Raw genomic sequence first — 72,089 nt, forward strand, 5'->3', positions numbered from 1 at the left:
ACTGTAGATAGTAAGTGTATAAAAGGGGTCTGCACATGCAGAAAGGCCAACAGCCTAGAGCTCACTGCTCAATCACAAATGGGAGTCACATTGACTACAATTGGAAGGTTAAATCCAATAAGAATGTACTGCACAAAATAGCATCTTCATATGCTAGATTCAGTATCGGTGTAATGCTGATATGCTTCTACAAAAACCTAACTTCACCTTGAAATAATGTCTTCATGTATACCTCTTCTTTATCTCGCATATACCTTCTTAAATCTTTTTCGCATTCCACACTTGATCTTACAAATAAGATCTTACATTTATACCATAACCTAAGACCAATTTTAGTAGGTCAGCTCTACAAGATATTACAATAAAAACATTTTACAAATAATACAATATCCGATGTAATAACCGATTGAACATGTCAGCTTAATGCATTTACAACAATAATAAATCATCTCCATAGCGTGCCATGCTGATCTGGAAAACCTACCGGTGTAACCCTAGATAACTTGGACCTATTTGCCGGTAAGAGAATATATGCAAATAAGAATATACCAATGATTATTACTTCAAAATAAAGTGTCCACATGATGTCTTCGACATTACCAATTGTCTTCCATGTCATTCAAGGTACTAGTGAACATTATATCCTATCGGTTAATCATATACCGATAACTGTTGCATAGTTTACTATTTGCCGGTGAATGTTGCTGGATCTCCAAAGTAGGTGTATTTAGTAGGTGTTGACATCAATGACAAAACCATACCAAAATACCAACAGGTTGTCCAAGATGTCATTTTGTGCAACAAAAGTTGCTCACCTTGTTGAAAAGTTGTCATTTCTTAAGTAAAAAATGTGAAAAACAATGCTACAACAAAATGTCCATACAGGACATCTTAACTAACTCAAAATACTTTTAAATAGACCACCCTCTTCCTTGTATAGGATTGGCAAATGTGGAAACAAAGTCTTTCTCAATAAAGAAGTGCAAAATTTTGGCTTTTAATGTGTTTTTCTCTCTTTTAGAACAATAGTTCTTACTATAGCCCATCTGGTCCGTAGTGTACCTTTTGGCAAGTGTACATATTAGTTTCCCAATGCTACTCAATTGATCATTGCACTGGTTTTCCTTTTTGTAAGTTGGTGAAATAAAAATTCTTTCATTCTGTGTGCTCACTGCCCTGTCAAGGGTTTGTACTCCATAATGGATCAACTTGACTAAAAAACTTCATTAGCCTCCCATGGAGGAACTTGGTCAATTTGATGAGAGATTGTATAGTATAAATATCTTCTTGTTTGGCCAAGGATATGCACAAGGAGTTTGTGTGAAATCCTACTAGGCAAGTTGAGTGGGTAACTTGGTTAGTGGTTCAAATTATGAGAAAAATGTTGTTCTCAAAGTCTATTTGAGCTAACAACAATGGGAAAAGGTTTGCATGTTCCCTATGAGTGAATTTGAGAAATTTGGAGCACCAAACTTTATTCATTTTGCATTTTAAGGTGTCACTGTTTATGAAGGCCATTGAACTCCCTGTTTTGGGAAATATTATGGTTTTTGGCATCAAGTTTGATTTTGGAACCTTCTATGTATGAAGACCTCACTATACTTATTAAATGCAGAGTTATTGTGTTGTTTAAAGGATTGTTGACATTATGGTGTAGGCAGTTTTGAAGTTCTAACCCAATGTAATGCAGCCCAGACAGTGAAAACTCAAAAAAATAGTGATTTTGATAGTGTTTTTGTTCTTTTTTAGTTTGTTTGCCAAGTGTTTGGCATAATGCTTGATTGTTAGTGGTAGGGCAGTCATTGGTATATTGTGGCAGAGGTTTATCAGCAATGTGGAGGTTTGAACTTATCTTAGGAGTGAGATACTTTGGTGTAAGAACTAAAACCCTCACCAAACCCTACAAAAGTGCCATAAATAGTGGACAATCCTCATTTTGCATGAACAATAGCCTAAACCATGAAAATCTATTAGAATATACCTTGAAAACACCATCTAGGTCAAGTTTTTTGAAGGAATTGCCCATCGTTGGGTTGGGTGAACAAAAGGGTGCCAATTAGCCCTCCACGAGCTACAAGCCTTTTGACTGCTAAACTCATACTTTTCAAGAACCCAATTGGTTTGGGTTTGGTAGAAGTTGAAGAACCTATGCATAGCTATCTAGGGACATTGAAGGATACCCCTCCACCTTCTTGATAGTATGACAAAGACATTTGGGGTTTGTAGTCTAGCAAAGGGATTGAGTAAGAAGACCAAAAATGCTTAAGTACCCCAAAATTACACAAGGTCAAAGACTATACTTTTGCCTAGGTTCCTAAACCATTTGGAGGAGCATGTAATGACAAAGAATAATCAAAATAATTCCCAAAGGATAGAGGAATGTGTAGGAAAGTATATAATGGTTGGATATAGTCAATAGTGGATGAGCAAGGGAATGAGCTCACTCAAAAGGGGAGTTTGTTTGCAAAGTGATGCATGAGTTGCTTGGCATTAAAACCTCAAGAATGATTTTGTAAACATATACAACAGCCTCAAACAAGTATTTGGGAAACAAATTGAACCATTAGACTTAAACATCCTTGTTGAGTAGTTTCTAGCAACCTCCCTATCATAGTGGTATCAGAGCCAATGAAAGATTGAGGAGAAAATGATCATTTGAAGAAACATGGTGACTAATGCTGAGTTAGCCAAGAAGGTTGATGACCAAGAAGAGGAAAATAGGGCACTCAGAGAGAGGTTGGACTAGTTAGCAATGAAACTAGATGAAGTAGAAGTAAAAACTGAAGAAGGCCATGATAAAGTTGGAGATCAGGGTAAAATGGTGGCAATAGAGGATGAGGTCCCCATGCCTGACCCTGTTATTGAGAAAGAACCATTCTTGAAGGCTTTGAGAGCCATGAGTGGTAAAACCTTAGAGGGAGTGGCTCTTTTCAGTGGAAAGATGAATTTAGATGCTCGTATAGAGTGGATTGAAGGTCTAGAAAACCATTTTGAATGTGATGGAATAACTGAAGCACAAAAGGTTAGGGTAGCAAAGTCAAGGTTGAGAGGGGCAACCTTAACTAGGTGGAAGTTCATCCAAGAGGAAAGGGTGAAAGAAGGTAAGCAACCAATAGCCACCTGGAAAGTAATGGTAGCCAAAATTAGAGAAATCTACCTACCTGAAGACTATGAAGTCCAACTTCACAGGAAAAGACAAAATTTGAGACAAAAAGACTTACATGTCAATAGCTACACTAAGGAGTTTCAAAACCTATGCATGAGATCTAGAGTAGTAGAAGATGAGAGCATAAAAGTGGTAAGCTATTTCAATGGATTAAGATGGAACATCCAGGAAGAGATGAGTTTGTTATGCCCACAAATAGGACACAAGTGTTATCAGCTAGCACTTAAAGTGTAAGAGAAAAGTAGGAAAAAGAAAGAACAAAACAACAGAGGAAGAGGTAGGGGTAGAGATGGTAGAGGCCATAGAGGAATTTTTGGTGGAAGAGGAGATCAAAGATCCCAAGGAGAATCCAATCTTATTGAGCAAAGTGGGGATTCATATAGCAAGAGCAGCTATAGAGGAAGGGGATTTAGCAACCCAAGTAGAGGTAGATCTAGTGGACTAGGAAGGGGGTCCTACTTCTCCACCATGAAATGCTACAACTGTCAGAATTTGGGGCACCCTGCCTATAGATGCCCAGAGAAGCCTAGTTCATCCTATGGTGGTGAGAAGAGGGTAAACTATATCCAAGAAGATGGAAGTAATACAAAAACTTCAACATTGAACCTAGCTTCAGAAGATGGTGAGAGTTTAATGATCAAGAGAGTGTTACTGAAGAAGCCACATAGTAAAGAGGTCTCATAGAGAAGAGCATTGTTCAGGATTAAGTGTAAAATCATGGGAAAGGTGTGTAAGGTGATCATAGATTCAGGATCCACAGATAACATCATATCAGAGGAAGCATTAAGTAAATTGAAACTACCTAGGATACAACACAAGGAGCCATACAAGGTCACATGGTTAAATAAGGGGTAACATGTGTTAGCAAATGAGCAAGCCTGGGTAGATTTCCACATAGGTGGATACATAGATAGGATTCTATGTGACATCTTTCCTATGGATGCTTGCCACCTACTGTTGGGTAGACCATGGAAGTTTGACAGGAAAGCACAACATGATGGGGAAAGAAACTCCTACTCATTTTAGAAAGATGCAGTAACCTATCAGATTCAATCCCTCAATGAAGAACGAGAGAGAAGCAACAAAGTGCCTAACATCTTGTTAGTGAATGAGAAAGAATTCATAACAACACTAGAAGAAAGTGAAGGAGTGGGATTTCCACTCATAGTGAAACCCAAGGAAGAAAAGATAGAAAAGAAAGTTGAGATACCATATGAGGTGTAGCAGATCCTTGATAACTTCAAAGGAATAATTAGTTATGGTACACCTACAACCTTACCACCTCCTAGAGCCATAAGCTATCAGATTGATTTCATACCTAGAGCTCTTTACCCAATAAGGCAGCCTATAAGATGACCCTGGAACAAAATGAAGAGGTATCAAGACAAATACAAGAACTCTTAGACCAAGGGCCGATTAGGAAAAGAATTAGTCCTTGTGTAGTACCTACAGTGTTGGCACCTAAGAAGGGTGGAACATGGAGACTTTGCACAGATTATAGAGCCATAAACAAGATACCCATTAGATACAGATTTCCCATACCTAGGATAGAGGATTTGATGGATTGCTTGTGTGGTGCACAATATTTCAGTAAGATTGATTTGAAGAGTGGTTACCATCAAATAAGAATCAAAGAGGGTGATGAATGGAAGACAACTTTCAAAATGAATTAGGACCTCTATGAGTGGCTTGTCATGCCTTTTGGACTCTCTAATGCTCCCAGCACATTCATGAGACTCATGAATGAAGTTTTACATGATTTAATTGGCAATTTTGTTGTTGTGTATTTAGATGATATTCTTATTTTTAATAAAACTAAGGAAGAGCATCTAAATCATTTAGCTATTGTTTTGAGCAAGTTATCTGATGAACAACTAACCATTAATCTAGAAAAATATGATTTTATGAAGCAAGAATTGGTCTATCTTGGTTTTGTTGTATCACGAGGCAATTTGAAAATGGATCAATCTAAAGTTGTAGCAATAACTAGTTGGACAACTCCTAAGACAACCAGTGATGTCAGAAGCTTCCATGGTTTAGCATAATTTTACAAGAAATTCATCAGGGGATTTAGTGAGATTTGTGCCCCTATGTTAGACACAATCAAAGGGGGTCTAAAGATAAATTTTTAGTGGATAGATGCAGCCAATAAAGGGTTTGAATTACTAAAAATTAAAGTAGCTTCTCAACTAGTGGTCATTTTACCTAGTTTTGATAAGCTTTTTACTATTGAATGTGATGCTAGCAATATTGTTGTAGGAGTCGTTTTAAGTCAGGACAATAGACTAGTTGCATTCTCTAGTGAGAAGTTAAATGATTCCAAGAAAAAGTACTCTTCCTATGATTTAGAACTTTATGTATTAGTATAGGCACTTAGGAAATGGAGACATTATCTTCTTCCTAAAGAATTTGTTGTATACACAGATAATTAGGCATTAATTTTCTTGAACTGACAGGATAAATTGAATCATAGGCATGCTAAATGGGTAGAGTACTTGCAGGCTTACACTTTTACTCTTAAGCATAAGAAGGGTTAGTTGAATAAAGTAGCAGATGCTTTGAGTAGAAGGTTGTTAACTGTACATGAGATTCAAGTACAGAGCATTGGTATTGATAGTTTTAAAGATATGTATCCTACTGATGATGATTTTGCTGAAGCTTATAAAGTTTGTCAAGATTTTGAGAATCATTTCCATGGTGCATATGTTGATTTCACTTTGCAGGATGGTTTGTTATTCAGGGGTGGATAGTTATGTGTTCCAAAAGGTTTTATGATAAAGAACCTCATTTAGGAGAAGCACAATGGGTGCTTAAGTGGACATTTTGGTCTCAACAAGACCTTAGAGTTGGTTCAAAGGTTCTGTTATTGGCCTAAGATGCAAAGGGACATCAGGAGGTATGTTGAGTAGTGTTTGGTATGTCGAAAAGAAAAAGGTAAATCCTCCAATGCTGGTTTATATCAGCCTCTTCCCATTCCACATAGGCCTTAGGATTGCATTAGTATGGATTTTGTGGTAGGATTACCTAGAACTCAAGTAGGATTTGATAGCATCTTTGTAGTAGTTGACAGATTTAGCAAAATGGCTCATTTTATTCCTTGTAAGATAACATATGATGCAAGTCATATTACTTACTTATTTTTCATAGAAGTTGTTAGAATACATGGATTGCCTACTAGCATTGTTTTAGATAGAGATGTGAAGTTTCTTGGTCATTTCTAGAAAACATTATGGAAGAGACTAGGTACTAATCTTTCTTTTGGTTCAGCTTATCATCCACAAACTGATGGCCAAACTGAGGTTGTGAACAAGTCTCTTGGAAACTTGCTTAGGTGTTTGACAAAGGAATATGGATAGAGTTGGCATCAGCTCATTCATCAAGCAGAGTATGCCTACAATGATAGTGTCAATTGGTCTATAGGTAAAAGCCCTTTTGAAGTTGTTTATGGTATGCATCCAAGGGGTGTAATGAAGTTGAGAGATATAAATAACTTGTGGCCTAAGAGTGGAATAGCAGATGACATGGCTCAATCCATGAAGGAGGTTCATGAGCAAGTGAGAAAGGCTCTTCAGGATACCTCCCAAAAAGTCAAGGCAAGAGTGGATGCTACAAAGAGAGATGTTCAATTTTCTGTAGGAGATTATGTGATGGTTCATTTAAACAAGGCAAGGCTATAAAAAGGAGTTCCAAGCAAACTTCAGATGAGGAGAATAGGCCCTTGCAAAATCTTGGCTAAGTATGGGTCTAATACTTACAAAGTTGATTTGCCTACTGATGTTTCTTTGTCTCCCATTTTTAATGTTGCAGATTTGATTGCTTTCAAGGGGCAGCCACCTGAGGAGTTTCAAAGAGTTTTACATGTTGCACAATCCCTTTCTGATCTTTCTCTCCCTTCTCTTTCTATTCCTCAAGTAGAACAAGTTCTAGACTCCATGGTTCTCAAGAAGACAAGGAATCACACCTATATGGAGCACCTAATCAAATGGAAGGATAAGCCAATCTCAAAGGCCAAATGGACACCTAAAGCTGACTTTAAGAAATCTAGAGTACCTTCTTCTTTGCTGCCTCAATGAGTCACATGATTTCTTTGTCTTTGGGGGAGTATGTTGCAGGAGCACCTAGTTGAGTAAAAACTCTCCATTTTGATTATTTCATGCTTTTATGTTTGTAATGTCATGTGTTAGGTTTATAATGTTTTTTTAGGTTGTTTTGTGTCTTGTCTAGTGGTTTTGATCTCATTTTGTGCTCAAGAGGTCAAGTTTTGCCTTTCAGGACTTGTGTTGACAATTTTGGCAAAAATGTGTAAAATTGCCAAAAATGTCTCAAAATGATTTCCAAAGCATTGAAACATTTTTTTAAAGTTTTTCTAAGCATGTCTTAGGTGTTTAGGTGAGTTGAAGAGGTTTGGTTGTCCAAGATGTCATTTTGTGCAACAAAAGTTGCTCACCTTGTTGAAAAGTTGTCATTTTTGAAGTCAAAAATGTGAAAAACAATGCTACAGCAATATGTCCATATAGGACATCTTAACTAACTCAAAATACCTTTAAATAGACCACCCTCTTCCTTGTATACGGTTGGAAAATTTGGAAACAAAGTCTTTCTCAATAAAGAAGTGCAAAATTTTGGCTTTTAATGTGTTTTTCTCTCTTTTAGAGGAGCAATCCGTACTATAGCCCATCTGGTCCATACTGTACCTTTTGGGAAGTGTACATATTGGTTTCCCAATTTTATTCAATTGATGTACTAGTTTTCCTTTTTGTAAGTTGGTGAAATAAAAATTATTTCATTTTGTGTGCTCACTGACCCTGTCAAGGGTTTGTACTCCATAATGAATCAACTTGATTGAACAACTTCATTGGGCTCCCATGGAGGAACTTGCTCAGGTTGATGAGAGATTTTGCAATGTAAATATCTTCTTGTTTGGCCAGGGATATGCACAAGGAGTTTGTGTGAGATCCTACTAGGCAGTTTAAGTGGGTAACTTGGCTAGTAGTTGAAATTATGAGCAAAATGTTATTCTCAAAGTCTATTTGAGCTAACCACATTGGGAAAAGGTCTGCACCTTTCCTATGAGTGAATTGGAGCAAGTTGGAGCATGAAAATTTATTCATTTTGCATCTTAAAGTGTCACTATTTATGAAGGGTAGTGAACTCCCTGTTTTGGGAAATATTATGGTTTTTCGCATCAAGTTTGATTTTGGAACCTTCTATGTATTAAGACCTCACTATACTTATTAAATATAGAGTTATTGCATTTTTTGAATGATTTTTGACATTATGGTGTAGGCATTTTTGAAGTTCTAACCCAATGTAATGCAACCCAGACAGTGAGAACTCAAAAAAACAATGATTTTGACAGTGTTTTGTTCTTTTTGAATTTGTTTGCCAAGTGTTTGGCATAATGCTTGATTGTTAGTGGTGGGGAAGTCATTGGTATGTTGTGGTAGAGGTTTATCAGTAGTGTGGAGGTTTGAACTTAGCCTAGGAGTGAGATACTTTGGTGTAAGAACTAAAACCCTCACCAAACCCTACAAAAGTGCCATTAGTAGTGGACAGTCCTCATTTTGCATTAACAGTGGCATAAACCATGAAAATATATTAGCATATACCTCTAAAACACCATCCAAGTCAATTTTTTTAGAGTAATTTCCCATTATTGGGTTGGGTGAACAAAAAGGTGCCAATTAGCCCTCCACGGGCCATAAGCCTTTTGACTGCAAAACTCACACTTTTCAAGAACCCGATTGGTTTGGGTTTGGTAGAACTTGAAGAACCATTGGATAGCTATCTAGGGACATTGAAGGAAACCCATCCACCTTATTGATAGTATGATAGAGACATTTGGGGTTTTTAGTCTAGCAAAGGGATTGAGTAAGAAGACCAAAAATGCTTAAGCACCCCAAAATTAGACAAGGTCAAAGACAATATTTTTGCCTAGGTTTCTAAACCATTTATAGGAGCTTGTAATGACAAAGAACAATTAGAATAATGCCCAAAGGATAGAGGAATGTGTAGGGAAGTATGTAATGGTTGGATATAGTCAATAGTGGATGAGCAAGGGAATGAGCTCACTCAAAAGGGGATTTTGTTTGGAAAGTGATGCATGAGTTGCTTGGCATTAAAACCTCAAGAATGATTTTGCAAACATATACAATAGCCTCAAACAACTCTTTGGGAAACAAATTTAACCATTAAACTTAAACATACTTATTGAGCACTTTCTAGCAACCTCCCTATCACAGCCTGTTAGGTCCTATTTGGAAAGCTAATGTACTGAGAGGGGAGGGGTGAATCACTACTTCAAAAATTTTCTTGAAAAATAGTTTTACTGATAAACACAAACTATGTATTGCTGATCTGAAAGATATAAAATACTGAAACATAATCATAAAGATAACATGCATCAAAATATCACTCCATAACACAATGATTTTTGGCCGCGCCAAAACTCTTGGTAAGAGAGAAAAACTATGGTGGGGATGGCACCCACAACCTCCTTACTATAGTAATCAAGATTGCTTAGTTAGAGCTACATGTTTATACATATATGATAGCTTACCCTGTTAGGAGTATAAATATCTTTATATCTACCTTGCTAAAGGATTTTATAAACAAATCTACAAAATGTTGTACCTGGTTAAAGGCTTTAGAATTTATAGACTTTATTAGAGTCTTTTACCCTGTTAAAGGTTTCTATTACAACTTAATATTTCAATCAAAATCTTTACAAAATATCTGCAACTTCACATCTAAAATGTTATAGAAAACTCTATGTGCTTAATATGAAATTACCTTGCTCATAACATTCCTTGGTAATTGATAAATCAACTCAGTAACCACTTCTATATTCTCTGTTCGTTAAACTGTTCTCTGAAACCTTCTCGGTAACCTATGATTATCTCTATCAATCCGATTCCTTCATGCTTGACTTAATCATTCCTTCATCTCTCTTCTCTTGATTGACCTTACATGTCACCTTATGTTCATGTACTCAAATCATTCTATTTATATAGATCTCAAAGATGATGATCTGCTCATGCCTTGATCATACAAACATGTTTTATTGAATGAATAAACATAGAAATTATTTCATTGGATATTCTTCCTCACAATCATATAAATTATTTAAATACAATTTCCAATGTAGTAACGATTTTATCTTCTTGAATTATGTAACATGTTTCACATGAGTGTCCAGGTTCATTGAATCTAGTAACACGTTTTCACTTGGTTTAGATTAACTTGGTATACCTTCTTTGCTGCTCGGTAAACATATAAACCTTACTCGGTAGACATTCTACATATGTCTTGGTTCATAGCTTAGTGTGTATTAACTCAGTGACTTGTCTTTCTTCTGTAACTGACACTAGTGACCTTGGTGTTTACCAACTGGACTTTTCAGTAGTATTAACCAACTAGAGTATATAGAATGACTTTGGGCATAAAACTAATGACAACTTAGTAAATAGCAAAAATCTCCCCTTTTGACATTAGTTTGGTATGTTTGACAAAACTCCTTTCAAAGTCATAATACAAAATCTATATACTTGTAAAATGAACTGAAATGTCAGTATATACAATGTTCAAATATATACTCAAATACATACTCCCCTTATCAATATTTTGTACATAACTTGATGTTCCATGCTCTGTATTTCCATGCTCTTGATGTTACAAGCTCCTGATGTTACATGCTCCCCCTGACAATTTCAACTATACACTCAGATACTCTATATACTCAGATATTCATGCTTGGTCATGTGTTCAGTACACTCCGCCTTTTTGACAAACATCAAAACTAGTTACCATTGGGTGGGGGCAACTGATCAAAACTAGATTTATACTTTGTACGCGCTTCTATAAGATTTTTCTTAAGGGCATCCTTGACACTTTCCAGTATTGTAATCTAAGCTATAATATTAGCTGATAGTGTGATCAAACCATCTAAAGTGCTTCCCTCGACTTGAGTTGACAATTGGGTAGCTTGGTTGATCTTCTCTTGAACTGATGACAAAGGAGGAATAAATAATGTTTGAAGAGTCATGATATCCATCCTTATTTTATGCTCTTCATTCCAAAGTTCTAACTGTTGAGCCATAAGTACTTGTAGTCTTTTATAAAAATTTTGTAGAGAATTTGGCTTGGTAGTCAATTTATTTGAGAGATCGGTGATCTCCTTTTCAATGACTTCAGTCTTATTCTTGATATCTTTGATTAAGAATGAAAATGTACATAACTTCTAGAATAAATAAATAATATGCTTGAGTTGAGGGGATAACTCAGTAATGAATTTAGTAAGCTTTATCTTACCTATAGAAATTGCTTTCTGCACTTCTTCAATCATCTTGGTAGTTAGCTCTTTTTCCTTCAATTTGCTAAGGTATTTTGATGCTTCTACTCCTAATTTCTCTAGTTGAGTGAGTAGTTCATCTAGTTGCACATGGATGATAGCATCTTTATTGATGGTAGCTTTAGGTATCATATATGTCAATAATGTTTTGACCTTCTGAAGTACTCAGTTCTTCTGTTGAATAGCTATCTATCTTTCCTACTCTAGTTTGGCTTTACAAAGCTCACCGAATTCTATTAGTGCTTGCCCTTTCAATTTTGTTAGGTCAACATTCGGTAGCACAATAGGCTTTGATAGATCTACCTTAAAACTGTGTCATTTTTCTTTCTTCTCCTTTGATGATTCCTTTGTCAATTGAATGGGTACAATGGCTTTGTAGACTTGTCCTTCCTTGGTATGTTGCTCGGTAGATGAAACACTTTTGTCAATTCCTGTAGCCTCTATTTTATCCTTTGGTGTTTCCTTGTTTGGAATTTCAGTGGCAATTGTCTCGGTGCTTGAAGCTACTTGTGAAGTTTGCTCACTGGTAGCCTGAGAGGTAGGTTCATCTTGTTTATCCTTTGGAGCCTCTGTGCCTTCATCTGTGGCCTGAGGTTTCTTGGCTGAGACTTGTTGGGTGATCGGATGATAAGGCTTAACCTATTCCAAAACGGATTCACTGGTCACTAGTTTGGCATAGGTGCTTCCTTCTATCATCTCTCCTTGCCGTGCTTCAATGTCTATGACATCCTCATCTATTTGAATAGTGGAAGTAGGATCTTTCTCAGTGATGTCAACTATTTCATCTTCACCTTTTGGCTCTTCAATCTGAATCCTAAATATCTTCTTCCATTTCTCTTTGGTTTCATTTTCAACTTCAAGATATAGTCCATTCATCATTTTTAAGGCCCTTTGTTTTACTTGAAAATTTGCCTGGTATTTTTCAAGTGATCTCTTATTTTATCTACCGACATATCTAGAAAGAGATGTACCAAAACTCTTTCTCTTATTTGCTTCTCTGATTCCATAGTATACTTCCATCTATTATCAATATGTGAGTATAATGCTTTTGGAAGAAAACCAATCACTTCCAATGGAACTACTCAAAATTTGAGAAGTGTACTAATTACAGTCTCTTCTATTTTCCTCTTCTCTTCATCTATTCTAGAATCATATTTTACATATCTAAATGACCCAAATCCACCATATTCCTTCAATTTTGCACAAAAATTGTTGACACTATGTACGTCTTCCTTTGTGCTTTTTACAATCTAAAATTTATTTACATCTTCTGACTCTGTGTCACTTTCCAAAATTAGTTTTTTGTTCTTCTTTCTATAAGTTTTTGTAACCTTAGGTATTTCTACATTCTTTTGCTTCTTACCGAGTGACACAATAGATGATCTAGTATTCGATCGCTTCACTGGTGGGGTCGGTGATACCTTGGTTGCATCCTGTTTCTTTCTTTTCAAAATTTTGCCCTTTGGCAACTCAGTGCTCAGTGTAATTTCTGCTTCTTGAGCTTTAGATTCTTCCTCGATTTAAAGTTGATCACTCTTATTAGGAGTGGAGGTGGAACCTTCTCCAAACTTTTTAGTTAAATCCTTGATCATTCTGGTGGCTTTCCTAGCAGCCTTTAGTACAACTATGCTCATTTTTACTTTTTCTTTCACCTCTTCATAGGTGCCATATCTTTTCTTGGTAGCATTCCTTAGAAGTGCTAAAAAGGCATCTATCTGCTATTGAGCAATGTCAAAATCTATCTCATAAGCCATAGGCGGTAGTGATTGAGTCCTGGGTTCTACTGCATTGACATAACAACAGTATGTATCCAATTCAAAACATATAGTATCCTTTTATTTTTCCACTAGCTGAGGTGGAATCCTATACCTGCTATGCATCTTTTCCTGGAATTTGTTGAAGTAGTCATCCATTATCATATTGAAATTATCACCTAGCTGATTGATGAAACATTTATTTGATGGGTGATAGGTCGGTGTAATTCCCAAACAATGTTACTGACTGAAGGAAAGAATTTCTGAAAATAGAAGAACATACACACTAGGAGTGACCCAAACTTTAGTGTGTTGGTAGTATTATTCTTCTTCGGTTTCCTTATTGTATTTAGATTTTCAGAAAGATTCTTCAACAACACTTCACATAAATCAATTTGCATACCCTTTTTAACAATTTTATAGGCCAAATCTACAGCTGCACATGGTACACTATTTTCTCTTGCCAACTGGAAGAAACAATAACCAATAAATCTAATAGAAAAATTAAGTTCTGCATCTATCACATTGTTCAACTTAAGACCTCTACTATCAGACTCAACACCTATTAATGTTATCAATTCCTTCTGTGAAATCATCTTCTATGCTCGGGCATGGTCAAATATAGGGTATCTAGTTATTATGTGAATAATCTCCTTGGTGATCTTGAAAGGTTATTCCTCTAGCTACATAAAATCATCATGTACTCAGCTCAAGACAAATTTGACCCATTGGGGTTTGAAGACTTGAGGATAGGTTAGGGCTTCAATTAATCCCTTGATTTTGATATGCTCAAACTTGCTATCCAGATTTCCATTGGTGCACAATTTATCATATATATCTTTAATCTCAGTATGACCTAGCTCATCAACTCTACACTTGGTATAAAACCTAACATCTTCTATCAACAGAACCCTGTCCAAAATAAGAGAAAATGTAGTTTTCTCAAGGGGTTCAGAAGCCACTTTGGGACGTAAGGTGTATTTCAGTGTAGGCTTCTCAATGGTTTCTACTACGATAGGTTTCTAAACTTTGGGGGCCATTACAAACCAAAATTCTTCTTACAAAATAGCTTAGGGTTTCATATAACCAGAAAGTGCTTTCAACTTAGTAAATACTTTGCAAATATTCACAACTTGACTTGATCGGTTAACTGCTAAAAATGCAGTTTTAGATTTGCTAAATACCATGAATTTTCTCTTGAAATGTTTGATCGCCTTTAGATTCACTCTACTTTACTCTTTGAAAACTAGTAAGTGAAAAATGATTGTGCTCAATACTTTTAATACCTCCTTTTGACCTTATCGAGATTCGTACAGTTAGGTATAATAGGCATTAAATGCACTTGGTTTCCCTTTACCAACTAACTCTCTTATTATCTTTTTATCGACTAGACAGGCTTACTATTTTTACTGACTTCCCTGGTAAATCAAAAGACTACATAATTTTTCGAACTTGCTATTGCATCTTAGCTATGCAGATTTTGAATTTAAGTGCATGAATACATAGGAACTGTTAAGATCTAACCTTTGAGAATGTAGTCCCTCCATACCTTCATTGAATAATCCAAAGTATATTCACCTAACTCGGTAGGTAAGGTGCTTCCTTCATTGGTTGACACATTTTCCTTCTTTTTCCAAAATTTCTGCAATTTTCTTCTTATCTCCTCAGTATGTCCTCTCGGTTGGTCTTTGCAGTCTTTAGCTATGTGTCCAACTTTGTGACAATGAAAACATGTCATTCTTGGACTTCTCCATGATCTCCGATTGTTCATTCCAAACCTTATCATACAATTTGCACTTATATGTCCATATCTTCCATAGCATTCACACCAAATTCTTGAATTATAATCCCATGGTACTAAAGTATATTGTCAATTGAGATTTGTGTCAGTTCAATAACTTCTAGTGTTTTCTCAGTGTGGAGTCCACATTTAGTTTTTCTGCTTAAACCAATATTTCTCGGTATTGTGTCCATATCTATTGCAATTTTTGCAAAACCCTTTGTTTTTTTCCTTCTCATAATTGTTGGTAGACTTTGTTCTACATTTCTTAGATGTGTGACCATACTTATAGCAATTGTAACAATAACCATAAAACCTAGTAACATCCAGTTGCTTACCTTTTCTGATCGGGCAAACGTTGGCAGTATGTCCTTGTTTTCCATAGTAGTTGCAAATAGGCTTCTTGTCCTTGATGTTCTCTTTGTTTCCAGCTTGCTTGGATGATTCTCCTTTCTTGGTAGTGTTGATCCCTTTCTCGATAGAGTTGTTTCCTTTGTAACGGAGTCCTATATTGTTTTTGGATTTTCTCATATTCAGTTGCCCATCCAACATTTTTGATGCTTCATGGCTTTTCCTCATTGTTTCTTTTGACTTCTTTTCTACTTCCAGTTCATTGGTTAATCTTGATATTTCGAGTTACAATGCTTGGTTCTCATTTTCCTTTTGAGTAGCTTCATGATGTGCATAGTCCAATTGATCAAACAGATTATGTTGAACTACTATCATCCTTGATATTTTATCATTCTTTGCAGACACCATTACTTCTAGCTGATGTTTTTCTCCTTCTATAATTTGCTTGTTATCTTCAGTTGTTCTCAATGCATCAATATTTTTAGTCATATGTGTGCTAAAATACTCATGTTCCCTTCTCATTTCTTTTAGCTGTTCACTAAGTGCTTTGTTCTTTTCTTTCAATTTTGCAATCATTTCTTCAAAGTCTTCTGATATGCTGTTCTTACATAATGTCTCAATTTGTTCCACCAACTCTTTTGAGTCCTGTAAATCATCAGACAAACTTCTTCTGACTTTCAGTGATCTCTACAATTGCCTCTACATATCTGCAATCATTTGATTAGCATGATCTAATTCTTCTTGAAGATTCACAATCCTGCGAGATTGTTTATAGCCTTCCATTGATAGGATCTTTCTCTTTAGGCTATTAGACCCTTTACCAAGAATATAACTCTAATACCAATTTTTAACTCATACTAGGAAAGCTAATGTACTGAGAGGGAAGGCATGAATCAGTACTTAAAACTTTTCTTGAAAAATAGTTTTATTGATAAACACAAACTATGTATTGCTGATCTCAAAGATATAAAATAATAAAACATAATCATAAAGATAACATGCATCAAAATATCACTCCATAACACAATGATTTTTGGTCACACAAAAACTCTTGGTTAGAGAGAAAAACTATGGTGGGGATGGCACCCACAACTTCACTACTGCAGTAATGAAGATTGCTCAGTTAGAGCTACATGTTTATCCATTTCTGATAGCTTACCCTTTTAGGAGTATAAAGATCTTTAGATCTACCTTGCTAAAGGATTTTATAAACACTTTTACAAAATGTTGTACCTGGTTAAAGGCTTTAGAATTTATAGACTTTATTAGAGTCTTTTACCCTATTAAAGGTTTCTATTACAACTTAATATTTCAATCAAAATCTTTACAAAATATCTGCAACTTCATATCTAAAATGTTATAGAAGACTCTATGTGGTTAATATGAAATTACCTTGCTCATAGCACTCCTTGGTAATTGATAAATCAACTTGGTAACGAATTCTGTATTCTCTATTCCTTAAACTATTCTCTGAAACCTTCTTGGTAACCTATGATTATCTCTGTCAATCTTATTCCTTCATGCTTGATTTAATCATTCCTTCATCTCTTTTCTCTTGATTGACCTTACATGTCACCTTATGTTCATGTACTCAAATCATTCTATTTATATAGATCTCTGAGATGATGATTTGCTCATGCTTCTATCATACAAACATGTTTTATTGAATGATTAAACATAGAAATTATTTCATTGCATATTCTTCCTCATAATCATATAAAATCTTTAAATGCAATTTTCAATGTAGTAATGGTTTCATCTTCTCGAATTATGTAACATGTTTCACATGAGTGTCTAGGTTCATTGAATCTTGTAACACATTTTCACTCGGTTCAGATTAACTCGGTATACCTTCTTTGTTGCTCAGTAAACATATAAACCTTACTCGGTAGACGTTATGCATATGTCTCGATTCACAGCTCAGTGAGTATCAACTCGGTGACTTGTCTTTCTTTTGTAACCGACACCTGTGACCTTGGTGTTTACCGACTAGACTTTTCAGTAGTATTAACCGACTAGACTATATAGAATGACTTTGGGCATAAAACTAATGACAACTTAGTAAATAGGAATAGAGCCTACTCCAATGCAAAAGCTATTCTTGCTACTCCTAAAACTTGCACGCTAGACTCAATGGAAGAATTATATTCTTAGTTGATGTCTACCTCTGAGTATACTACTAACATATTGGAATCATGCGAAAATGCTTTATCCAAGAGGAAGCAGAATTTCAATGATATTTTTATGAGACTGGCCAATGCATGAACTTTTTTTTAAAATTATAATATATTTTGAACACTTTGATATAGATTTTGTTAGGACCCAGAGGCAACTGAGAGGGGGGGGTGAATTAGTTGTCTATTAATTTCAACTCAAATATAACATAACCAAACTTAATGTCGATAAATAGTTTAATAGTTAACAACTATACTGGTAAAGTTTAATGCATGAAACAGAAAGACAAATAACATCCACAACACATAACACAAATATTTGTACGTGGAAACCCTGTAAGGTGAAAAACCATGGTGGGAAACCATACCCACAATCAGATGTTACTACTGCAAATAGTATGTGTGTACAAATGGGGTTTGCACATGCAAAAAGGTCAATTGCCTAGAGTTCACTGCTCAACCACAAAATGGGAGTCACATTGACTACAATTGGATGGTTAAATCCAATGATATTGTACTTCTCAAAATAGTATCTTCATATGCTGGATTAAGTATCGGTTAAGGTTTGATTGTCTTCTTCATACCTTCCTTGAATCTTCAAATGACGTCTGCATGTATAGCTCTACTTATATTCACATATAGCTTGTTATAATTTCTACCACGCCTTCTTCATAATCTCCCAAATGAGATCTTACATATATACCAAAACCTAAGACCAATTGTGTAGGCTGGCTCACTAACAATATTACAATTAAATCAATTCCAAATGAATCAATATGCGATGCATCATGTTAGTTCAATTCATTTACAATAATAACCATACAATAAAACATCTCCATAATGTGTCATGCTGATTTGGAATAGATAACACTTGCCGGTCCATAACTAGACCTATTTGCCGATAACAACAAATATGCAAACTCGATTAGACCAATAACCAAATCACCAAAACCAAGTATCCAAACAATGTCTTTGACATAACCAAGTAATCTCTAGATGATAACAGATCATCCTTAGTGTCAGTGAACAATATAACCTACTGCTAAACCAAATACTGATGACTGTGCATAAGTCACTGAACATGCTGGTCAACATAATGAAAGATCTTTAGTGCTGATAAGTGTTGACAAGTATTGACATCAATGACAAAACCAATGCAACACATCCATAATACCAATAATCTCCCCCTTTGGCATTGATGGCAACACAAGATGGAAAAACCATCTAAGTGCCAAAGCAGAAATGCCAAAAACCAAAAAACAACAATCTCCCAAAGAGATCATTAACTAGAAATAAAAATACATAATATTTCTCCCCCTAGGAATAATCTCTCCCCAGAAGATTGTGTGTTTTCATAGATATCTCTCCCCCTTTGGTATCAAATGCCAAAGCAATATAAAACCAAACATTACCAATTGTTATAACCAAATTTATCCAATCTACTTCCCCTGAGAAGTAGCTCCCCTTCATCAAAGCTAGAAAAAGATTTCTCTATTAATTCTGTCAGTCTGATGCCATGCTCCAACTGTCTAAGTTTCTACTGGTGAGGGTATAACTCCAAGCTGCTCTCTGAGATATTCAAAAGTTTCCTTAGGCAAAGGCTTAGTAAAGATATCTGAAATTTGTTCTTTAGTATTCACATAAACCAATTTCACTTGTTTTGCTTCAACATTCTCTTTCAGAAAATTGAATTTGATAGAAACATGTTTAGTTTTAGAGTGAACTACTAGATTCTTTGATATATCAATTGCTGCCATATTATCACAGTAAATGATTATAGGTTCTTTGCATTTTACCTTTATGTCCTTCAACATTTTCTTAATCCATAATACCTGTGTACAATTAGTTGTTGCTGCAACATATAATGATTCTATTGTTGATAGTGATGTACTGCTTTGTTTCTTTCTCAACCAAGAAACTAGTCTACTACCAAGAAATAATGCTCTGCCGATGGTGCTCTTTCTGTCATCTACATCTCCTACCCAATTTGCATCTATGTATGCACATAAATAAAAAATTTCATCTTTAGGATACCATAAACCAATATTTGTTGCTCCTTGTAGGTACTGGAAAATCCTTTTCACCGTTGATTCATGATTTTCCTTAGGATTACTCTGAAATCTTGAAATAATACATATTGCATTCGCAATATCAAGTTTTGTTTGTGTCATATATAGTAAACCTACAATCATATATTTATATCTTGTCGAATTAACAGGTGTTGATTCATCCTTCAATGATAGTTTATCAATTGTAGTCATAGGAGTACTTACTGGTTTAGAGTTTTCCATACCAAATTTCTTTAGAAGTTCTTTCAAGTACTTTGATTTATTTATGAATATACCTTTATCAATTTGTGAAATCTGCAATCCTAAAAAGTATTTTATCTCCCCAATCATAGACATTTCAAATTCTTCCTGCATCTTATTATAAAAGTTTTTACACAATCATTCTTCTCCTCCAAAAATGATATCATCAACAAAAATTTCAATAACCAAGATGTCATCATTAATCAATTTGTAATATAAGTTGTTGTCAACATTACCTCTAGTGTAACCAAGCTTCAAAAGATATTTGTGCAATCTAGCATACCAAGCTCTAGGAGCTTGCTTCAATCCATATAAAGTTTTCCTTAACCAACAAACCATATCTTTTTCATCTGTCAAAGAAAACCAATCAGGTTGTTCAATGTAAATTTCCTCTTCAAGATCACCATTCATAAATGCACATTTAACATCCATTTGATATCCTTTATAGTTCTTGTGTGCTACAAAAGCTAAGAATAATCTGATTGCCTCAATTCTAGCTACCGGTGCAAAGGTTTCATTGTAGTCAATTCCTTATTTCTGTGAATATCCCTTACACACTAATCTTGCTTTATTTCTGATTACCTTACCATCTTCATTAAGTTTATTTTTGAATACCCATTTATTTCTAATTACATTTTTTTTTTTAGGACGAGGAACCAATGTCCATGTGTCATTTTTTTCAATTTGTTCCAATTCATCTTCCATAGCCTTAATCCAATGTTTATCTTCACATGCCTCATTAACAGTTGCTGGTTCAATTTGAGAAATTTGACATAACTCTTCATTTTCGAATCTTCCTCTAGTCATAACACCTTGATACTTTTTCCCAATTATCTGACTTTTAGAGTGATTCAGTTACTGTGGAATTCTCAGATGATATCAGTATGACTGGATCAATATTCTATATTGGTGTATTAGGTGTAGGTTCATTTGTTATTATCTTAACTACTGGTTCAGAGTCCATAGACCTTGAATTACCTCTAAATTGTTCATCGATCTTCACATTTGCACTCTCAATGATTTTCTGCAATCTCTTGTTAAAACATCTATATGCCTTGCTCTTAGATGAATAAACAAGAAATATTCCTTCATCACTTCTAGGATCAAATTTGCCAATATAATCATCTCTCCTAATATAACATTTCCTTCCAAATATTTTGAAATATTTAAGAGTAGGAGTACTACCAAACCATAGTTCATGAGGGGTCTTACTGGTTTCACCTTTGATGTGAACTCTGTTGAATGTGTAAACAGTTGTATTGATTGTTTTTCTCCAATACACATGAGGTAGGTTCTCTGATATCATGCTTCTAGATACATCCAAAATAGTTTTATTCTTCCTTTCCACAACTCCATTTTGTTGGGGTGTTCGAGGTGCTGATAATTGTCTTTTGATTCCATTCACCTCACAGAATGATTTAAATTCCTTAGATGTAAATTCACCTCCTTGATCTGATCTAAAAAATTTGATTTTCCTGCCAATCTCATTCTCTACCATTACCTTGAATAGTTTGAATTTCCCAAAAGCTTATAATTTCTCCCTAATAAAAGTAACCCAACACATTCTAGAATAGTCATCAATGATTAGCATAAAATATCTATCTCCTTATAAACTTCTAGTTCTTGTTGGACCACATAAATTAGTATGAATTAAGTCAAGAACACTGTTAGATTTCTCTAGAATACTCTTAAAAGTTGTTTTAACTTGCTTTCCAAATTGACATTCCTTACATACTAGATTGTCAGGTTTTACAATCTTAGGTAAATCCCTTACTGCCCTAGTTGTACTGATTTTCACAATGCAATCAAAATTTACATGACAAAGTCTTTTATGCCATAACCAACTTTCATCAATATGTGCAATCAAGCATGTCTTCTCATTCTTATTCAAATGAAAGATATTACCTCTAGTCTGATTACCGGTTGCAATTTTTAAACCAGTTCTATTCATGATTTTGCATTCACCATTCTTTAATTGTAACTGAAATCATTTTTCAACTAATTGACCAACACTCAAAAGATTATGCTTCAAACCTTCAACATAATAAATGTTGTGAGTATTGTGCTTACAAACAAAAGATATAGTGCCTTTTCCTCTGATCAAACAAGCTTTATCATCCCCAAATCTTACTAGACCTCCAGTGTATTCCTGAAAGGTTAAGAATTTACTTTTATCACCAGTCATATGATGTGAACATCCAGAATCAATGATCCATTCATCCTTTTCTTCAATTTTATCTACTAGGGCCTTCTCTACCAGTTGAACAATAGGTGTTGGTTGATGTTCTATTATTGCAACAAAAGCCCATCCATTGTCTGCTGGTTCCTCATCAGAATCATTAGTAACTCCTTCATCAACATAGTAACATGATTTGTCTCTATTCTTCTTAAATCTGTATCTCTGATATTCAGGGTTAGGCTTATATGTTCTTTTAGCTTCTTCTTTCAATCTCGCATGTCTGTCAGGACACCTAGATGCCATATGACCAATTTTTTTGCAGTTAAAACATTTAAATGGTTCTTTACCTTCATACTGACATCCAACTAGACCTTTAGGCATTTTCTTTGCAAATAGTGCTTCAAGCTCTTCAAGTTCTCTAGCATAGAGTGTTTTCCAATTAGATTTTTTAGATGATGATGATGATGTTGCAGATGATGAAGCTTTGAAAGCCAAATCTATCTTAATTATAGCAATAGGACCAAATTCCTCAAGTTCAAAAGCTGAAAGTTTTCCAATCAAAGTATCTCTAGATACAAATATATTAGGCATTGTTCTTAATTCATTAATAGTAATTACTTTCATTTTGTATGTCGGTCACAATGCTCTTAAAACTTTAGAAACAATTTCATCTTCACTTAAGGTTCCTCCACAACATTGTATACCCAAAACAATTTCATTAACTCTTTCCATAAAAGCGGAAATCCTTTCATCTTCTTCCATTTTCAGATTTTCATACTTGACCTAGAAGCATTCTAGTTTTGCAATTTCTACAGTGGTATCACCTTCATTCAATGTCTCCAATTTATCCCAAATAGCTTTAGCAGTAGATCGATATGACAATCCCATGATTTGTTGATCTGACAATGCGCTCAAAAGTGTTTTTCTTACTTTCCAATCATTCTCTTGATCTTTAGCCAAGGTTGGTGGATTAGGTTGACTCTTTGTAGGACCAACATAGCCATTGTTTGTAACATCCCATATGTATTTTCCAATGCAATTCATATGTGTCTCCATTCTGATCTTCTATATACCATAGTTAGTTCCATCAATCTTTGGACTATCCTTGAAATAGTTAGTTGCCATAGAATCTCCTCAAGCTGTTAAACTTTTGCAAAAAGAGGACTTAGCTCTGATACCAATTGTTAAGACTTGGAGGCAACTAAGAGGGGTGAGGGTGAATTAGTTGTCTATTAATTTCAACTCAAATATAACATAACAAAACTTAATGCATGATACCGGTAAACCAAACTTAATGCCAGTAAATAGTTTAACAGTTAACAATAGTATTGGTAAAGTTTAATGCATGAAATAGAAAGACAAATAACATCCACAACACATAACACATATATTTGTATGCGGAAACCCTGTAAGGGGAGAAACCATGGTGGGAAACCTTACCCACAATCAAATGATATACTACAGAGAGTATGTGTGTACAAATGGGGTCTGAACATGCAAAAAGGCCAATGGCCTAAAGCTCATTGCTCAATCATAAAATGGGAGTCACACTAACTACAATTGGATGGTTAAATCCAATGATATTGTACTACTCAAAATAGCATCTTCATATGCTGGATTTAGTACTAGTTAAGCTTTGATTGTCTTCTTCATACCTTCCTTGAATCTTCGAATGATGTCTATGTGTATAGCTCAGCTTATATTCACACATACCTTTTTACAATCCTCTACCACACCTTCTTCATAATCTCACAAATGAGATCTTACATATATACCAAAACCTAAGACCAAATGTGTAGGTCTACTCACTAAGAATATTACAATTAAATCAATTACAAATGAATCAATATGTGATGCATCATGTCGGCTCAACGCATTTATAATAATAACCAATCAATAAAACATCTCCATAATGTGTCATGCTGATAGAATAGATAACGCTTGTCGGTCCATAACCTAGACCTATTTGCCAGTAACAAAAATAATGCAAACTTGATTAGACCAATAACCAAATCACCAAAACCAAGTGTCCAAACAATGTCTTCAACATAACCAAGTAATCTCTAGATGATAACAAATCATCCTAAGTTCCAGTGAATAATATAACCTGTCGGTGAACCAGACATCAGTGACTATGCATAAGTCACTGAACATGCTGGTGAACATAATAAAAGATCTTTAGAGCTGATAAGTGTTAACAAGTGTTGACAAGCGTTGACATCAATGACAAAACCAATGCAATAGATCCATAATACCAATAGATTTTCTATATATATATGTATATATTTTACTTTATCATTTTGGCATTGTTGTCAAAGGGGGAGTAATAATATGTATGTGTGTTTTTTGAAAATTTCATATTTATGCATGGATTAAGGGTGAGTATTGCATCCAAAGTGGGATATGAGTACATATGTAAATATGTTGTGTTTGCACACCTAGCAGTATTGTATTACTCTAAAATTTTCTAAGTGTTGCCATCAATGACAAAAGGGGAGATTGTTGGCTTGATGATGATTGTAATGTATTCATCACTTGTTGTCATTGATGAAATACTCTCACACACACATATGATTACATTGACTACCAATGTAACTTCATTGGTTTCCACTATTAACTAGTATGTTTAAGGTCTATCTCTCATCGGTACTCTATGTCAACTAGTATGTGCTTAAGAGATAACCTATGGTTACATTAAGTCGACATCAAAATGAAGATGAAAATGAAGATGGAGATCAAATGGAACATTCCAGGACAATGATTCACATGTTTTGTTCCAACTGGTATTGACTGTTCTAATTGGTATCTGATTTTGTGATGAGTTACCAGCACCATTCTCTTGACGGTCATTTTTGTGATGAGTTATATTGACTTGTCTAGATACATTGTACCTAGGAAATTGTGTTTTGATTTCCTATGGCCGACATAATATTTGTATGTCTATCTAAAGACATCTTAGTGAATCATTTTAAGAGAGACAACTGATATAAAAGAGGATTTTATGCGAATACTGATATGCATAAAGAGTGAAATATTTTTTTTAAGAGCGATAAGTGTTAAGATGAAGAGTAGTGTTGAATGTACTTAGAATGATCTAATCAAGAAAGTCTTGTGCTACTCAGAACATATCAAACCTTTCTTATTGTTTTAATCATTACAAAATTATCAAATCCTTTAACTGGGTAAGCTCTAACAAGCTTCATTGAACAAATCCTCTAAAAAGGTGATCCATTATTTTAGGTTCTCAAATCCTCCAGCAAAGTTACTCCTAATAGGGTAGTACTCTTAATAGGGTATAAGCTTCTAATCAAGCTTGGGTTCTCTAACAAGGTTCTCTCCTAGCAGAGCACTTTGTAAAGACCTTAACCGGTTAGTTATTTATTACTGCATATAGTTAACTTGTGAGTTCCATCTCACTGTGGTTTTTACCTATTTGGGTTTTCCACATATAAACACTTGTGTTATGGTGGGTGTTCTACTTTATGTGGATACTGTTATTTCATTTTGGATAGCATGCATTTTATTTAAATGCTTGGTTAAGTTCATCTATTGGTTAGTGTTTGAAGTTGTGCTTGTTTTGGTGTCACTGATTCACCCCCCCTCTCAGTGCTTTCCAAGTCCATCAGGTAGGTATATTATATGGTTTTCTCAAATTTCTGACTTCCTGAGAGTTTCCTATAGTTTATAGTATAATTTTTATTTAATTACTTTTCTGAGAATGTTGTTAGACTACCATCTGACAACATTTTGGAAATTGGATTTTTAATTTCTTGGATCTTGGATTGAAGATATTTGGACTGCTTAGTTTCTAGTTATTTTTCTCTTCATCAAATTTTCTATTGATTTGGAGTGTGATTTCTAGGTTGGAGTTTTTGTTCTCTTCTCTAGGAATTTGCAGATCCTTGTTTTCAATCTTGAGAAATTGCTTGTTGAGAATGTCTTTTTCTGTTTTCTTTCTCTACAAATGCTATGATTCACCTTCTCTATTTTTCAGTAGTTATTTGGGATCTTGTTTGGATTTATACATCTTCTTATATTGTGTTGTTGGAGCCTCTCTTGCTTTAGTATTATTTTAAGGTAATTTTTGTCTTCTTGTAGCTTGTTGGGAGCCATTTGTATTTGTAGTGATATGGTTTTTGTGGGGATCGACCTTTGGAAAGGATCTAAGATTGTATTTGAGCTTCTTTTAGCTTGTATGATGTCTCCTTTAGGTTGTTTTATTGTTAATACTTCTCCCCTTTGATGTTTTGTGTTCTAAGTGTCATTCTGAGCACTGTGGGAGAAGGTTCTTTATGTAGTTTTCTTTCTTTGATTTTTAAACCTTGTAATTTTGTATTCCTTTTTGATTTTTTGATTTTTGAGACCTAGTGGGTTGGTTTTGAGTGCTATGTTTGACCCCTTAGCTGATCTAGGCAAGTACCTTGGCCTTAGGTATGCATTTTGCTTCATTTTTGGCTTCTTTACCAAAAATGCCACCATATGGACCAAAAGAACCACCATATGTACTAGGGGCACTACATTATTACCCAATAATTCCATTATGCATCCCAAGGGCACTGGGGGATGTGCTAAGGGAGTTGAAGTCTCGAAATTGAGAAATTGAGTAAAACACCCAGAACTCTGCCAAATGCTCCCAAAATGATACCATATGGTCCCAAAACACCATGGTGCATTCCAAAAATGCTATAGTGCATACAAAAAGCAATGCACCACATTCCAAGGACATTGAGCTATATTTCGAGAGATCTAGACTACTTAGGAGGTCCAAGAAAGTCAGTTTGAGCTATGTAAGTGACTGTTTGGGTTTTGTTCATTCTCCAAAGGCATGGGTGGCTTGTGTTGAGATTATTTAAGTTTTATTTGATGTATTTTAATCTTTTATGATGGCATTTGTGCTCTGGTAAGAGGGTTTGTGCTTTACCATTTAGGTGTTTCTTATGCATTGAATTTCTTCTGCAAGAGGGAGAAATTGCTTTCTATTGAGAAATGTTCTTATCACTCTAGTGGGATGTGTTATGCCTCACTATTGAGGATTTGGGAATGATTTGGATTCATAATTTATTTATGTTCATGATTGGCTCTTTGATTATAATGCATTAGTGAAGGCTATTGTTGTGTATGAGGCCTTATGTATCCTATTTCATGTAGTATGTTCTTTATGATTCAATGAGAAGTTTAATATCTCTTTTGAGTCTTCATTATTATGTTTATATTGTTCTTTTGATGTATGTTACACCCTAAGGTCTAGGTGCATGCTAGGGGGAGTGGGCTTCCAAGTGAGTGACCGGGATTGCAAGCGGGTAGACAACCAGGTTACTTGGGGTCCAAATCATTGGATATCTCATTGGGAGTTTGACTTTGTAATCAAGTGATAACTTAATATAATAAATCTTAGGGTTAGGTAGATTAGTTCATCTTAATAATATAAGAAATAAATGGTGGCCCCTCTGCCTTCCCCAGTGGTAGAGATCTAGGATAGGATTGGGAAGGCCTTAGCAACCCAAGTAAGCTAATCTCCCTTACCTGATTAAGGTCAAGATGGATCCGCATGTGCATCTAGGATTGTAGGGGCATGTGCCTAGGTTCCCATCTATCGCATCTGATGACACTCTTTCCGTACATGTAGGTCCTAGTTCCTTGAGCCTTGTTTGATTTGTCACCTTTGAAGGGTTTGTTTTTGGAGGTTTGATAAATGATTCTATGTTTTGCATTCTTTTATTTGTTGTATTGTTCTTTCTTTGGTTGTTAGGTGTCAACCTAGATGTAGAGTGTGAGTGGAATTTTGTGTCATCTCCTAGCATAGGGGGTTGTTCCTTATGGTTCCATATGGTCGGGTGCTTTGATGCCTTCTTCCATTGGGATGTCCTTTGTTGGATTCTATTGCATGGATGTGGATATCTTGTCTTCTCAGCTTTAGATGGATTCTTGTAGAAGATTGATGTAAATGGTTCTTATGACATATATTTATTGATTTATGAAGCAAATGTAATATAATTGAGAGTCATCCTCTTCATTGTGTAAGGATATTGTATTCATGTAAATGGTGGATAGAATTTTAGGAGAGCTTAATTATGTAATATATGATATTGGTTTATTAATAGAAATAGAATTATGAATATGAATATAGTCTCATTTAGTAGTGGTAATGTGATAGGTTATCTTGAGTTTATGTTGAGATAAATGTAGAAGTGATTGGGATTAGGAACATTTGGTTTGGGTGTTTTAAAATAAACTTGAAAGTGATGGTTAATGTATGGTTAGTAGATGGATACAATCATGATATAGAGTAGTGAATGATCATGTATGCATGGAAAGACAAAATCATGTTAGATGTAGTATGCAAATGTGTTATCATACATATGATGTTATGTTATTGCTTATGGTTAATTATGTAATGGAATTGAGATACCCTAGGAAATTCTTATATGTATAATGATTATTTCCTCTTGTGCTATATGTAAGATGGTTAAATGTTATTTGGTTAATTGATTTTTATTGTATGTGAGTAGTTAATTTTAGTGGTTGCATTATGGGATGTATCAGAAAAAAAATTTCTCTTTTTGCAAGTTAATAAGTATATTTCTCTAGGGTGTTAGGAACTGGGAGGACAACTGAGAGGGGCGGGGGGGGGGGGGGTGAATCAGTTGTCAATGAATTTAAACCCAATTATAACTTAATTCAACTTAATACTTAATAATGGTAAACCAAACTTAATGTCGATTAACATATTAGCAGTTAATATCAATACCGATGAAACTTAATGCATGAAACATAAATAGAAACAAATCCACAACACACAACACATATATTTTTTACATGGAAACACTATAAGAGGAGAAACCACGGTGGGAAACCTTACCCACAATCAGATGATACTACTGCAGATAGTATGTGTATACAAATGGGGTTTGCACATGCAGAAAGGCCAACCACCTAGAGCACACTGCTCAATAATGGGAGTCACACTGACTATAGTAGGATGGTTAAATTCTAGAATAATGTACTACTTTAAAGTGCATCTGCAATTCTAGATTCAGTACCAGTTTAAGTTTGATAAACACCTTTAAACCTTCCTTTAACCTTCAATTGATGTCTGCTTGATTTTCTCTGTGATCTGCTTATATGATCTTAAATATTTACACATACCATGTTACAATATCATACCATGACCATGCCTTCATCTCACAAATGAGATCTTACATTTATACAAAACCTAAGAGAAAATACTAAGTTTGACTCACTAAGAATATTACATTTAAATCAATTGCAAAATAAGTTTTGATGAGATGTAAGCCTCAATACAATAACCAATAATAAATCATCTTCATAACATGTTGTTCTGATCTAGAATAGATAATGTATACTGATCCATAACCTAGACCTATCTGCCGGTAACAGCAAATATGTCAACCCGATTATACCAATAACCAAAACACCAAAACCAAGTATCCAAACCATGTCTTTAACATAATCAAGTGATCTTGAGATGATAATAGGTCATCATCAGTATCGGTGAACCATATAACATGTCGGTGAGCATATATTGGTTACTGTACATAAGTCACTAACCTTGCCGGTGAACACAATGTGCTAGTTCAATAGTAAACCAATATAACCATAGTGCCAAATCAACAATGTAGAACTCCAGAAGGATAAGTGTTTACATCAATGACAAAACCAATGCAAGATATCCATAATACCAACAATCTCCTCCTTTGACATTGATGGCAACACTAGATGGAAAAACATCTAACTGCCAAAATAGAATACCAAAAACCAAAAACCAACAATCTCCATAATATATCAATACCAGAAATTAAAACCAAAATACAAAGGGTATATATCTCTCCCCCAATGAATAATGTTTTTCCATAGATATCTCTCCCCTTTTTACAACAAATGCCAAATCAGTTAAGAATTAATACCAAAACATACAACCAACTACTCTCCTTGAGAAGTAGCTCTACTCCATCAAAGCCGGAAAAAAGATTTCTATTTAGTTCCTATCAGTTTGATGCCAATCTCCAATCATCTAAGTCTCTACCAGTGAGGGTATTATACCAAGCTTCTCTCTGAGATATTCAAAGGTTTCCCTAGGTAGAGGCTTTGTAAAGATATTTGTATTTTGCTCTTTAGCATTCACATAAACCAATCTTACTTATTTTGCTTCAACATTCTCTTTCAGAAAATTATACTTCATAGAAACATGCTTAGTCTTAGAGTGAAATACCAAATTCTTTGATATATCAATTGCTGCTAAATTATCACAATAAATGATTATCGGTTCTTTGCATTTTACCTTTATATCCTTCAACTTTTTCTTAATGTATAATACCTGAGTACAATTAGTTGCTACTGCAACATATTTTGATTCTGCTATTGATAATGATGTACAACTGTGCTTCTTCCTTATCGATGAAATCAATATGCTACAAAGAAAGAATGCACCACCACTAGTAATCTTTCTATCATCTATATCTCTTGCCCAATTTGCATCGGTGCATGCACATAAATCAAAATTTTCATCTTTAGGATACCATAAACCAAGATTTGTTGTGCCTTGTAGATACCAAAAAATCATTTTTAATGTTGATTCATGATTTTCTTTAGGATTACTCTGAAATCTTGAACCAATACATACTGCATTCATTATATCAGGTCTGGTTTGTGTCAAATACAGTAAACCTCAAATCATAGATTTGTATCTTGTCAGATTAACAAGAGCCGAATCATCCTTCAATGACAATTTATTAGTTGTAGTCATAGGAGTACTTACCGATTTAGAGTTTTCCATACCAAATTTCTTCAGTAGTTCCTTCAAGTATTTTGTTTGACATATGAATATACCTTTATCATTTTGTGAAATCTTCAATCCTAAAAAGAATTTTATGTCCCCAATAATAAACATTTCAAGTTCTTCCTGCATCTTGTTAGCAAAGTCCTTAAATAATCCATCTTCTCCTCCAAAAATGATATCATCAACAAAAACTTCAATAACCAAGATGTCATCAATAGTCACTTTGTAATATAAGTTGTTGTCAGCATTACCTTTAAAGTAACCATGTTTCAAAAGATATTTGTCGAATCTAGCATACCAAGCTCTAGAAGCTTGCTTCAATCCATACAGAGCTTTCCTTAATCTGAAAACCATATCTTTATCATTTGTCAATGAAAATCCATCAAGTTGTTCAATGTAAACTTCCTCTTCAAGATCGCCATTAAAAAATGTACATTTTACATTCATCTGATATACTTTATAGTTCTTATGAGCTGCAAATGCAAGAAATAATCTAACTACCTCAATTCTAGCTACCTCTACAAAGGTTTCATTATAATAAATTCCTTCTTTCTATGAATATCCTTTACAAACTAATCTTTCTTTGTTGCTAATTACCTTACCATCTTCATTAAGTCTATTTCTAAATACCCATTTAATTCCAATTACATTTTTGTCATTAGGCTGGGGAACTAATGTCCATGTATTGTTCTTTTCAATTTGTTCTAATTTATCTTCCATTGTTTTATCCAATGTTCATCTTGACATGCTTCAATAACAAATGCTGTTTCAATTTGAGAAATTAAGCATACCTCTTCATTTTCTAGTCTTCCTCTTGTCATAACACCTTGATACTTATTCCCAATTATCTAATTTTCTGAGTGATTCAGTCTTACATACCTGGGTTTATTCACATGTTGTTGTTCTTCAGTCACTGTGGAATTCTCTGTTGATGCTAGTGTTAATGGATCTACACTTTGTACCAGTTCAATCTGTATTGGTTCATTTATGATCATCTTAACTGTTGGCTCAAAATCTATAGACCTTGAATTTCCTCTAAAGTGTTCATCTATCTTCACATTAGCACTTTCAACGATCTTCTGCAATCTTTTATTAAAACATCTATATGCCTTTCTCGTAGATGAATAAATAAGAAATATTCCTTCGTCACTTATAGGATCAAATTCACCAGCATACTCATCTCTCCTAATATAGCAATTTCTTCCAAATATTCTGAAGTACTTAAGAGTAGGAGTATTGCCAAACCATAGTTCATAATTGATGTGAACTCTATTGAAAGTGTAAACCACTGTATTTATTGATTCTCTCGAGTACACATGAGGTAGATTTGCTTCCAATATCACTAGTACATTTGGGCCTAATTTTTGATAGACAATTGTTAGTAGTCTAACAACACCACGTTGGACTTCTGACAAATTTAACTATTGAAAATTCATCGTCAATCTTTCTGATGATGCCATTGGCATTAGAATTCCGACAACATTATGAACTCTTCGAATGGCAGCTATATTTGCTCCCTCAGCCAAAAATTTACACAGATTACCATCAGAATTCCAATGGATGCTATGTTTTTTCCTTGACGACTATCCGACAAGGAAGTGATGTTAGATATACAACATCCTTGTTAGATGTTTCTTTAGTTGTCGTCGGAATTCTAACAGTATCAGACAATGTGGGTCAGATGGCTTTTTCATTAGTGATGAAAGCATTGAACTAGTTATACTTTTAAAAATTGCATAAAACAATTTTTATTTATTTGATTTAGTGTTATTTGAAAAAAAAGATTATGAATGATGTTTCCTTTCTCCAAAAATTGTCTAGGATCTTTCCATCAGATAATATGTAACATCCAATGACTAAATCTTTTCTTTACAAATGCATATTTTATTTAATTATCATCTTAGTGTGAATTATAATTTATATCTGTGCGGAAGCAGAAGATACAAGCTGAAGACTCGTGCACAAGTAAATTTCATAAAAGAAAGCAAGAAAGCATTATCTTGAATGAAATGGAAAAAAGCTCATCAACTTCCTAGAAGAGAGAAATTGGAGAAAAGAAGAGGAAAGTGTTAAAGGGTGATAAATACATAGAGAGTATGCAATACATACAAACAATGTCTGGAGTGTGTGATGTGACATCTCTAATTTATGTCTAAAGGGAGTAACTAGTTTTGGAGTTCTTGGGAAACCTATTGGGCCACACTTGGAGGAAATCAATGTGTTCATGTAGGGACCACCTTTTTTCTATTATGAGAATGATTATTTTGCACCGAAGGATATTTGAAAGGCAATATCCAAAAATTTCTATAGTGTGGAACCAGAGTTGGCAGACTCAAAGTACTTTTTAGCTTCCAGAAGACCAAGAGGTTATGTACACAATCTGCATTACCTCTCGCCCCCATGACTATTCAGGAAGCACTTCCTTAGACAAAGGACTATTGGCCTCCATGGGATCAAAGAAAAAAATTGAAGCAGAGACTCTAGATGATGTGGTGGTGTCCTTCATGAAGAACTCTGCACTATAATTGAAAATTCATGAGGGAAACCGCAAGATAGTGAATAGAAAAACATTCTTGAAAAGTAGGAAGAATGGATCTTGGTTTGGGTGGGGCCACGTCAGGTGGCTCCTCTAGAGGTTGATGAGATAGAAATCAGATTAGGATTTGAAAAAGATCACACTCATGGTGCTTCGTGCGACAAATCGATTGCACTATTTGGGTAATGCATTTCAAATAGATACAGTTGCATACCATTTATTTGTATGAAACTTTATCTATTTGGAATACATTAGCCAAACAAAAAAATCAATCAATCGCACATGAAGTTCCACGAGTGTGATCTTTTTCAAATACTAAATTATTTCTATCTCATCAACCTCTAGAGGAGCCACCTGACTTGGCCCCACCCAAACCAAGATCCATTCTTCCCACTTTTCAAGAATGTATTTCTATTGACTATCTTGCACTTTACCTCGTGAATTTTCAATTAAAGTGCAAAGTTCTTCATGAAGGACACCACCACATCGTCTAAAATCTACCAAGTCAAATTTTTTCTTTGATCCCATGGAGGCCAATAGTCCTTTGTCAAAGAAACTGCTTCCTGAATAGTCATGGGGGGGAGAGGTAATGCTTGAAATCACCCTTCTATTGCGAGATTGTGTATATAACCTCTTGGTGTTCTGGAAGCTAAAAAGTACTTCGAGTCTGCCAACTCTGGTTCCACACTATAGAAATTATCGGATATTGCCTTCCAAATATCCTTTGATGCAAAAGGGTCATTCTGATAATAGAAAAAAGGAGGCCCTTGCATGAACACATTGATTTCCTCCAAGCGTGGCCCAATAGGTTTCCTAGGAACTCCAAAACCAGTTATTCCCTTCGGACATAAATTAGAGGCATCACACACTCCAGACATTGTTTGTTTGTATTGCATACTCTCTATGTATTTTTCACCCTTTAACATTTTCCCCTTCTTTTCTCCAATTGCTCTCTTCTAGGCAGCTTATGAGCTTGTTTCCATGTCATTCAAGATAATGCATGTGTAGCGTCCTAAAATTGCGACACTTGCAATTTCGACTGCATTTCGGTCTTCACGATGGCGACGCAACACGCAACCTGAATGGAGACCCCGAAACCTGATTATGACACTGAAAACTGCATTTTCTTGCACCCTGGCCTGAACCTCCTTTGCACCGTGCTGTCCCGGGAGGTGGGACCAGAGCGCCCAGCGCCCTGGTCCTTCAGGACCAGGGCGCCCAGTGCCCTGGTCCTCTAGGACCATGGCGCCCAGCGCCCTGGTCCCTGGGTCCTATTTTGGGCCCGGTCTCTTTTGGACTTCGAGTCTTTATGTTTGCAAATTGGAAAATTATCTTTCCTGGTCGGCCTAAGGTCGGGAAAATCAGTCTATCAGCCCTAAATGACAAGTATATAAACTACATTTTCCTCTCTCATTTGGGGAGATAGATACATGAGGGAAAAAGCGTGGAAACTATACTCAAGCATTCAAGCATTCAAGCATTCCTTCAAGCAATTGATCATTTCAAGTCTCCATTCAAGGCTAAGTGTTGCATTCAAGACAAGGATTCAACTATTGAAGAGGAGATCACTTACAACATACTACTACAACATACAACATACAACATCTATACCTTTGCACATAAGGATACAAACATCCTTACAACAAGGTATTAGTACTTGTTTTACATTACAGACATTTACATTTACAGCATTGCTCATTTCTTGGTTAATTCCAAAACCAGGGTTTGACCTAAAGGCAAACCCCTGATCCCTAACCCCCCAATCGTCTTCACTTTTCTATGTGTAGGTTGCAGGTACGTGGCTGAAATTGAAGATCTGGAATCCTTGTGCAGAGACGAACAGATCCCCTTTGTTTCACGGATTTTTCGGAGGATCGTGGCGCTCGGGCGCCATCGTCCTGGCAACTTTCGCTCAAATTTGCAGGACAGTGCCGTATCGACATTTTACTGCTAATTCCAGGTCCGCAGCTTCATACTGTATTCCTATCTTAGTTTATAAGTGAATCTTTCTCACTTTCTATGCATTCCTAGCTTAATTCTTCTATGCACATTCTTTACAAAAGAGGGTAGCCTTGCTGTCTTAACCCTTGAAATGCATTTAGCATCCAATCTTGCATTGTGTGGGATTGGATCTTGTGGGTTTCAACCCCTCTTTTGAATGTAAAGTCTCTCCCTTAAGTGAAAACCATCAACCCTAGTGAATCTCCCTTCTCTCTCCTTGGAGTTGGAAGAGGGGAGAGCAACTAGGGTTCGATCGCGATTTTTCCGCTTTACATTTTGGTGAACCCGACGTGAACATCCTTTCTGATTATTCATAATTAGATCTGAAAATTGGATTCCTTGATTACATTTCCATGTTTGATCTTTTACAAAATTTTAGAGGTTAATTGCATAAAAACCCTAAATTTCTTTTTAGTAATTAAGCTTGTGAAATGTCTAAATGTTAATGCTTGTTTCAGATCTACCCTTCTATTACAAATTACCAAATCATATTTGTGCTTTAATTTTAAAAATTAAGTGGTTAAGTGTTAAAACCCTAATTTTTAAAACCCTCTTGATTCAACCTTTGTCCGACAATTTCACTGATCAAAACATTTCCAAATCAGCTGTAACTTTGGATTCCGCAATAAAATCACAATATCTTTCATCCCTGAAAATTTGGAAAAAAGTTGCGAGGACCGTGTGCACTCCGAGCGCCATCGTCCCTGACATTTTTTCCGAAATTTCGGGAGCTAGATCTTACTGTATTTTTCTGCTAAAATCCAGAATTTTGGCTGATTTTATCAATTTTAACACCTTCAAAATTATAGTCAAAGTTGGTCTAGCGATTGCTTTGATTGAGGCTTCTAATCATTCAAAAATCATTGAAATTGAAATTTTGTGTCAAAATTGTGTTCTTACTGTCCTAAATCTGAAAAGTGTGTTTGCATTCATTAAAAATTTTAGTGCTTTATTTAAATTCTTGCAATTTGTGACTTTTGAAATTAAGTGCTTAATTACAACAACTTTAATTTCCGCTTTCAAAATTGAATTTTGCGTGAAATTGAGTCAATTTTTAAAATTCAAAATTTGCATTACTCTTGACATTCCCTTTAAAATCATAAAATTCAAAATTTCAGTTTCCCTCTCTTTTTCAAAATTCAAATTTTTGCATTTTTTGACAATCTTGGTAGGGTTCAATTTTGAGATTGCAACTTTAATTTGGCCTATCTACAGATCGTAAAACCACTCAATTTTTTCAGATTAGCTCTAAAATCATCATAACTTTCATCCCTGCAAATTTTGAAAAAAATTGCCGGGACCATCTGCACTCCGAAGCGCCACGGTCCCTGACATTTTTTCTAAAATTTCGGGAGATTGTCCCGATTGTATTTAATAGCTTAAATCTGGAAGATTGGCTGATTTTACTGAAAATTGCTACCTCTAAAATTCAAAATTTTCTCTCCCTCTCTAGTGCATGAGTTTTACAACAATAAGCCCTACTTACACTATTCCCGTTAGACGAAGCCGTAGAATTAAGTCTTTCTGAGGTTTAATTACCGAGGAGATGGAACCTAATTTGAATAGCCTTTTTAACGAGAACATGGGTAATTCCTCTAATCCTCCTAATGATGAAGAAGCTCTCCATGAGGTTTCTGAAGAACAACTTTCGAAATTGGATAACCAATTTGATGATTTTCAACAATGGATGTCTCAAGAATACCCCGATAGTCAAGCTCTTCCTTTAATTGAGGGTCTAAAACGTATGCTTCAAAGTGATAAGAATGGAATTGATATTTTGCGTGGTATTGCACACATTGTGGATTCGAATGTGATGCCTGTGAAGAGTTGTGCTGAAAATTTGGGTTATACACAACCTCCTACTCAAGTCAATCATTCTATTCCTTTGATGACTTCTATTGCTAGCATACCTACCTTTACATCAAACATAATGGCTACTTCAACACAAGACATTCCTCCTATGATCACCAGTCATGGGGGCAATCCTTCTTCTTCAATTAACCCTCTTCCTTCATTTAATCCGACTTCTTCATTCACTCCTTCAATGAGTGTCCCTATTATATCTCCACAAATGAACATGACGCAAGGGGGCAATTCATTCAATCATTCCATTCCTCCTTGTAGTGTTCCTCCTGTCCAATCATCTCCTATGACTAATTATCATAGAGTCCCACCACCTTACTCTTTACCTTCTTTCAATAACATAACACCTCCATCTCAATCTAACACATCTAATATGAACTCTTCGACTGAAGCGACCATTAACAATCTTGCACAAACTATCTCTTCTTTACAGCAACAAATTGCCTCTATGAATCAATCTAAGTTTAGTGTGCCCACATTTGATGTTGCGAGCCCACTTTCTCTTGACATTGTTCGATCTATTCCCCCTAAACATGTTGAAATTCCGCATTTGGAGCTTTATAATGGTAAAGGTGATCCTCTAACACATGTTAAGACTTTTCAAACAATATGTACCAATTTTGCTTATGACCAAAGGTTGCTTGCAAAACTGTTCACTATAACATTAAGAGACAAAGCCCTACAATGGTATTGCTCGTTGCCTTCCTATTCTATTACTTCTTTCGAACAACTTGCAAATGCTTTCATTCAACAATTTGAAAACAATATAAGTCCTAAAGTTACTTTGATTGATTTAATGCATTGTAAACAAGGTGTTAAAGAAAAAGTGACTGATTTCATTGGTAGATATAAGCATTTGTATGCTCAAATTTCTTTTCCAGTGCCTAACAATGATATTCAAAGAATCTTTATTTCTAATTTACAAAAAGATATTCGAGACAAACTTCTATTTTCTGAGTTTACTTCTTTCCAACAGTTGTGTGCAACTCTTCACAATTATCAACTGACTGTGAGTCAAATGGAACAATCACATCCTATGGCTCCGAGTGATAAGGGTGATAGCAGTCAACAACCATTTGGAAAGTTTAAACCGAATAGAGATTCCATCAAATTCAATGAAAACATCATCAACAACAATGTGAATGCAGCATCAGGTGTGCCTCCTATTTCTAAATTTTTCAAGAAAGAAAGAAAGTATACTCCTTTGAATGAATCATTGCATAGTATTATGAATAAGTTATTGGAACAAAATGTGCTTACTCTTCCTCCTATAAGGCAAATTGATCCTGCAAAGATTACTTCACCTTATTTTGATAACAAAGCTTTTTGTCAATTTCATCGTCAGCCTGGGCATGATACTGAAAAATGTTTTTCTTTAAAGGGTAAAATTCAAGATTTGATTGATAATAATACTATTTCTGTTTCTGGAGTGAATGATAAAGGCAATACATCTGTAGCTCCTCCTAATCAAAATCTTCAGATTTTCACTGATCCATTACCTTCTCATACCTCTAATGCGATTGAGACTAATGATTCCTCTCTTTCATCTGATGGTCTTGTGTCTATGACTCCGAATGTGATTAACTTTGTCGAGCAGCAAGAAAACCCTAAAGAACCTTCCATCACATTTGATTCTAGTGAAACCATTAGGGCACCTGATGGTCCTTTATACATAGTTGCAAAAGTCAAGAATACACCTTGCCATGGAGTGCTTATTGATCCTTCGTGCATGGTTAATGTTATTACTGAAGAATTTCTTTTTACTTTGCAATTGAATCAAGTGATATATAGCAAAACAGATGTGATTGTGAAACTATCTGATGCATTTTCTTCTCCTGCAATTGGTTCTATTACATTGCCTATTGAGGTCCATAACAAATCCCTTGATGTGAACTTTGCTATTATTCCTTCTTCCGAACAATTTCGTGTAAAGCTTGGCTATCCTTGGCTATCTTCCATGAAAGCTATTGCTTCTCCTATTCACAAATATTTGAAATTTCCCCATAATGGTGAAGTTGTTACTGTCAATCATAGTCTCTTTAAACCAGCTGAAAGAACTTCTAGCGTTCTTATTGATTACTTTTGGCCTAAACAATTCCAATCTCTTCCTCCGCGAAGTGATCATCTTTTCAAATCTTATCAAAAGTGGAAAACAGATATGATCCTATCTCTAAGTGAACCTAGAACACCTAAACTTGACATTCCTATCATTCTTGAGAAGGAAGTTCTTCCGTTGAAAGATAAAACTAATGTCTTTCCTCAAGAAGATTCCCAACCCATCCCTATGGATGTGACTATGCCTATATATAATAAACTTCCTAAAAGTAGACCTATCCCTCCTTGTCATGATGGACTTGGTCTCCTTCCTAAACCAAATATTCCTCCCTTATATGGAGCAGTTCCTCCTCCTTCCTCTTATGGAGAGAAGAGACCTTCCTCTTCTCCTATTATTCAACCTAAGAGACCACAACCTAAACACCCAAGTGATAAGGATGAGAACATTCCTCCTCCTCAATCTTCTCAACTTCCTACTAAGACTAGACGAAATCATTCTGCACGTGAACGCCGACGAAAGCGTCATCTTAGAGCTCAAGCAGCTACTTCTCAAACTTTGCAATCTCCAAAAACACCTTCAACAAGCATTATTCCATTTTCTCCAAAATCTCCAAAACATAAGATGCATGATGGTCTTGATCCTGTGCGAATTAAAGACCCTATTTTTATAAATCTTGATGATGCTATAGATGAAAATGTTATTCATGATGAAAATGTTGCTTCTCTTGCTTCTGATAGTGAATATGAACTTATTGATATTGATAACCATTTATCTAATGAATTTTCTAAAGCACTTATCCTAGCTCCTAGACAAGAACACCGCGGCTTGGGATATGAACATAGCCCTTGTTTGGATCTTGTGATAGCTCCATCTGCTGTGTTGGATGTTCCTCCTCTAGCGTGTTCCCTGCCTTCCCAAAACATTGATCAGCAAGATCGGGGGGTAGATGACGTGCTAGACTAGTTCATTAGCATAGCAGATTCTCTCCTCCTCTCTTTCATTACTTCTTCTATGTGTTATTCTCACTCTTCTATTTGTTGTCCGTAGTGTTGTCTACTTGAGGACGATGCAAAGCATTGAGATCTCTTGATCTCTCTCATGTTGACTCAAAAGACACATGTGTTCCCTTCTTCTAGGTGACCTTCCTTGATTAGGGAATGAAGAACAATTATGCATACATACATATGATATACATGAATTATCATACAGCATACTGACCCCGAGGAAAGCGAAGTCACCTTGTGCTTTGTGTTTTGTGTCTATTATCCTTGGGCTTATCTCACACTTGGGGGCTAAATCCTTGCGATAACATGCTCCTTTCTCATTTCTTATATGTATCACTACCTTAAAGCAATCACCCCCGGTGAGGCGTGTGCGATCGCTTTAACATAGGGGGGCATACATCCCGTTCATATCTTTTCAAGATACTTGAAAATTTCTTGACAAATTTAGCTTTGCCTTGAAAATTTTTGATATCTTTCTTGCATGACTCATAGTGAGGGAACCTTGCTACTGACAGTCATGGTTCTCCCTCGTGATCTTCCCTTTTACTTTGTCAATCGAAGCCGTAAGATCCTTAGTCCACTGGGGGCTTGGTGTATCTTGCCTCCTTGACGTGGTGAAAGTCTTTCAATGTTGTTTCCTTGTACTTTACCAGAAGTATGAGCATACATACTCCCGCTAAAGTGGGGGCTAAATGTAGCGTCCTAAAATTGTGACACTTGCAATTTCGACTGCATTTCGGTCTTCACGATGGTGACGCAACACACAACCTGAATGGAGACCCCGAAACCTGATTATGACACTGAAAACTGCATTTTCTTGCACCCTGGCTTGAACCTCCTTTGCACCCTGCTGTCCCGAGAGGTGGGACCAGAGCGCCCAGCACCCTGGTCCTTCAGGACCAGGGCGCCCAGCGCCCTGGTCCTTCAGGACCAGGGCACCCAGCGCCCTGGTCCTTGGGTCCTATTTTGGGCCCGGTCTCTTTTGGACTTCGGGTCTTTATGTTTGCAAATTGGAAAATTATCTTTCCTGGTCGGCCTAAGGTCGAGAAAATCAGTCTATCAGCACTAAATGACAAGTATATAAACTACATTTTCCTCTCTCATTTGGGGAGATAGATACATGAGGGAAAAAGCGTGGAAACTATACTCGAGCATTCAAGCATTCAAGCATTCCTTCAAGCAATTGATCATTTCAAGTCTCCATTGAAGGCTAAGTGTTGCATTCAAGACAAGGATTCAACCATTGAAGAGGAGATCACTTACAACATACTACTACAACATACAACATACAACATCTATACCTTCGCACATAAGGATACAAACATCCTTACAACAAGGTATTAGTACTTGTTTTACATTACAGACATTTACATTTACAGCATTGCTCGTTTCTTGGTTAATTCCAAAATCGGGGTTTGACCTAAAGGCAAACCGCTAATCCCTAACCCCCCAATCATCTTCACTTTTCTATGTGTAGGTTGCAGGTACGTGGCTGAAATTGAAGATCTGGAATCCTTGTGCAGAGATGAACAGATCCCCCTTCGTTTCGCGGATTTTTCGGAGGACCGTGGGGCTCGGGCGCCATCGTCCCGACAACTTTCGCTCAAATTTGCAGGACAGTGCCATATCGACATTTTACTGCTAATTCCAGGTCCGCAGCTTCATACTGTATTCCTATCTTATTTTATAAGTGAATCTTTCTCACTTTCTATGCATTCCTAGCTTAATTCTTCTATGCACATTCTTTACAAAAGAGGGTAGCCTTGCTGTCTTAACCCTTGAAATGCATTTAGCATCCAATCTTGCATTGTGTGGGATTGGATCTTGTGGGTTTCAACCCCTCTTTTGAATGTAAAGTCTCTCCCTTAAGTGAAAACCATCAACCCTAGTGAATCTCCCTTCTCTCTCCTTGGAGTTGGAAGAGGGGAGAGCAACTAGGGTTCGATCGCGATTTTTCCGATTTACAGCATGCTTGCTTTCTTTTGTGAAATTTACTTGCACATGAGTCTTCAGCTTGTATCTTCTTCTTCTTCTCCATAGAGATAAATTTTAATTCACGCTTAGATGATAATTAAATAAAATAAGCATTTATAAAGAAAATATTTAGTCATTGGATGTTACATATTATCTGATGGAAAGATCCTAGATCCAATTCTTGGAGAAAGGAAACATCATTGATAAACTTTTTTTCAAATAACACTAAATCGAATAAATTAAAAATGTTTCATGTACTTTTTAAAAGTAGAACTCATGCAATGCTTTCATGCACCGATGACAAAGCCATCTGACCCACATCATTATCCATACTAGAACAAATCACTATAATAGGCTATTATAAAGAATCTATACAAAAATATGAAAGAACATTAAATTACCATTAAAAACCCATAAACCATTAAATAGTGAAAATAGATATAAATTTGTAAATGTCTCCCTCTAAACACCACAACCATAACCAAAGCAAAAAATATTCTTACTCGCAAAAACTAAGTAGCTAGTGAGTTTCACGTCTACAACATCTCTTAGATGATTGAACCGTTTCTTAATTTTGTTCTTCTGATTAGTCAATGGAATTTAGTTGCATGTACAAGTTTTGTATTTGAAGCCTTTTGTTTCCTTTTGCATCATTCTTCATGTCTATAGTATTGAATAGTTGTACAATTTGTGATTCTATAATATCTATGTGACCCTTAATATCCTTAGTATATTAAGGCCACTGCCTTTAAAACATGTATGCCACCACTACATCCTTTACACTTTTCTAAAAAGAAAATTATGCTTTCTTGTAGTTGGGTATGTGTTGTTGCACATCTAATCACCAAAACTTCTAGTCTTTTCTCTTCCACCTTCTTCTCTACATCCTTCAAAACTTTGGCTTCTAATTTCAAAGAATGTTCCTTAAATCCATTAAGAATCAATTGTTTTTTCTCTGCACTTGACAAAGACTCATCCAAAAATACTTCTAGAAGTCCTTCATGAAGGACTTTCACTGCATCATTAATAAGTTATGATCCTTATATTTGAGAGTTAATAAAATTCTTGTGAGTAGAATGGTGAAGTTTATCACCCAAATAAATCATATGCAAGGGAGACAATCACTTAAGGTCCATCTGATCTTGAGACATTGATGTCCACTTTATCATGTCACATCCTAAATTGACAAGACTAGGTCACTTTAGGTGCCCTGGAACTCGTGATTAGGACCCAAAATATGACCCCTCATTTTTTGCCTCATGTGTGAGAAAAAATTCAAACACCTTATGTATGATTAGGTATAAAAGGAAGTCTACCCTATCATTTGAAGGGGTCTACCTACAATTCAAGTGATCTCTTAGTTATAAAATCAATTCAATTCCAAGTGAACAAGCAATCAAAAATTCATCAAGCATTGAAGGAGAATTCAAGTTAAAGCACACCATTCTGCATTTTTAGATTAGATCTATCCTTTTCCTCAAAAGGAAAACATTATACTTCAAGGTTAATTGACAGCCTGAGGTTTGACCTAGGAAAGCCCCCATAAACAAACCTATTTTTCATCATTTTGTGTGTAGGAAATTGATTCAGGAGTTACATGTGAAGAATTTGGTAGACTAAATGATGACAATCAAGCTCAAATTTTGATAGCATGAAAAGCATAAGAGTAGGCCATTTCACACCTCCTAGTCCCAAGAATTTTTGACAACCTTTTGATAGTAGATTCTATGTACCATCCTAATCCAAAAAGAATTCATTTTGTCTACATCTGACAAGTGTAGGATCAGGTCGATCCACACCTACTAGTCCCAACAATTCTACTTGAACACTCTATCATAGGAGAAGAGATATGACTTCTAGGTCTACTAAGGAGATGCTTACTATTAGTCATATGATAAGAGAAAAGAGAAGAAATGTGAATACTACTAGCTAAAAAGTTGTGTAATGTTGGTTGATTCATGTTCCATCATGGATTTTATTGGCTAGCAAGTTGTGTTATAGTAGGTGATCCATGATAGAGAAGATTAACAAACAAAACCATTTGTTCACAAGGCAATCTAAAAAACTCTACTACAAAATGGTTGTTGTAGTAACACAAAACACAACCAACAATAATAACCAACACTTGCAAAGGTGTAAACAACAACAATGGTCACACTTACATTAATCCATGATATTCCAAGTAACAAATCTAAAAAAAATAACCATGCCCTAGGGGGCCCTATGTACCACAACACTTCTAGTTTGAGGATATAACATAAATAAATTAACACGAGAAAAAAGGAGAGCTCATATGCCTCCCCTTAAGATGTCAACATACCTCTAGGTTGATATCTTAAGGTAGATAGTGATCAAGGCCGATAAGAACCTTCAACACCAAAAAGATACCCTTAATAAACATACATGTATTCCAAGCTAGGAAGAAAGATCCTTGTGCATGCCTCATTGCTTTAAGAAAGGAAGAGATAGTTGTAAAAGAGATATTATGGAAAAATTAAACATAATTTAAATGAAGGCAACCAAAAGAATGTAGAGAGATAAAAAAACTCTATAGAGCAACTATTTTACATACCTCAAATACAAAATTGTAGGGTGGAACAATAAAAAGTGGCAAATCAAGGAAATAATGAAAGATCCACACCAAATTCTTATACAATGCAGTCCAGTTGAATGATTTTCATTCAACATTAGATAGTGAAGGGCTCATTATGATGATTTAATTGAAGGTTCATAAGTTAAAGGTAGTCACTAACATATAAAGAGTGAATAATTTGAAGAGCCTAATGAATTGCCAGCGTAGCATGAGGATATATGATGTTAACAATAGCAAAATGATATTATGATGGTGGTGAAACTACAAAAAGTTTTGATAATATTTTTATTGAGCATGAAAGAAACCACCTTGAGCTCATGAATGATAGGCATTGTGTGGTAGAGTATCAACCCTTGTTGAAGAAGGGTGTCACATTTTTGAGGCTCGATCAGTGCAAGGAGACATTTTATGTATATGAAGTGGTTTCAATTAGCCATTTTGTGTATAAGTAGAGAGAAGAGGTCAATGTCTTTGTTTATTTGCCTACCGATTGGTAGACATGACCGATCAAGATATTACTTAATCACACCTTTTGAATTATTGTGTATTTACCAATCGGTGTATATCACTTAACAAACCACCTAATACTTAATCAGTGTGTCTATCATATGCAAGACAACTGATACTAATCGATATGTATTAGTTAAGCCTGATAACAATGAATGTTCATAGTTAATATATTAACCGATATTAATCAGAGTGCATTGGTTACGCCCGATAACAATCAGTGTTCATAGTTAATATGTTAGCCGATATTAATCAGAGTGCATTGGTTTTAATGTCAACAGATACCAATCGATATTCTATGCTATGAGATTTACAACCGATGATTATCGGTAGTTAAGCATTGATCGAACTTTGCAAGTATGGTTGAATATATTCAAATTTAAGAATGATCATCAAATGAAGGAATAATAGGTTGAAGTCTTCATCATAGTTTATCAATAGGATAGATGATTGAATGAGAGACTTCATTTATCTCTCATTCAATCATTTATCTTATCGAGGCTATCATGCATTAACAGGATAGAGGGACATTATATCAAATTAAGGAAGGCATGAGAGTGATATATGTATTAGTGTAATTATTATACTTTTTGAATATTAATCCCTAGTATAATATTAGAAATAGTATCTTATACTAATTAGGGATTCATAATTAGGATATTATTTTCCCATTTTTAGTTGTTGATCTCATTATTTAAGACAAAAATGATTTTCATCATTTATTTTCTTTATGTGGAATATATATCTAATGTGATTATTTATATTGTTAATAAGAAAATAAATTTATTGTAGTAATCATGTGGTTTTTTAATTTTATCTCTTGTCTAAGAGAAAGTATTGAAGATCATAACTCTAACATGGTTTTATTTTGGATGAGAAAGAAAATTCCTCTATTATTTATCCTATGATAGATGTTCATACCTTGTTCAAAAACTTCCAATTTCTGTGAGGCAGTCTATCAAATAGTCGACATGCCATTTCAAAGCTCCCATTTTCACACAGGCTGGGGGATGTTGACAGAGCTTTTCTTGAGATCACCATTTCAAGGTTCTTTTTTTGCTTTTCTTGGGATCACCATTCATTTCTAGCAGGACTCTAGCATTGATTTTGAATAGATATGGTATCTATTCACCAAATTCTCCAATTGTAGATCTAGATGCAGAGTCAATTTCATAGCCCCAAGATGTTGATCGAGCATACCCATATCCAATGGCGGAGGGGCAAGCGGATCTTCCAGAAGAGGATCGAGTTGGATATTAAAATGTTGTTGATCCAGTTATCCACCCAGTACAACCATCAGCATCCGAATGGTTAATCAGATTGTTGTAGATGGGTAGTGAACCACCTTCTCTTATGAATAAAATCCACTATTTTGATTTGCTTCAACCTACCTCTACTCATCCTGTGCCTCTTCCCCAGTCCCTCCCTCCCCTACGAGTCTGCTTCAAGGCCCGGATGACCTAGAAAAAATCAGTCGACCGTGGCATTACGCAGACACAACCTCTCCTCTATTGTTAGGTGTTGGGAATCCTTAAAATTAAGTCAAGTTTAGAGGCACATTCCAAAATTTTTCTCTGCATGTTAGAAAAGTACCTAAATGAGTCAGTTTGAATGGCCTAGTTTGAGAGGGGGTAAATGGAGCCAGTTGATTTTAAGAGGGTAAGGCTCAGGAGACATGTCCTACACCTTTCATTTGGCCTATTCAATGATGTGAAACTTTCAAAATTCAATTTGGATAAGTTTATGAGGTACCCATTTTGAGGGGTGAGCTGAAAGTGCATTTTGGGCACAAATGCAGATCTTATGGAGTAGCGTATTTTGAGCGATTATATCTTTTTCCTTGTTGATCATCATGAAGAAATTCAAACTGTATTGGATTCTATGCATAAATTTGAGTTAGCCTATAGAATTTCAAGTCTTAACGAATCCATTTGCTCAGTTTATCAAGCCAAATCCGTTTGCAGTTTGTGTGGTTTGACTAGTCCCTATTTCGACAGCTAGTCGGAGCCCTGTTTCACACAAGTGTAAAAGATGACTCAGTAAGTTTCATGCCATAATGTTTGCTCTGAGTTATTACTAGTATAAATGATGAGCTACATTTCAAATTTCAAGCCTCTGCCAATCCGTTTAGTCAATTTTCAAAAGGGTTCATTTAGCCATCATTTTCAGTCTTCTGCACTATGTTATATCAGTTAATGTAGCCATTTTCATGAGTACACCGTTTGCATCTTGTCAGTCTTGTGATTGAATTGAGATTTCCAAGTTTTAATATGTACTTCAAGGTACCTATGTTTCAAATTTGAGGGCCTACAGATGTTGTTTGATATTTTTGAGAAAGGCATCATGTGTTGCCAGAACATTGACTTCGCCAGGTCCGCAATGTCAACAAAGCCAGTTTGTCCTTTTTGTCGATTAATATCTCTTCGCTTGGGACTCATCTTGAGAAATTGTTTGGTATATTTTATGCTTGTATATTAGTGTACATGTCTGTCAGATGGCGAGCTCCAGAAAGGTGTTTTGACAGGTTTGAAAATTACATCTTCGTGATTAAATGCAAAAATGTGGCATAATCGCCTAAAGGTTGCAAAATGCGGTTCAATGATCCAAAAATGATGTCGATCATTTCCAGAGATATTTTTGGGGTCCATGAAGCATTCCAGAGGTTAGTTGTATGAAAACAAAATTTTTTTTAGTCAGAGCCACTTTGGGGCCAAACTTGGCTCATGCTCGTGCATTGTTTTTGGTGGAAAATTGTTTTATTAAGAGATGATTTTGTTTCATTATGTGGGAATATAATTGAGAGGATTTTATGAAGATTTATGGTTTTGAAAATTGGGTAAAAGGATGTCAATATTTCCAGAGTAGCCAAGAGAGGAGAAACATCTTTGGCATCACAAACATTGGATGAAGTCCTTGTAGCCTCATGGCCATTAATGTCATTGACAAAGTCGTGTGAAGGTAATTGAAACATGGACTAAATGCAATTTGATCAAGCATCTTTCCCCTTTTGTGTGGATGGCCATAAACGTAGCGATGATTGTGAAGGGAGGATGCTGACAAAGGGGAAAATAGTGGTAAGTACCAAACATCCCAATTCCCTCACGTGGCAGATTGGGCACATTGAATTTTGTAAAATGCAAATGGTGTATAACCAAATTCCACAACCAAAGACTCCCCTGCGTTGAAGTTAGAGAGGGCATCATCAAATGAAACATAATGAAACTTGCAAATGTAACAATGCTATCCTCTCCTCCCTTGGCCGTGATTCTCTATGGTGATGGCCAGGCATTGGAAGTTTGTAGGATGCAAAAATTTTCTCAAGCAACAAAAGAGGCAACGTGGGCATGTTTGGAGCTGCATAAACTTTGAGGTAAATGCCAGCATAGCATCCCCCCATGTGAAGCTCCAACAGATGGTTGAAAACCCCAGCATTCTCCCTCACATGGCATGGCTAAGAAAGGGGAATGGAATGCAAACAGACAGCAGCTCCAGCCAAACTATTCCCTTCCTCTGCATCATATAATGAAAAAGTCTTTTTCAAACTCTAGTAAATGGTTTTAATCCTCTATGTGGCAAGTGAAAAGGGCTTTCAAATTTCAAGCAAAGGATTTCTCCATGCTATGCGTGGGATGTAGTAGAGGAAGGCATAAGTTTTTGAAGCATACTCTATCATTTTGATTGCATTCCCTGCTACGTGGTATGTTGACAAGGGTAACAGATGCTTGTGGCAATTCAATGCTAGTCAACATCCTAACGCGCTTCTCCATTTCTTTAGTGGTGGTGATGTTTAGAGTAGGCAATACAAATTTCTTAGCAAATACAATAATGCAAAATGTAATAGCATCCTCCCTTGCATTAGTCTTTAGCATTCTCCTAGGAAAATTTAGAAATCACCATTAAAACTCAAGAAAAGAGCTTCAAAATGCAGCTATAGGCAAAACCACAATATCCCACATTGACTGGGAAATGGTCCTTTTTGGTGTTTATATGCAAAATCACACACATCTATAATGTCAAAGCCTCTAGGATTTTGATGGACGGTGCCTATGGGCACCCAAGGTGGGCCCACGTGCGGGTACGAATCTTGAGGTGATGAAGGAGGTGATTGAGCGGTGACTAGGTGGACCCCATGCAACCACACTTCCCAAGGCAAACAAGCAAATTTTGCTGCAAAGGGTCAGCTTAACCAGTGAGTAGGTTGCAAAGGATCCAACGAAGCACATGATTTCAGAGGCCGAAGATGTACACGAGTTACATCATGTGAAATGGTGAAAAAGGGTAAAGATCATGCATGTTTCAAGAGATCAGATGATCCGCATTGTTTCGCGAAGGAAAGTTGCTCACGAGTTAAGGTCTGCAAAATAGCGAAATGCGAAATGGCAAAAATGCGAGGTTAAAGAACATGTAGGTTTGATGAAGATTGAGGGCTCACGCGATTTCATGGAGTGGAGATGCTCACCGGATAAAGGCCACGAAATGGCAAAAGCCAGGTGGCGCACAAGTGATAGGTCCAGTCAGCGGTCCAACAGGCAGGTCCTGGTGAGGTGGCGTTGACGTGGCATAGAGGTGGCACCTAGTGGACCCTATCGACCAATCAGGTCTCACCATGTGGCAAAGTGTCAAGACCAAACGGGAGAAAAAATTAAAATTAAAATCATATTTATTATATAGTGCAGACTATATTAAAATTCAAAAAATTTAAATGATGTGCACATAAATGATTAATTCGCTCAGGGTCTCATTTTTTCTCAAAATATGAAGTGTTATATATCACTGGAAAGCTCTCAGAATGAGGAATCCAATTTGGTAGTTAATTTTGACAAATGTGGGATATTTTGAGAGCAGTTTCAATGGGAGTGAAATCCAGTTAGAGAGGAGATACTTGGCAATTTCAGTTACAGATTTGATTTTCTTCCCTCTCATTCTTATTCCCAATTTTTCTCATTTTGTAAAGGTTCCAGAATTCTGTGAGAAGTGCTCCAGTTTTCATGGCTTCCATTTTCTAAATTTCTTGACCCAAACTTGTAAAGTTTTATGGATCTAGTCAGGGTATAGAGGCTACATTGTAGCATGATGAATTGTTGTCAAGTTGTAGGTCTTACTTGTGTCAGGCATGAGTAAATTTCCCATGATATTGTCTCTATGTATGCATTTAATTGTTATGAATTGAATCCTCAAGGAGGCTTATAATTTGTCATCTCAAGGAGATTGTATGATTGTTTGCAGGCATTCTTCAATCAAGAGTTTAAATTCTATAATCAGTCATAAACAATGGAAAGTGTCCTAGATCTGATAATTTTATGAATGGATTGAGTAATGCATTAGTACAAGGTATTAGTGTAGGGATATTTTGTAAGGAGAACAAATTTGCAGCTGTGATTGACATTTTGTAGTTCTATGTGTGACTCTGTTGCCCAATGAACAAGGCACTAGTCTTTGACAGATTTGAGGATGGTAATCAGATATACATTTTAAAAGACAAAATCTATTTCCCTTTATGTTTAGGGGTGTGGTCTTTCTCATTCCAAGCTCTATTTTCATTTATGATTTATACAGATCTAGCCAATTTGTGGTGTGTTTCTAGATTTGGTGAGCTTGTGAAATGATCTATCTGCTTAGTGTTGATGTAGTTATGTGTTTGTAATTGTTGTATTCAAAGCATCAAAAGGGTGTCACCCCCTAGGTCTAGTAGAACCTGAAGTGTAGGAGGATCATTAGGATCCTATGCTATGTTGTCCAAGCCCTAAAGTGTTTCATTGATTGAGATTGGCTATCTCATAGATAGATTTGCAGGTGTTATTGGGTTATCACTTTTGGTGAACAACAAAAATAGCGACTCTACTGGGGAATTAATGGATTTGAATGTTTGATTGATCAGGTCTGAAGTTGAATGTATCCTTCATTCTATCAATTTCATATCCAGTCAGTTTGTCCATTGTGTATGCACAGAGTGTGGAAGTGAATTTATGAGTTAGAAAGTGTTCCTTGTTCTGAATCTGCAAGTATCCATGAGTTTCATGTTATATTTTATGAAAGGTAACATTAAATTGTATTTGTTCAAAGTTGTAAGAAGCTCTTGCAGCTATATATGAACTTTTCCCCAATTCCTTATTGGGTGGTGACTTTGTGGTTCATACCAGTATTGAACAACCTAGAAGAGTGTTTATTGCAGTGAGATTAAAAGAGAAATAGAGAATTAAATTTGTGATTGAATGGTTCTACTATTCAAAATATCCTCTGTGCAAGAGGTGGCAACTCTGATGTAAAAGATAGTGCTAAAGTGTGAAGTAAATCTCCAGATCTACAAGTCTTATAGCTGTAAATCTCCAGGTATTTTCAGAGGTTTCAAATGCAAAGATGTTTGTTCTAAAATTCTGAATATGTAATGTAGTTTTCCCATTAAGTGAATAGCACTAATAAAGAGGGAAAATAGAGGAATCACAAATTAGTTTGCATATCTATTCTGCTGAATTATCTAGAGTATATGTTCTTCTGTTGTAGTATGCAAATTTGGAAAAGCTCTTGTCAAGCAATGTTATGAACAGTTTCAGTTTGAGGATACTTGCTTGAATTTTTATCCAAAGTTATATAATCATTTGTGGGAGTAAGAAAAAATGAATAGTGAAGTTTTTCAACCTTGTGTATTTCCACATAGAGCCATGCCTGGTCAAGTGTCACAACCATATAATAGGAGAAGTTTCATCATGAACCATTATGCTACTCTAAATTTTAGAGATATTCTAGGTTACCCAAATCCCATACCAATAGAAATTATAAAGTATTTGCCAATTTTTAGTGGGAAGAAATCAGAATCAGCATGTCAACATGTTAAAATATTTTAAGATTTGGTAGGAGAATTCGAAATTTGTCAGGAAGATGTATGCATGAAATTGTTTATTCAGTCATTGAAAGAGGATGCAAGAGATTGGTTCTCTTTTTTGCCAGTGAATTCTATTACCACATGGGAAGAATTGGTTTCAGATTTCATGGATCAATTCGATGAGAAGGTGAGTGATTCTGACTTGCTGAAAGAATTCACTTATATACAAATCAGGGAAGACGAATTGGTACCAACATTTAATATTAGATTTTTGCAAGCTTTGTCCAAAATTTCCAGAAAGTATAAACTTGATGATAAAGTATGTCAGGATGTTTACATGAGTGCATTTGATGAGAAGATAGGTTTCTTATTGAGAAACAAAGAACCCAAAACCTTGTATGAAGCTTTTAACATAGCTAGGGACATGGAAAATAATTTGAAATTTGGGATAGATAAGAGGTTTGTGTCTATTGTGGTTTCTTATCAAAGTACCTTCAATGGTGAAATACCATGTGAAGCTAAGCAAATCATTCCTTGTCTAGGTGCATCAAGCTTTGCAGTTCCAAATGGCTTTGTTGATGCATGTGTTTCAGATTTGAATGAGAGTCAAGAACCTTTGCTGTTAATGCCGATTGTCTCTCACACTAATGGTGGAATGATCAGTGGGAAGTGTTGTGAAAGTGTTGATACGGAGATTGATATATACAAGGGATATGTACCATTTGATTTGTATGCCGGTTATGCTGATTATGTGACTACCAATTACCAAGTGAATCATGCATCTCTCCAGGAAAATATTAATAAAAATAATGATGTTGATGACCATCAATCTTTACATGATGCTGATGTATTTGATGTTGAAATTCCAAATACAAAGGGATTACTAAGTGTTGTTGTTTGTGCAAGTGAAAATGTGCAATATGATGATAATCAAAATTGTTTAGTGCAAACAATAGTTGATCCTCACTTAAACGTTGATAATCTTAATTGTGTTGAGGATGAAGTAAATCTATTTTCAGATTTCACTTCAGATTTCACTTTTTAAAGTTATGCACAAAGTCAATTCAGAAAATTTCAAGGGTATGCATGATTGTAATGAAGATATAGCACACACAGATGGACAAATTTTTATAGAATCTCAAATGGAACAAAAAAGTGCAATGCAAGTCTAGAAGATTTTAGAACTTAAGAAAGCTCTTGAGTTTGTGGATAAGAAGGTTCAAATATTGGAGAGCCTTTGAGCTATTGATGAAGACCTTTTACAATATAGTGAAGAGGATTCTTCAGAAAAGGAATGTGAACTGAATGTTTGTATACTTAATGAACAACATGCTGATCTAACAGATGGTTTTATGATAGAGAATTTTAGTGAACATGCTGAAACCTCATCTGATGAAGTAAATGGCAGCGATGTTCATTTTCTTTCTTTGGCTGATGAGGAGTATTCTATTGGTGAAGAAGATTAGTTGTGCGAAGATAAGTATGATTATCTTGATTTTTAGAATGATGGGCATAGGATAAAATCTTATGAATGTTAAACATGGAACACTGAGGATTATTCCAACCAAGTTTCATTTTCTTCTTTGTCTGATGAAGATGATTATGATGATAATGCGGATGGTATCTTTAGCAATTTTACTAATGTTCTATTCAATGCTGATATAAATATGGACCAATCACTTTAGTGTCATAATGTTCATAAGGGGATTCTTCATTTTGTTTCTAACCCTTTGTATGAAGAAATAATTGATCAGCCAGATCTTGTAAATGATGAACCGGTCCATAATACTGATGAAATTCTGAACAACAATAGCATGGATTGTAAAAAATTATTTCATGATGAAGGTAAGAGGCATGGGTTGTGTGGTGATTACTTAAGACCACAAATGAAAGTGTTTCAAGTAGATGTAAGCCTGGAAGAGAAAGAGTTAGCTAAGGATTTGCTTCAGCCAGAGGTATGCATTCTTTTCCATGAATGGGATGTTGAGAATGCAGAGGTTTTTAAGTTGATAAGCAAGGATAGTATCAGGTGTGATCAACATAGTGAAGTGTCACATCCATATTGTAACATGTATGTTCCTTGTTTGCATCAGTTGATTAGTAATGCCCCTCATTCTATAGATTTAAATGGTAATAAGGCATGTGCTGATAGGAATTGCAATGTTGAAAATGAGTGTTTTATTTTTCAAGTTCAACATGATGATGTCCTTGCAAATGATAGAGTTGAATGGGATAGTGAAGTGTATGGTAGCTTGTGGGAAAGCCCTTATTGTGCTTTGTCTCATGATTTTGTTTTTGTTGAAGTAATGTGTGATTATAAAGTTCAAAATCAGACAAATGGCATGCACACCAACTGTTTCAGCAGTATGATGGTAAGGTTTGATTATAATGATTATGCTCAGCTGTTACTAGAAGGTGCCTTTGTTTCGATCATGATATCAAGAGATGGTAATCATATATACATTTTAAAAGACAAAATCTATTTCCCTTTATGTTTAGGGGTGTGTTCTTTCTCATTCCAAGCTCTGTTTTCATTTATGATTTATACAAATCTAGCCAATCTGTGGTGTGTTTCTAGATTTGGTGAGCTTGTGAAATGATCTATCTACTTAGTGTTGATCCAGTTATGTGTTTGTAATTGTTGTATTCAAAGCATCAAAAGGGTGTCCCCCCTAGGTCTAGTAGAACCTAAAGTGTAGGAGGATCATTAGGATCCTATGTTATGTTGTCCAAGCCTTGAAGTTTTTCATTGTTTGAGATTGGCTATCTCATAGATAGATTTGCAGGTGTTCTTGGGTTATCACTTTTAGTGAACAACAATAGGGTTTGACATAGGTGGAACTATGAAGAGCCAATCTAGGTCATAGTTCACGCTTACTATGGGCAGGAGTACACTATTGGGGCGGCAATGTGAGAATGGGAAGAGGCCGTGAAAATGCTTTGAAATGTCTTGGTCCTTTTTTTTCTTTGTAAGTAATGCCCGTTGTCATCGGAATTTCGATGAATGTGGGCAATTTTTGTAAAAAACACAAATGTCATTGCCAATTCCTTCTCTGTCGAAAACATATATTGAATTATCGTCAGAATTCCAACGAATGCGGACAATTTTTCAAAAAAAATCAATTTTTTTCACAATATACCTTCTCCGTCGGAAACCTCCATTGAAATTTTAGGGAAAATATATTAGTGTATCATGCTTCTAGCTGCTTCTAGAATAGTTTTGTTCTTCCTTTCCACAATTCCATTCTGCTGAGGTGTCTAGGGTGATGATAGTTGTCTTTTGATTCCATTCACTTCACAAAATGTATTAAATTCCTTAGATGTAAATTCTCCTCCTTGATCAGATCTTAAACATTTTATTTTCTTACCAGTTTCATTCTCTACCATTTCCTTGTATCACTTGAATTTTCCAAAAGCCTCTAATTTCTCCCTAAGAAAAGTAACCCAACCCATTCTAGAATAATCATCAATAATTAGCATAAAATATCTCTCCCTATAGACTTCTTGTTCTTATATGACCACACATGTCAGTATGAATTAAATCAAGAACATTTTTGGATTTCTCATAAATACTCTTAAAAGTTGTTCTAACTTTCTTTCCCATTTGACATTCCTTACATACCATATTATGAGGTTTCACAATCTTAGGTAAATCCCTTACTACCTTAGTTGAACTGATCTTTACAATGTAATCAAAATTTACATGACAAGGTCTCTTATGCCATAACCAACTTTCATCAATATGTGCAATCAAACATGTCTTATCACTGTTATTCAAATGAAAGATATTACCTTTAGTATGATTACCGGTTGCAATCTCCAATCCAGTTCTATTTTTGGTTTTGGATTTTTCATTCTTGAATTGTAACTGAAATCCCTTTTCAATTAATTGACCAACACTCAAAAGATTATGCTTCATACCTTCAACATAATAAACATTGTTAGTATTGTGCTTACCATCCAAAGATATAGTACCTTTTCCTTTGATTAAACAAGCTTTATCATCACTAAATCTTACTAGACCTCCATTATATTCCTGAAAAAGATAAGAATTTACTTTTATCACTAGTCATATGATGTGAACATACACTATCAAAGATCCATTCATCTTTTTCCTCAATTTTAGTTGCCAGGGCCTTCTCTACTGATGGGATAGTAGGTGCCGGTTGATCTTCTGTTATTGCAACAAATGCCCATCCATTGTCCATCGGTTCTTCATCAGAATCATATGTAACTCCATCAACATAGTAACATGATTTATCTTTGTTCTTCTGAAATATATATTTCTGACCTTCAGGGTTAGGATTATATGTTCTTTTACCTTCCTCTCTGAATCTTGCATGTCTATCATGACATCTAGATACTATAAGACCAACTTTATTGCAATTAAAACATACTTCAAACTGGACCTTTAGGCATCTTCCTTGCAAATAGTGCTTCAAGTTCTTCCAGTTCTTCATTTTCCCTCCTGATATCTTCAAGTTCTTTTGTATAAAGTGCTTTCCAATCAGATTTGTCAAATAATGATGATGATGTTGTAGATGATAATGCTCTGAAGGCTAGATCTATCTTAGCTATAGCAACAGGACACAATTCCTCAAGCTCAAATGCTGAAAGTTTTCCAACCAAGGTATCTCTAGATACTGATGTATTAGGCATTCTCATTAACTCATTAATAGCAGTAAGTTTCATTTTGTAAGCCAGTGTCAAAGCTCTTAAAACTTTAGAAACAATTTCATCTTCGCTTAAGGATTCTCCACAACATTGTATTCCTAAAACACATTCATTAACTCTTTCCATAAAAGTAGAAATTCTTTCATCTTCTTCCATTTTCAATTTTTCATACCTAACCGGGTAACATTTCAGTTTTGCAATTTTGACAGTGGTATCTAAAGAAGGGAAAAGAATAGTGAAGTGGACTAGATAAGAAATATGCAAATCAAATACATAATTGTATGGAATTGAAAGACATGAAATGCTCAAAACAAGAATGAAATGCATATACCTCACAAACCTTATACCTTCTCCTTCGGATGAAGCTTGATGAAGTGAGCTACACTTGATGTGCTCCTCTTGCTTGTTTGATGTGGATGGCTCTCTAATATTATGCACAATATAAAATGGATTTTGGAGGATGATATGGGTGAGATGATTAAGTGTGGGTGAGGTATGATTTTGACATGGTAAGGATGATAAGATGATTTTCCTGGGCTCAAAAGAGCAACATAAGATTACTAAGCTTGGAGATGATGAATGAAGGGATGGAGTCCTCAATTTATAGGAAGAGGAGAGGAAGAATGAATGGTTAGGATGGATCCAAGATGAAGGGCTAGCATTGCTTGTGAGCTCACACAAGGTCCAAGAGAGGGTGTGGAGACCGAGAGATATGACTTAAAGGCATTTCTTGTCTCCACACTCCATAAGGTGCATTGGGAAGACTTCCCAAGGTACCTTGAGAAGAGGAAGGTGCATTGGGAAGACTTCCCAATGTGCCTTGAGAGAAGCAAGGGATGTGACATTCCTTGAAGAATGGAGAGGAGGAATTAAAAATTATCCAAAAAGGGATAATCATGGGGATTAGAGGAATAAGAAGGAATTAAAAATTCCTTAGGAGAGGAGATGCCTAGAGGATTGTGAGATTTTGAAAATCTCACATTCACCTAGGAAAAGAGCATTAAAAGCTAGTAGTTGGATGGAAGGGACAATGGGTTGACTTTGTGGCTAATCATGATGATTAGCCACTAGAAACTCATTAGGAGGGGATTAGAGGAAGAATTAGGCTGGATGGGATTTGTAGGAGGATTTGACCAGGAGAGTGAATGAGTGGAGGAATTAAAAATTAGAAGAATAATGTTAACTGGGTTTAGGGAGTTTCTAGAAGACTTTATTAGGTTAATGATAAATTAGGAAGATGATTTGGAGGACTCATGTGGGTTAACTAATTAATTGAAATTAATTAGATAAGAGGAAGATTTATGAGGATTCAACCTTTAGAAGAATACAGAAAGGGATTGATTTATTAAATAAATCAGTCACATATTATAGTGCATGTATTAATTTTAATATATTAATATTGAGGAGAATTCGAACTGACATAATTAATTATTTATGTGAGGAAATTAAAAATAATTAAAAAAATAATTTTTAAGTGTCTACATTTTGCCCCTCTTTTACGTAATGGTAAATTTGGCGATGTGTAGAAGATAGAAGATGGAAAGGATGACCCAGTGTAAAGCATGGGAGGTGTATGCCCCCTCGAGATTTTTTTCGAAAAAAAGACGAAAAAATTCTTGAAAATAGAGGAAGGAGAATAAGAGCGGCCGGGATAAATGAGGAAGAAATATGGAGTAGTTGGGAAGAACTTGGAAAGAAGAAAAGGAGGTGGGAGACCGTGGAGGAAAATGGGCCCTCATGGGGGCCCATATAAGCCACAATAGGCCTAATGAGGGGTCATTGTCACACACAAGCCTTGAAGCTACTTAGAGCAAAGGAGAAGAGAAGGAGAGATGGACTGTATTCCTATTCGTGATCATCGCACTAAGAGGATTCGACGATTCGACCAACCGACGAGCTATGGACCACCATTGAGTAGGTCTATGCCTCTTTTGAAATTTTTGATTTTAGGCAAGTTTTAAGGCTAGAATTACGGATGAAAATTAGGCGAGGCACTCGCACTGATCGCTATTTTAGCACGTGCCCTCCTAGAATAGCATAGGCACTCACCAAGAGCTGGCTAGGATAGGGGATTTTGGGAGGGAATGGGGGGATTGGTGTGGGAGTTCACAGTACAGTGTGGGTGGTCATGCTTCAACGCGGGCACTCGCGCTTCGGCATGGGCACCTGCAAAATGGCGTGTGCGCCATGGTTTTGGCATGAGTGCTGGGTAAATCAGTGCTTGTGCCTAGGAAGGGGTAGATGCACTTTTTGCTTAGAATTTTTGGCATGGAAAAAAGGGTATGGTTGGTTTCAAAGGTCAACTGGGGGTTTTGAGATGTCAAAGTAATGATTTGGTGTAATGGATGCAGGTGGAGAGGGGATCACTAGCATTGAGGGACCACTAGTCTGTACCATGAGTTAGGCCACGATGAGCTAGAGGTTCTAGATGCATTAGTGGAGAGGTGGGATAGTTGGTATAACACCTTTCATTTACCAACTAGAGAGGCAAAACTGACCCTATTAGATGTTTGGAGGATCTTGAAGATTCCCATTTATGGCGCGATCCCTGAGTATCAATTGGATGTGGCCAATTTTTATCTGAGGGAGGTGTGTGAGTATGAGATGTTGTTGATGCTAGATATGAGTAGGATGCACTTGGGATGAGTGATCGGTATTCGGTAGATTCCTCGATTGGTTTTGGTGATTTGTGGCTTTTTGAGTGGGCGGATCCTACCAGATTTGGGTGGACATGAATTTCCTCTAGGGTGGAGCTGATGTGATTATTTCATGGTGCATGATGGCATACAGTATGCATGGGGCTCCATGATGCTAGCCTAGCTTTATCATGATATGCACCTGGTGGCCTATAAAGAGTATTCCAGTTTATCAGTAGGGGTGATACGATTACACATCTGGGCATGAGAGCATATTGCAATGACTCGGCCAGTGAGAGTTCAGGATAGGTGGTCATGATAGCCGCTTGTGGACAGGTGCAGGGGACTGCTGCATTACACATAGACAACATCGATGTGGTTTTGGAGGTAGATCCTAGATGAGCTGGCGTAGTTCACTTGGAGGCCATTTTTGGGGTGTGAGTGATGGAGGGATGACTGGTTGTTGCACTGGGCAGGAGTTGAGATGTGGATTTTTTGCCAGATCAATCTATATCATGGATTATTATGCTCCATTCAAGGTGGCCCGACAACTTGTGTAGGTGCAGGATATAGTGGGCGATATTCCAATGTATCCCCTGATTACACAAGAGGTGAGATATTGGGGGCCTATAGGGAGTCCCTTGGATGGGCGGACGAGCTTCCAAAAAAAATTTCACATAGTCTGGGATGAGCAGATGGGAGGAGGGGAGGACCCAGGTATGACAGGTGGATACAGTAGCCAGTGGGAGGGACAATTACCACTGCGGCTTACCATTCTTGGGGTTTTGGATGGTGAGGAGTTGGTCTCATGGGTTGATCAGGTGGTGGGTGGGGAGGATGATGGCCTAGGAGAGAGAATTATAGTTCGGGCAGGGGATGGTATGGGTGGAGGGCAGAGGAGACTCTAAGTTCTATGGCGGAGGGCTCCAGAGGAGGAGGAGGGGTATGGATGGGATACCCTAGGGGAGGCTGCGAAGGTCATAGTTGGTGAATGAGAGGAGGCTGCAGTTGGGGAGGGATGGGAGGTTGTTCCTATGGATATCCTTGAGATACAGGCAGGGAGGGGGGAAGACTGACATAGGCTACTCTTGACCGATTACAGCAAGAGCGAGATAGCTATCGAGCGAGGCTTCATTCCATGGAGGATGAACTGTAGGTAGAGATGGATCAGAGGGAGAGCATGGAGGTAGAGGTGGGGTAGTTGACACAAGAGATATTTGATTTGATAAAGAGTCTCCATATTACCAGGATAGAGGTGGATGCCTTGAGGGTGGAGGGGGAGGAGGCAGAGAGGATGTTGGATGAGGCCTAGATAGGTACAACTATTGTAGGGCTCCATGATTCTTTTCATCAGTAGGATGCAGAGTTAGAGGGATTATGGGCTAGAGTGCAAAGGACAGAGGTAGAGGCGACACAGTTGTGGTGGGAGAGGGATGCAGCCCGAGAGGTATTGGTGCCGATAGGATTAGCGTAGATATTTTTTGATAGTCTATAGTAGTGGGAGAGAGCTGAGAGGTTAGTCCGAGAGGCACAGTATTACAGGGGTTTATATCATGAAGTGGTGCCTACAGGACAATGAGCAACCTAATATATTGAGAGTGTGCAGTCCCATAGGATCCATAGTCAGTAGCCGACTCAGAGCCAACAGATAAGAGGATCAGTGGGTTTTTCGGCCACCAGCAAGCAGTGCAGGAGGATTAGGAGGAGGAGGTATAGTAGAGGGAGGTGGTACATCAGAGGGAGGTGGTGAGACAGGAGGGGGGAGCAGGCTCCTTGTATTGCTTGTGTATTATATTTTTAACCTTCAGGGTGATCATTGTATCATGAGAGACACATTTTCCTCTTTATATATATACATGATTTGATTGGTGACGGATGATGTGTAGCATTTATTGTGATGGATTTTTGTTCTTTGTATGATGTCATATGTGGATGCAATCATGGATTACGCTGACTTATTTTGTAATGTAGAGTGGATGCTTATATGTGTGTGTTTATGATGTGCTGCTAAGATGATTTTTGGATACAGGATGAGTGATTTTTATGTTTTCATGCATAGATGTATATGTGAAATGGTTTTGTGGATGTGAAATGATTTATGATGTAATCTATATGTTATACAGATGAATATTTATGTGATGCAACCTAAATGCAACCTTATATGCTAATTGTTTTGTGGAAAAATGATTATCTAAACAATGCAATCTATATGACGTGAATAAATAACACAAAGAGGGAATGTGCCAATAATAATATAATGATCTTAGATAGAAGAATATGGAATAGATGGGTAATGGGGGAAAATGAGAACTCCATGGGATTATTTGAGTTTAGGATTTTTATGGAATGATGATGAGATTTTGTGCACAACAAATGTGGAGAGGAAACCTAGTTTGATATTGCCCTAGGTGACTTGCGCCAGTGATTATAAAAATCAGGATGCTATGAGAAAACCTAGGGCGTGAACTGACTCTCAGATAAATGGGAATTCTTGACACACAGCTATGCAAGTGTTAAGAAACACTAATACATAGTTGTGGGTATGTGCAAGGAGACCCTTCAAACACACTGATAACCCTTGTACACGAAAAGGTAGGTGTTGAAAAACACTAATACCAGATCATCAGTTTATACAAGAGATATCCAAAACATGCACTGCTATGAAAATATGCCCCAGTATGTGCCTATTGTAACATACTTGGATATGGAAAAAAACCAGGTAGTCGTAGGGCAAAAGATGCAAGTCTAAATGAAAAGATATAACAAAATTTAACAAGTCAATTCTTTTATGACCAAATGATACCTCTTTCTAAGAGTAGGAATTAGGATGGTGGATTAGGTTGCCAAGCGAGGGAAGGAATCATCCCTAGGGCAAAGTGGATTTGAGGATTTAGGCAAGCGATTTAATGGTATTTTTTGGTTTTTTTTTTCTTTTTTTTGGAAGGTGACCTGTGGACTTGGGATTTCTTTTCAAGAGTTCTTGAATCTTATAGAGAGGCATGAAATCTCAGTTTAATGGGATATTGTTTGTTCACAACTCAGGTGAAGACTCATCATCATATGCGTGTTTTACTGGGAGTTGGAAAAGAAGGAATGTTTCGAATGGGCGGAGTGAATGGCGAGTGATTTGCAGTGTTGATCTAATAGACAGTGGATCTAGTTATTTACCTTGGTACCTACATGTAGGTTTTCACTAAGGTACTTGTCCATAGTGCCACAAAGTGGTTTTCACTAGTGGACAAATTATTTTTCTTTCTTTTTTTGATTTATTTTTTTTTAATTTTTTTATTTTTTCTGACCATTTAAGACTTTCTGAGGACTACGCATAAAATCTTTTGAGGTGCATGATATTAATTGGATCATCCAAAGGATCACCTTTAGGAGTAACCAACTGATAAGCTCCTAATCCATATTTTGAAGTGATTACATATGGTCCAAGCCAATTAGGCTCAAACTTGCCTTTCTTGTCTCTTTCTTCTAGATTCTTACGATTCTCCATAAGGACAAGATCACCAATCTGGAATTCTCGGGTTTTGACTTTTTTATGATAACTCATGCATAGATGGTTTTTATATACCCGAAGATGATTCAAGGCCTTGAGGCACCTTTCATCTAACAATTCTATCTCTTGTAGGTGGGCAATTTGGTATTTTGCAGCAATACCCTTAGAGAGGGGATCTCGATCTCAAGGGGAAGGATGGCTTCAGAACCAAAGACCAAGGAATAAGGGGTGGCACCTGTGGGGGTGCAGATGGAGGTGTAGTAGGCCCACAAAGAAAGGTGGAGTTGGAGGTGCCAATCATGTCCAGCTTCATTGCTTGTCTTTTTGAGGATTTTTATTAGGGTTTTGTTAGAAGCCTCAACTTGGCCATTTCCTTAGGGGTTATATGGAGTGGAAAAATGATGTTGGATGTTGAATTTTTGGTAGAGTTCTTTGAAATCCTAGTTTTTGAATTGTTTGACGTTATCTTTGATGATAACATTTGGGATGCTATATCGGTAGATCAGGTAGTTCAGGATGAATTTTGATATTTGCTTGCCAGTGGTAAAAGTAAGAGGGATAGCCTCTACCCACTTGGTAAAATAATCAGTGGCAGTGATGATGAACTTATGTCCATTGGAAGATGGAGGGTGAATTTTCCCAATGAGATCAAGCCCCCACTGTGAGAAGGGCAATGACGTGATAGATGGCTATAATTCTTGTGATGGTGCATGAATCTTATCATCATGTTGCTGGCAAGTGATGCATTTCTTGACATAGTTATATGCATCTACTTCCATCTTAGGCCAATAGTAGCCTATTCTCAAAAGTTTTTTAGCCAATGTGAGCCCACTTGAGTGTACCCCATAAATGCCCTCGTGTACTTCACATAATACCCATTCTACCTCTTGTTTATCTAAACATCTTAGGAGGGAACCATTAAAATGCCTTCTGAATATGGTGTCTCCATGAGCACATCGGCGGATAAAGGTTTGTTGTTGGGTTTTAGTGAGATGTGGGGGAATGGTATTGTCTTTGAGGAAAGTGAAGGTTTCTTGGTACCAAGGGGACTTGGGACCAATGAGAACACACACCATTTTAGACTTTGGTAGGTCATATATCGGTATAAACAGTTTGTCAACCAAGAACTGACACTTCTCACTGTGTGCTGACATTTGAAGGAGGGAGCCAATGGTGGCCATTAATCTGCAGCCCTATTGTTTGTTCGTGGATTTGATCGAACTTGATTGTCATTAAATGTTGCTTAAGATCTTCAACCATAGTATGGTAGGGAAGGAGTTTATCATCTTTTGTCTGGTACTCATCGTTGACTTGTTTTATGACAAGCTGAGAATCACCATAGACTTGTAACTCATTTATTTTCCAGTGAAGAGCCAAACACAAACTTGTGATAAGTGCCTCATATTCTACTATGTTATTGGTACATGTGAAGGCTATCTTGTATGATTTTGGGATGCCATCTCCTTAAGGTGTGACCAATAATATTCTAGCTCCTGATCCATTTTGGGTACAGGAGCCATCAAAATACAATCGCCATGTGGGGGATGTGGTAGCAGTCATGATGAACTCATCTAGTAATTCTATGAGAAGAGGATGGTAACCTAGAAGTGGAGCTTCAACCAACTGATATGCAATTGACTTGTCCTTTTATTTCCTTTCTATCCATGTATTCACTATCGAACTTGCTCAAGAGCATTACCCATTTAGCGGTTCTACCTATGAGAGAAGCTTTTGACAAGAGATATTTCAGTGGATCAATTTTAGCAATTAGTTTTGTCTTGTTGTGTAGCATATAGTGTCAGAGTTTTTGTGTGCTAAACACCAATGCCAGGCATGCTCTTTCAATGGGGGTATAATTGAGTTCATACCCTAACAATGTTCTACTAATTTAATAAATGACATGTTCTTTCCCTTGGTCTTTAGTTTGTGCCATTAATGCCCCCAATGCCACTATAGTAGCACATATATACAAAATAAGGATTTTTCCCGAAGTAGGCAGCATCAACACTAGAGTTGATGCTAGATATTCTTTTAATTTCTCAAAGGCCTTTTGGCATGAACAATCCCATTTGAATTTTGTGTCCTTGCACAAGAGATGTACAAATGGATGGCACTTATCTGCTAGTTGTGAAATAAAGTGTTTTAATAGATTGTAGTTTCCCCTAGAGACTGCGTAGTTGTTAGAGAGTTTTTGGTGGAGGCATTTCCATGATAGCTTTTACTTTTGTCGGATCGAGCTCAATGCCTTTGCGGGAAACAATGAATCTGAATAATTTTCCCAATGTGACTCCGAACACATATTTTTTGGGATTCAAGCGTAGTTTGTATTTTTCTAATCTTTCGAAGATCTACTTTAGAATAGGAATGTGTTCCTGTCTTGTCTTGGATTTGCCTAGGAGATCATCCACATAGTCCTCCATAATACTATGCAAGAGGTCATGAAAAATTGTTGTCATGGTGCATTGATATGTAGCTCTAGCATTTTTAAGGCCAAAAGGCATGACCTGGTAATAGAAAGTACCCCATGGTGTTGTGAATGCAGTTTTATGCTGATCATCATCTACTATTTTGATTTGATTATATCTAGAAAACCCATCTGTGAGTGATAGCATTTCATGTCCTACTGTAAGATCCACAATCATGTCTATATTGGGGAGTAGGAAATCATCTTTAGGGCAAGCTCTATTTAGATCTCAGATATCTGTGCAGATATGCATGCGCCCAATGGGTTTGCCAATAGGCACAATGTTGGAAACCCATTTAGCGTAGTCTATAGGTTTGATGTATTCTGCATCCAACATCTTTTGAAGTTCTGCCTTGACGAGGAGAGCAATATGCAGGTGCGTTTTGCACAGTTTTTGTTTTATAGGTTTTGCATTTGGGCGGACGGCAAGATTGTGGACCACCAAGGTAGGATCCAACCCTAGCATATTGGTATAGGACCATACAAAATTGATTTTTACCTCTGTAAGTACGTTGATAAAATCTTGTTTCTCTTTTTCTTTGAGGGACTTAGTAATGAGCACATTTTGTGGGATGGCTATGGTGCCCATGTTGATGCTATCTATTTCTTCTATCAGTAAATTCAATCTGTCATGCGTAAGGTAACCAATGGTAGGGAGGTCAAGTCCCTCATCATCAAGTGCCTTTTCCAGGTTTTCACTTTCGGATATGCCCTTTGTTTTTATTTTTTACTCCTCCAAAGGTACCTCGGAGAGGTTTTCACATAAAGAATCATGTTTTTTACTTTGAGAATCTTTTTTGCGGCTAAGGGCATTGACCTGACTACCAAAGTATCCCTTTTCATGTAGTTGAATGCCCTTTGTTCTCCTATAATCTTCCATATTTTGCATCGTCGGGAGAGTAATGAGAGCATTCTCATCGGCGTAGATGTCTAATGTGGGTTTGTCTCATTGGCCCCAGTCTATGAGTTTAGGATGGACAAGATATAGCTTGTGTGATGCAGGAGGGGGGGTGGGGGAGATGGTATTGATGTGACTATTGAAGAAGATATTATTTTCATATTCATAAGGCATTTCGTGGAACTCCTCTTCATCAACGCTTTCGATATCCAAAGAGGGACTAGAAGGGGCACCGATGATAGTAATATTAGGCACCAGGGTGTACGCCAAGCCCCCATTGTATTTGTAGGAGATAGGATTTATGGGTGCTTTTCTTCCTTTCTCCTTTGGTCCTAGTCCATGTCCTTTGTAGCCAATTTTTTCAACCATGACTAATGCTTTTGGATACATCTTTTTGGATATCTTCAGTGGATGTTCATCCTCTTCCCGGTACAGCCATGAAGAGACATCTGCTTCAAGGCTCTCCTCATCAAGTGGGCCCCATTGTTGGAAGGTGGTGTCTTAGCATTGTATGACTGGTTGTGGGTCTTTTTGAGCTCTTTCAGTTTGCCAAATGACTTAGGAAAGAGAGGGAGGTTGCCTATTAATAAGACGTCCTCCAATTTTTAGTCTCCACAACCATTATCGAGGATCTTGATTTGATTATCTAGTTGGGATGAAGTGGAGGAAATATTTGATTGGCTAGATGGGGGCGTTGGTGAGGGTCTGTTAGTGGGTAATGATACAGATGCTTCCCCTCTAATAGTTTGCAATATTGAAAAGGTTGGGGATCACCTTTGATGGTGATTTCTCTTCCATCATAGGGGAATTTGATGTATTTGTGATAAGTGGAGGGCACAACTTGCAAGGAGTTAATCCATGGCCGCCCAAGGAGAATATTATAGGGAAGATCAAGATCTAGCACTTGGCAAGGGGTTTCAATTGTAATGGGGCCCACTTGAAGAGGTAAGGTGATCGTGCCCTTCAAAACTCTTTTTGCATCAGCATATGCTTTTATGGTGATCCTTCCTGATGTGTCTACCAAGTCCTTAGAGAGTCCCAATTGTTTTATTAACTTGTATGTACAAAGATTAAGTCTGGATCCACCATCTATCAAAATACATTTGACCTTGTGTTTTTGGATAATGGCTTCAATGTACAAAGGCTTGTTGTGGTCTTCATCCATGGGAGCATCATTGGAGGTGAATACAAGGTGTTGTTGGGAAAAAAGTTTCCAATCAAGGCTTGGAATTGAGTAGTACTGATGTTATTAGGAACGCAAGACTCAAGGAGGGCTTGCTTCTAAATTTCCTTATCTACAGTGGAAGTCATGAGAAGTTCCATAATGGAAATCTCCACAGCAGTCTTCCCAAGCTGGTCGAGGAGGTCATATCTGCAGGTTGAGGACATGGGTGAGGGATCTGGTGGGGGAGGGACTCCTTGGACAGTGAATTCACCTTGACGTGTGGTTACATTGCAATCATTTTGGGGATGGGAGCTGGAAGGCATGGCACCCTAAATGATTATCTTAGCAAGGTTTGGTTTGTTTTGGGGAGGGGGAGGATTAATTCCCTGGATGGTTATGATGTTAACATGGTTGTCTACAGGCTCGCCGTGACCCACTAAAGAGTCAAAGCCGGTTATATGATTGGTGTAGTCATAGCCCACTTCATTAGATGATGAGCCTTTTCCTTTATCATGCTTTAGGAATGGTTCCTAGTACATTTTAAGTTTGTCATTATTATTACTAGGTTTTGTGTTTGCTACTTCAATCTCACCCCTATCAATGAGATCTTGTATGTATATTTTCAGCTTCATGCACTTGTGTGTGTCATGTCCCTTGATACAATGATACTCAAAATATTCATTCTCATTATACCATCTAGGTTTGGGCTGATTGGGATCAAATGGGCGATTGATCGGAAAGACCACTGCGCCTGCTTGGACAAGTTTTTGAAACACCATTTCAAAGGGCTCAGCAAGGGGGGTGAAAGCTCTTGGAGTCCTGTTATTTGATCGGGGTGGTCGTCCCTGGATTGAAACATTTTTGTGAGGCTTTTGTGATTGATTTTGGTTCTTTTTATTGTTGAATTGATGATTATTGGTGGTGGGTTTTTAGGGAGCAACCACTGTTTGGACCCGATTTGCATTAGTTACACCATCATTGACCATGTTTTTATTTTTAGAAAAGAATTTTGGCTTGTCATTATGATAAGAGGAAGAACTTTGTGTTAATTTCTAGTAATGTTTCAAGGTTCATTCTTCCAACAAGACACATTTAAGAGCGAGGCCCTTATCGGTCAATTTTTGGAAGGATTTGATACATTGGGATGTCAAGGGTCTTGAAAGTTCAGGCACCAAGTTCTTTTGGAATAATTCAATTTGATATTGCTCTGGCATGTCCCATTGGAATTTCTTGATAAGATGTCACCATCTTTGTAAGAAACTGGCAAAAGTCTCTTCGGGCCTTTGCTTTGTGTTACATAGGTCCATCATAGAAACATTGTTAGCCATGTTATAAGCATAGTGGGCCACAAATTTCTCTTCCAAGTTTGGAAAGGAGACATTGGAACCTCATGGTAGTGATGAGAACCATGTGAGGGTATCTCTTGTGAAACTATTGGGAAGAGTCTGCAAAGGTATAGGTCACTATAGGAGACTTCTTGGCATAATATGTGAAATTCCCAAACATGGTCATGAGGGTTTCCTTTGCCTTCATACTTGGTGAATTTGGGGATCTCAAATCCTAGGGGATAGGTTGTGTTAGTTTGCTCTTTTAAATTTTCCGCATCCAAAGAAAGTTTTCATTTTGTGGTATTTCTTGAACTTGAACCTTGAAACTTTCAAAAAAATGGTTCAAAGTTCAAAGTTCAAACATGCTGTATTAAGTCTTTTGTGAGTCACGTTCGTAAAGTGTGAGTCTTTGTTTGGCTGAATGTTTTGTTCTCTAGTACAATTTTGAACTTGAGCCTCCGAACTACTTTTCAGTGGTTTAGGGTTCAGGGTTCGAGGATAGATAATTTTGAAGATCAAGTAATGAAGTATCGGCATATAAAGGAATATTCCGGATTTGAATGATGAAACTCAAAGGAAATGAATGATAATGACATCTGTACTAGAGATAATCATGTTGAGCAAAGATATGAAAGGAGAAGGCATGCGGGAATTAATAAGTTGTCAGGATCAAATCCTTTCGGCACAATGGGCACAAATAATCTGACAAGCAAGAGTCATAAAGAGTCATGTAGTCGACATTTTAGGTTATGTTATATGTCTATTTCTTTGAAAGTAAATTATTGGCCTAATTTGTTTGTTCAAATCACTCAGTAGGGAAGTAGTAGCGGTGGTGGTAGTTTCTTTTCTCAGCTTTGTGTGAATTTTCGGTTCTGCATGAAAGGTGAGCTCAAAGTTCTTCTTTCTTCCCTATTAAATTGCATAAATTGAAAGGTGTTGTTCAGTATTTCAGTTAGTTCAGTCCATTCTTCTTGTTGTGCACTTTTCCTGTTATTGAGTAAAGATGAGACCAAAACCACCTCAGCTGGACTCAAAATCTAGTTTAGTCTATTCCTTGCCAGACATAGGAGACACCTTCTTGCCGTTAGTGAATTTAGAGGAATTTCATGAAAGAACACGTGATTCTACCAATACCCCATTAATGCAGAAGATTCTAGATAGTGTGTTAATTGAAGCTACAACATTTCCCCCTGTCATATCATGTCCAGAGTTAGTTTTAGATTGTATGAGCAAATATGACCCTGTCGAGAGGTGTATTAAAGATGTAAAGGGGAAAATTTTGCTGGTAATTAGTTGGCAAACCATTACAATAGTAATGAGAATTCTTGAGAAAGAACAATATGAAGACTAGACAGTTTGTAAGTCACAAGGGATTTTCTCAGAAAAATAGGCCTATTACCGAAGTGTTATTGCTAGGAATTGTTTGTTGAAATTCCAGAAATGAGGTTCTAGGTTGCCCAACCCATTAACACATGATCACATGACTCAAGAAGTAAGGGATATAATCATTCTCTTACATAGAATGTGGGGAAATCAGATTGCCCATTACTGGGAGGATTGGATGTATTTCTTTGTCCAGGTTATCTTTGGTGATAAAAGATATATAGACTGGGCTGAGTTAATTGTAGAGAGAATGCATGAGGGCTTAAGCTTCTTTGTAAACAAGAATTTCTATATGTCTTCCTATCTTATATATTGCTTATCTTGTATATGACAATGGACAGGTTTATTCCATGAATTTTGGCAGAATAATATGAAAATCTATGAGTACCATCCACATTTACAACAACACAGGGTAGTAGAAAATTATTATAAAGTTCAAAATATTTTCCTAGGTAGGATAGTATTTGAATTGAAGGGAGATATGCATAAAAGATTGACTGAGGAAGCTATGTTGTTTATAAGTACCTACGACAGTGTCTAAATTCAGTTTTCTAGATTCACTTATGTGAGGGTTGGTGGCTTTGAAGGAGAACCCTATAAATTGCCGAGGTATGTCTTTGATAGATAGGTGCTAATGGAAGTAAGTAGACAAATTTCCCATATAGAAAAGAAATACAGAGAAAAGCATCAAATAGGAGTATCTTTCCCTATTGAACTAACACATTACACTTGCAATAGTGTTTCAGATGCCTTGAACCTAGAACTAGAGTTCAAACAGTTCAATTTCAAAATGTATATTCCCCACACTAAATTTGATATTAAGGGCTTTGCAATGGCTCATCTTACAATTAGGCAACATTTTTCAGCATATGTTGAGTCTAGAAGATTTCTAGGTAAACTGTGAGGATGAGTATGAGGTCCAGAGAAGAGCCCACCTAAGATTCACTGTGCAATAAGTAAGAGAGTATGGCTTGGAAATAAACACTGCTCATATTGAGGATAATGGAAAAGATTTAATTGATTCACAGTTTGTTGAAGATAAGTAGCCAGGGGTAATCTCAGAGACAGATTGGGAGAAAAATGAGGGGGAAGATATTCAGACTAGAACCCTCATGGTTATATGAAGAACAGAGAAATGGCTTAAGCAACATCGATTGAGCCAAAGTCGACAGAAGGGTTCAACTTCATCTTCTAAGAGCTTGATTTCCAATACATTTATTCAATCTTGTGATGCAGGTCATTTTCACAAAAGGGATAAAGGTGAACAGAACAACAGGGCATTATAGAGAAAAGGGCAATTGACTCCTATTAGAGTTACCCGCTCTAGAACTAGGAGTAAAAGAAGATCCTCTCCTCTAGACACAGCAGTAGTTGATCTTGAAATGGATTCCCTTCAAGATAATCCAGGTTTAGAGAAACAAAATCTAGATGCTGAGGAAACCAGCCAGCAAGAATAGGAAACCTTTCAGGTAGACTCTATCATGGTAATAAGAGATGAAAAAGATGCAGGAACTGATTTTGGAAAAACTCCAGTTTCCATAGGCCCAGTCTGGTTGGATAATATGCTTGGTAGCAAGAAGAGAAACATAGTCCCCACCTCCATTCCGATAGAAGATATGGTGAGTAAGTGCCTGGGAAAGACTCCCAAAACCAAGAAATCAAAGACTGTGTCAAAAATTGATTTTGATGTTGACAGTGGAAATTGGGTGGCAGAGATTGCACATCCATTGATAGATGCGAAGATAGAAAATCCTACAATTCAAGATTTTAATGTTGAAATAGTGAACATAGGGATTGCAACTCGTGCCACAGATGTCCTTCATCT

This window comes from Cryptomeria japonica, chromosome 1 (genome assembly GCF_030272615.1).
Source record: "Cryptomeria japonica chromosome 1, Sugi_1.0, whole genome shotgun sequence".
NCBI lineage: Eukaryota > Viridiplantae > Streptophyta > Pinopsida > Cupressales > Cupressaceae > Cryptomeria > Cryptomeria japonica.